Source organism: Helobdella robusta, assembly GCF_000326865.2.
Source record: "Helobdella robusta unplaced genomic scaffold HELROscaffold_52, whole genome shotgun sequence".
NCBI lineage: Eukaryota > Metazoa > Annelida > Clitellata > Rhynchobdellida > Glossiphoniidae > Helobdella > Helobdella robusta.
The window spans coordinates 848,185-920,273 of record NW_008705269.1 but is presented as its reverse complement, the minus strand read 5'-3'; the positions used below and the strand labels follow the sequence as shown (position 1 = coordinate 920,273).

Below are 72,089 nucleotides of genomic sequence, written 5' to 3'. Positions count from 1 at the left end.
ATGCGGTTTGGCCGCGGCTAGGGCAGCGGACGAGAAAATGAAAAAATATGGGAACGCCATCCCCTCGATGGAATTCTTGCCAATATGCATCGAGGTTCTTGGCCCGATGGACCCCAACACCCTTAAATTTCTTAAGGAAATATGCAAAATGATCAGCGTCAGATCAGGCAACAGCAGGGAACTGTTTTTCGCAACTAACCACATTTCGTGCTTGTTGCAGCGGTTCCTGCGTGTCTGTGTGCTTGAAAATATCCAACTGAATGCCGACATGTGCAATTAACGACAAATCAAAGTGTTAATCCATTTGTTACTTGATGTTTGACGGTTCAGTGTCACTCTTCATGTTTTGGTTTTAACATACATACATACATACATACATACATACATACATACATACATACATACATATATACATACATACATACATATATACATACATACAATACGATACGATACGATACGATGCATTTTATTTGTTTCCAATACAAAGGAAAAAAGAAGACAGGATGACCATAAAAAGTTAACAAGTAACCTATCAAGTATAGCCACCTTACACATAGTTAAAAAGAAAATAAAATCAATTTCTATAAAAAAAAACAAACAAATCATAGATACACATATACATATGCATAAACATATATATATATATATATATATATATATATATATATATATACATATATATATAGATATATACACATACATATATATTTATACATACATAAGTTTACCACTACTACTGTTATCATTATAAACATTTACAAACAGTGCCAATCTACTTATATCTTAAAACCAATCAATAAATCATAGCGATATTGAATACAACAATAAAATAAGTCTGCCTATAAGATATAGAATACCTTAATTTGTCCAATAACCAAAGAATTTACGCATATCAATAAACATACAAATATATACACCCGTATATACATACATACATATATACATACATACATACAATTTACCTGACTGCGAGACCAGGGACATAGATAAAAGTTGAACTCGGAAACGATTGCATGCCTAACCATGGCTTGTTCATCAAAACGGGTTCATTCATACATACATACATACATACATACATACATACATACATACATACATACATACATAAATACATACATAAATACATACATACACCATGAACCATTGGCTGCTCAAAACGCTGAAAAGAATGCAGAGGAATTGACATAAAGATTAGTAGAAGCTTGTGATGCGAGTATGCCCCGTAAGCTTTATGTGGACAAGGGATCATCAGTTCACTGGTGGAATGCAAACATAGATGTTCTTCGGAAAGAGTGTCTCAAAGCGAGAAGAGCATCCCAACATGCATGGAAAAAGTCAAATTTCTTGGAATTGAAAGGAGTGTACAAGAAGACTCGCCTAGAACTCAATAAGGCCATTAAAGGTAGTAAAAGAAAATGCTGGTTGGAGCTCATCAACGAAGTAGAAAAGGATCCATGGGGCCGGCCATACAAATCGGTTTTGCTACATTTAAAAGGACAACCAATGCCTTTGCCTACATGCCCACAACTATTAAAAAAGATTGTTCATAGCCTGTTTCCTAAACAAAATGGGAACTATGACTGCATAAAACAATAGGAGGCTATTGATGTTCCACCAGTCACGAAAATTTAATTGATGAAAGCCTGTAACAGAATTAAAAATAATAAAGCCCCGGGCTTAAATGGAATTCTTAACAATGCCTTGAAAACAGCTATAAAAGAGGCACCGGAATTATTCCTGGATGTCTATAATGCTTGTATTATTTCCAGATAGATGGAAGCAGCAGAGGTTGGTTCTCATCCCGAAAGGAAGAAGCCACCGGGAGAAACATCATCTTATTGCCTATTATGTATGCTGGACACAACTGGAAAAATACTGAAAAGAATTATCCACCAAATGATTGAACAAAAAGTGGATCCTCAATTGACTGACAACCAGTTCGGTTTCCGGAAAGGCCGTTCAACGTTAGATGCTATTGGTGCTGTAGTTCAAAAAGCTAGGGAAGCCATTGCGAGAACAAGGAAGAGAGGAGAGACAAAATACTGTCTGGTGGCCACGTTGGACATTAAAATGCCTTTAACTCTGCTAACTGGGACTGCATTTTGCATGTTCTTGAAGAGTTGGATGTACCATTATTCCTACAAAGAATGGTAGCAAGCTATTTCACTGAAATAGTACTGAAGTACAACACAAAAACAGGACCACAACAATACAATGTTGCGGGGGTGTACCCCAGGGATTAGTACTAGGACCTCTCCTTTGGAATGCTATGTATAACGGCTTGTTGAAGTTGAAACTGCCAAGGCTAGCTTGGTGGCATATGCGAATGATGTGGCCGTGTTTGTCGCTGCGAAACATCTTGAGGAAATAGAGTATATTTTTAAAACCTCTTTTGCAAAATTTAGTGAATGGATGGATTCAGTCTACCTGGAACGAGCAAAACACAAGACGGAGGCAGTACTTATCACAGGAAAAAGGCAAGCAGAAACCGTTACGCTGTCACATGGAGAACAGGAAATAACGACACAGCCTTACAAACGGTACTTGGGGGTGATGGTTGATAGTCGACTTAATTTTAAACAGCAAGTTGAACATGTTTGCACTAAAGCAACTAAAGTGAGGGTAGCCTTGTCATGCTTAATGCCTAATGTGGGAGGTCCAAAACAGAACAGGAGGGTGTTACTGTCTTCTGTTGTCACATAGATTCTAACATATGGGATTCCAGTCTGGGCCGATGCACTCAAAACCCATGACATGCAAAAAAAACTCTCGTCAGTTTATCGAAGAAGTGCTTTGAAAATTGCCTGCGCTTTTCGCACGGTTTCTGGAGAAGCAATTTGTGTTATTGCTGGTGTGTTATCATTCTTGGAACTGGCCAGAGAAAAAAAGTTTTCATATCAACGGGGTAAAACAACTATTCTGAACAAAGATGAAATCAGAAAAAAGGAGCGACAGTATAGCATACATCGGTGGCAAATGCAATGGGACTCGGCAACAACTGGCAGGTGGACATACCATCTTATACCTCAAATAAATGTCTGGCTAAACCAAACCCATGTTGATGTTAACTACTATACTACTTGACGAAGATGCTTTCGGGGCATGGTTGCTTTCGGGCATACCTTTATCGTTTTGGGCATGATTTTCCTCCAGAATGTCCATCCTGTCCAGGAGAAAATGAAGATGCGGAACACGTGTTCTTCAAGTGTTTTCGCTTCCACAGGCCTGGAAAAACTTTGGAAACTGTTCTCCAACAGAGAATCCAGCCAGAGAGTATTACGAAAGCTATGTTTTCATCAAAAACTGCATGGGATGCAACTGATGCGTTTGCATCCGATATCCTCCACAAGTTGGGCACAGAAAGGCTAAGGAAAAGTAATAATTAAAAATAGAAAGTTGATGGTAGTTATTCAAATGTTGCAGCTTTCTCTAAAACAGATGAACTAGCGAACTGCTATGATCCTCCCCTCGCGTAGTAATGCCTAACGGCGGGCCAGCGAATGAAATAGGGGCCAGATGATGAGGAGGTTTTTAGTCGGTATGGGTTCTACTCGAGTCCGACATATCCAAAGAATTACATTTTGGAATACATAAAGTATTTTCCTCCTCTAAAAAAAAACAAAAAAACATACATACATAAATACATACATACATACATACATACATACATACATACATACATACATACATACATACATACATACATACATACATACATACATACATACATACATACATACATACATACATACATACATACATACATACATACATACATAAAGTTGTTTTGGTTTTAACATACATACATACATACATACACACATACATACATACATACATGCATACATACATACATACATACATACATATGTAGATTTTCGCCGGGCGACATTCGAATTCCGCACCACGCGGTCCCGAACCGCGTCCGCATACGAATATCCACCCGAGCCTTCGCTTCGGCGGAGTCTTTCCTGGCCGGGATCCGCCACTCTACAATAGACCCTCTCAGGGTCTGAAAACACGGGCCGGGCGGAAGTTTGTTCGCGCCCTGCTTGTTGACTAGAGACGCCGACCTCGTCAACTATCAGCAAGTCTTCTTCAACATCCATTATTTTAGGTAGAATAATTAAACCGAGCCAAACTTCGAGTGTACACTTCTTTTATTCAATAAAAGAAATAAAATAACAAACAAAATAATACAAATCAAACCTCTGTCTTTATTAAAACAAAACGATAAATCCAAAATTAATCTATTAATAATACAACTACCAAGCAAGAGACAAAACCTAAAATAAAATAACAAACGACCCGCCCCCTCTATATCTCAACTCGCGGCCTTTTATATGTTTTTACCGCCCTATCTACATAACGCTTTCTATATCATAGAAAATTCTATACTCCTATCTATACTCTTTTCCTATACTCAGAAAAGCGATACAGCACAGCAGCGTCGCATATATAGCGTATCAAATAACAAAATATACATGCATAGAATGTCTAGTAAAATATATAGATATATATAGGCGGCACGCCTCAAAGACGCAATCATTATCATCACAATCGTCACAATTTCACAAAATATACAGGCGGCATATTTCAATCGCGCAATCATTATCATCACAATCGTCACAACTTCACACATACATACATACATAAATTTGAGAAAATATAAATAGGCGCTTTATAAGTGTTTGATAATAATAATAATGGTATAGTATGGTAAGGTATGGAGAATTTATATATCTTTCATCCATACTATCAACGACATTATCGGGCAGTTTATTCCAAACCTCCGTCCATAATTTTCTGTCCTGAACCTAGGAACAACGAGTTTCTTTTTGGCAGCGGATCTGAGTTTTCGCCCCCCGGCTGCCGAAAACATAATACATACATACATACATACATACAGACGAGAAAATGAAAAAATATGGGAACGCCCTCCCCTAGATGGAATTCTTGCCAATATGCATCGAGGTTCTTGGCCCGATGGACCCCAACACCCTTAAATTTCTTATGGAAATATGCAAAATGATCAGCGTCAGATCAGGCGACAGCAGGGAACAGTTTTTCGCAACTAACCACATTTCGTGCTTGTTGCAGCGGTTCCTGCGTGTCTGTGTGCTTGAAAATAACCAACTGAATGCCGACATGTGCAATTAACGACAAATCAAAGTATCCATTTGTTACTTGATGTTTGACGGTTCAGTGTCACTCATCATGTTTTGGTTTTAACATACATACATACATACATACATACATACATACATACATACATACATACATACATACATACATACATACATACATACATACATACATACATACATACATACATACATACATACATACATACATACATACATACATACATACATACATACATACATACATACATACATACATACATACATACATACATACATACATACATACATACATACATACATACATACATACATACATACATACATACATACATACATACATACATACATACATACATACATACATACATACATACATACATACATACATACATACATACATACATACATACATACATACATACATACATACATACATACATACATACATACATACATACATACATACATACATACATACATACATACATACATACATACATACATACATACATACATACATACATACATACATACATACATACATACATGCATACATACATACATACATACTTACAGACATACATACATACATGTTATATCAACATTTCAAAAATTCAGCACAACATTGTTCAACTTTTTAATATTTCTTTTTGATTTATTAATGTCAGAAAAATTTACATTTTATTGTTTTAAAAATTTTATTCAATAAATTAGCAGATAGCTATTTCGAGTTATAAATAACTCATCTTCAGTGCATTATATATAATGTATGTAAGATATTTGTCAAATATCTTAACAACAACAGTCTGTTACCAAAACATATGTTATGTATAAACGTTCAGGTTGTGTATTCCCAATGTATGCGTATTTTTTTACTTCAAACAGGCAAGTACCGCGGAAATTGATGAAAAGGAGACGAGAGTGATGATGATGATAATGATGATGATGACGATGATGATGACGACGACGATGATGATGATTATGAAAGTGATGGTGATGATGATAATAGTGATGGTAATAAAGGCAATGATTGTGACGATGACAATGATGACAATGATGATGATTGTGTGGATTGTGATGATCATGATGACCAAGTTGATAGTAATGTTGATTATGATGATAATGAGAAAGATGTTTGTTCTGATGATGCTTATAATGACGGCAAGGATGTCAAAATTTGAGAAAATATAAATTTGAAACCCATTGATAGCTGTACCTTCAATCCAAGAGCAACTTCATCATCATCTTCGTCTTCGAAATCTTCTTCATCATCATCCTGTTCTGAAAGTGATTTTAAAATGGTTTTCACGGAGAGGGGCATATGCTATCATATGGAGACCAGAGGTTTGTGTTGTTGTTATGCTTATGTTGTTGTTGTTGAAATTTTTTGGTTGTGGTTAAATTTGTTGTTGTTGTTAATGTCGTTGTTGTGTTGTAAAAGTTTATGTTTTTGTTGTAGTTGTTTTTGTCGTTGAAATTGATGATGTTGTTGTTGTTTTTATTGATGTTGTTGTTTTTGAATCGATACTAAATAGTCTAAATCCACTTGATAAAATTTTCATTGTCGGAGATTTTAACATTAATCTAATAGATAAAACCTCCAAAGATTTTCAAAATTTACTTTTGTCGCATTACTTCTTACCTTTGATTGATTTACCAACTAGGATAACTAATAACTCAATTTCACTAATAGATAATATATTTTTTAACTTAAATCAACAATGTTATAATGGAATAATAATATCAGACTTTTCAGATCATTATCCAATTTATACCGTTGTAGAAAATACAGGATTTGTCACTACAGATACTCTGACTTTGAAAAGGAACATAAATAATAGAAAAATTTCCCTAATTAAGGAAGCTCTATCTTCTGAAAAATGGGATTCAATAACGGATGAGAGTAACATTGACACCTGTTGCATGAATTTTTATAATCAATTAAATAGAATTCTTGATATTTACGCCCCATTGCAACCGCTGAAACGGAAATATCCTAACCATAGGTGTTTTCATAGACCTGTCCAAGGCATTTGATGTTATTAATCATGAGATATTAATAAAGAAATTATTCTCCTATGGAATAAGAGGAATAGCACATACATGGTTCATAAGCTATCTGCAAAACAGAAATCAGTACGTGTCGATAAAAAATAAATCTTCAAATAAATTAAATATAACTTCAGGAGTCCTGCAAGGATCAATCTTAGGCCCACTTCTATTTATAATTTTCATGAATGATTTTCATCTGGCTACTGACGCTCATCATCTTCTGTATGCAGATGATACTAACATTTTCTTTCCAGCTAGCAATCCATCAAACGATGTAGAGATAATTAACAAAAGTTTAGATGATGTTTCAAATTGGTTCATCAATAATAAACTAATTGTAAATTTTTCTAAATGCAACTACATTCTATTCGGTCCAAAAATATTGACTAACACAATACCTAATTTAGATATAAAAATGAATAACCATAGCATCCCGCGTACATCCAGCACAAAATTTCTCGGAGTGATAATCAAGGACAACCTCTCGTGGGATATGCACATAGACTCGTTATCGAAAAAAATTAATAAAACCATAGGCGTAATTAATAAAATTAAAGTAAGATTGAATAAACCAATAATTATAGATTTGTATTATTCATTAATCTATCCACATCTAATATACTGCAACATCATCTGGGGAAACAGCCCTGAAGTTCACTTGAAGCAAATTACCAGATGTCAAAATCGTTTGGTCTCCTAATCATTACCTAATTATTATTAATTTGGATTGATTGAATAAAATTTGATTTGATTTATTGTTGTTGTTAATGATGACGATGTTGTTGATGATAAAAGATGGATTTGTTGATGTTGTTGCCGTTGTTGTGTTGCTGAAGATGATAACGTGGTGGTCCTGTTGTTTGTCTCAGCATGTGTTCGCAGATATTAAAAATTAAAATTTTTATTCAATTAAATTTTACAATGCTGCCAATATAAGAAGACGGCCTAAACGTCCACACAACTAACAACAATGCCACCAGCAATATTATTATTGATGCTATCATTAATGTCATTGTTATTATTATTATTATTATTAGTTTTGCAAGGGACGTAAAGGTTTAAAAATGCACCAACACTCATGTGCCATTCATAAGAGACTCAAACTGTCAGTGGAAATAGAAAACGGAAATGAAACGGCAAATTTAGCACCACAATTAGACTCGACGCCGCCAGAAGACGAAACGGCAAATTCAGCTCCAAAACTGGACTCGACGCCGCCAGAGGACAAGCAACAGTCGCATTCAAAGAACGCCACGCAACAGTTTCCCTCAACAAACGCCACACATCAACCTTCTTCAAATAGCACCTTCCAACAACTTCTTCTAAATAGCGTCATGAAACAATTTGCTTCAACAAACGCCACGCAACATCATTCTGCAAATAACGCCACACAACAAGTTCCTCTAACAAACGACATGCAAGAATTTTCTCCAGCAAACGCCTTACTGCAGTCTCAATCAACAAAAGTCATTCAACAACTTCCCTCAACAAACGCCATACAACGATTCTCTCCAACAAATGCCATGCAGCAACCTTCTCTGGCAAACACCATGCAAAAATTCTCCTCAACAAACGCCTCGCAGGAGTCTCCGCCAACAAAGCCACTTAAAACGGACAATTGGGCACCAAGTTCAGACAAAACCGCAATGCCGCTCCCAGGAGTCAAACTCCCGAAAAGCCACGCTCAATGGTTAGAAGCCAACACCTACTTCCAACTACAACGACACACTCTACCAAACTTCGACAATCTAAACAACTTCACTGTTGCATTTCAAACCATGATATACAACTACTTTGCAAAAAGTTATGGTTCAATCAAGCATAAAGTGGAATCTGACGTCAATAATAATCATCAAATTAGGTTATTAAAAAAAGAATTGAAGCACCTCAAGCAGCCGGGCCACGAAAATCATCATTTCGATGCCAAATAGGACTGGTTAGTAAACTGCTGCGATCGAAATTGGCATTGAAACAATCGGCTAACGCAAAAAAACAAGATACAACATCCCAGCTGAGACATCAATTCTGGTGGTATTGCAAAAATTATTCACACCAGCTGAATGCCAGAGTCCTCAGTTCAATTCCACAACTTGCCATAACTACTTTAGCGCTGTCCTAAATGAATACAGCCACAACAAACACCAGCTTCCAGGCTGGTTAGAAAAGCTTCCACTACCGTCTAAGCCATGTAACACATACCTTCCCGGGTACAACGAGATTTCGTCAATAATCAGAAAATATAGAACGAGATCATTGCCCTGCCCTCTGGACCAGATCTCGATTATCCCGTTCAAAAAATGTCCCATACTCAGAACTATTCTACAACAATTGTTAAGTCAGTGCTGGTCAACCTCCACGATTCCTACGTGCTGGAAAAATGGATTCACCATATTAATCCATAAAAAAGGTGACGCTGACAAATCGTCAAATTTTCGACCTATAACTCTGCAACCAACACTCTACAAAATCTTCTCATCATTAATAAATAATAGAATATATCAATATCTTGAAACTAACAAAATGATTAATAAAAACATCCAAAAAGGGTTTTACTCGAAGGTTGATGGTCTAACCGAACACACCCAAATGTTAACCCATATGATTAAAGATGCGAAAAGACACCAACGAACCATCATCATTGCTTTGTTGGATCTCCGCAACGCATTTGGGGAAGTTAGCCACAGCCTTATTTCGTCTACTCTCAGCCACCACCACATCCCGCCTCAGATAATTAACCTAATTAATTATATCTACAGCGATTATTCAATCACCGTTTCTGGCTGCGAAAGTTTAACCTCTCCAATCCCAGTAAGACGAGGAGTTCTCCAAGGCGATCCCGTCTCCCCATTACTTTTCAACTTATGTTTTAACCCACTGATGAGACTGGTTGAAAAGGACGAGTTTCAACAGTGCGGTTATATGTGGGGACCTTCAGCCAATCTACACTACAGACCCTGGCTTCAGTTTGCTGATGATACCGCTATCATAGCAAATAGCACCGACAGCGCCCAAAAATTAATAGGTTTAAACCAGGCGTGGTGTAGCGCAACCGGGATGTGCATGAGGATCGACAAATGCAATTCATTCGGCATGAGGAAAAGAAATGGCAAATATGAGCAATTCTCTCCTCGACTAACCATCGATGATAAACCAATTCCGCCGACTGAGGCAGATGGCCACTTCGTTTACTTGGGAAAAATATACGATTACGAAGGTTGCAATGCTGAAGCCAAAAAACGTTTGATTGACAAACTTAAACACATGCTGTCTATTATAAATAAATTAAATACTACACCACAATGGAAACTGCAGATAGTCCGCAGATATATCCCATCGCAGTTGGCTTTCGAACTCCGCACCTATGATTTTCCGTTTACATGGATTGAGAACAGTTTGGACCCGTTGATCGCCGAATCAATAAGAGACTGTTTATCCTTGCCAGTCAGTAGCTGTGTGTCGGAGTACACTTCGCTCCCTTACAAATTAGGGGGATTAAATGTGAGATCGCTCAAACATTACGCTGAAGCGTTGAGGGTTAAACTCCGCAACTACATGAAATCGCACATCAACAACGAAATAAATTGTTTGTGGATGGAATCTCACAACAGCTACATCAAAGTCGATAACATTCTTCCAAATTCAACTGACATAAAGCCGACACTTTCAAAGCTACCGACAGTCCAGCAAGACGTTGGTCTCGCACATCTGTCCTCACCGAAATGCTAAGGAACGATTCTCAAGTCAATCAAAGATCATATTTCGGCAACAAATATTTCTCGATAGTCGAAGTTCACTGCCAATCTGCCGGAGATTCTGTTCAAATTCGTCAGGAAAGCACAAATTCAACAGCTTCCGACAAATGCAAATCTTTCCAGATGGGGTAAGTCCTCGAATGATCTGTGTCCCCTCTGCAACACATTGCAGACCAACAAGCACGTGCTGTCTAATTGCGGTTCCATTGCGGCTTTAAAAAGATACACAACACGTCACAACAAAATACTGTCCTTGATTTTGGAAACGATTAGATCGGTAGCAGATGTTACAATTTATGCCGACAAGACCAGCGATGAATTCACTCCAGTATCGTCCCTTTTCAAATCATCTTGGCCGGACATAGCACTCCATCGTGGTGACACCATCGAAATACTGGAGCTGACAGTCTGCCACGAATCCAACTTCAACACAACAAGGAACTACAAGATATCTAAATACCAAAACATCCACAACAATCTGGTTGACGAGAAGAAAGCAAAAACAATTATTATTTATACATTTGAAATCTCTCCACTAGGCTTTTTTAATCATTTTAAATTATCTCTTGTAAATTTTACTTGGACTGAACATTTATGCTACGATTTAACTAATTCAGTAATATCATCATCATACGCCATCTATTGCGATAGACATTCAAATGTACAATAACTATATTAAGGCGACGTCGTCGTCTTCGTCATCGTCATCCTCATTTTAATCATCGTCGTCGTTATCGTCATCTTTTCTTTATCATCATCACCATTTGCGTCATCATCATCATCAAACAACCATTAAACTGTTATATATAACTTCTTTCCAATATCATCATCATCATTATTATTAGTATCATTATTATTGTTATTATCATTATGACTGATTTAACTAATTCAGTAATATCATCATCATACGCCATCTATAGCGACAGACATTCAAATGTATAATAACTATATTATGACTGATTACATTTCTCGTTGTACGCATTTTATATCTATAATGGCGAGCATCGTAGACTACTTTCTCTTTTTAATTCATTTTATTTTATTTTATTTTATTTCATTGAATATTTATTTCGCCCCTTTTTTGGAAAAAATAAAAGAGTTCCCATTAGTAGTAGTAGTAGTAGTAGTAGTAGTAGTAGTAGTAGTAGTAGTAGTAGTAGTAGTAGTAGTAGTAGTAGTAGTAGTAGTAGTAGTAGTAGTAGTAGTAGTAGTGGTTGTTGTAGTAGTGTAGTAGGAATAGTAGTAATAGTATTTGTATTATTGATATTATTTTTATTGTTTTCATTGTTGATATTTTTGTTAATACTTTTTATTATTTTTTTTACACTAATTCTTAGAATCATCAACAGTAGGCCCCGTATGTATAATGCAAATGAGCGCGAGAATCAATGTTTCACGCACACGCACACACACGACACACAATGCATTCGAACGCGGTCATCGTTGCACGGGAGCTGGCACCGCTAACCATCATCTATTACGTCACCAATACCAATGATCAACAACACAAACAACATCAACATCTGCAGCGCAACATCGTCAGCAACAACATCATCGATAATCACAGTTTCAATAAAAATATCAACAACTACCAAAACGTCAACATCAACCGCTTTCAAAATATTACTGAAGAAACATTGTATGTGTTGACTGGTGTTGACGAGGAAAAAGTTGTTCTGCTGGCCTTGCTTGGTGTCAGCTCGGCAATCGACGCTGTTGATTATGTCATTCTGCTCTTGGGCCTTTTTTGTTGTCCTGTGGCTACAGGTGCAGCTTTGCAGTGGTTGCGAGTGTTTCTGAATGAGCGGTGTCAGCAGATTTTTTTGGGTGGTCTGTCAAGAATCAGATTTTTTTGTTGGAGTCCCGCGGGCTTCAGTACATGGTTTTTGTTAGGTTTTCGTTAGTTTTACGTCAGTGTTCTTGATAGCGAATGAACTAGTGCCGACTCAGTAAGAAGTTTGGAGGTCATTTTCAATTAGGAGCTGACGTTTATGCCTCATGGGATACTGGAGACTCTGGCACGTTACTGTTGGTGTTAGTGCGAGGATGTTGTAAAGATTGCAGTTGGCCCAGAATGCTGTTGCAAGATTCAAGAGGATGGACAGTGGCGAGAGGAAGAAACGTGGCAGTGTCGACTTCAACAGTTTGAAGCTCGTTGCCCGCTGAGCAACGTGAGGTTGTTTTAATGGATGGGTTCAGAAATAGGCTGGCGACATAAGAATCTTTACAAGGCGGCTTCAGTGAAAAACAATAACAATAATAAAACGCAATATCAGAGTCTATCGCAAAACATTATGAGCATGAATATAAAAATTGATATTAGCGCCTGATAACGCAGCCACATTACAAACAACGACATCAACAATAACAAAAACAACGATGGTAACAGCGTCGTCAATTAAATTTTTTTTAAAGATCACGTGACGCGTTGAATAGCGTGACGTCACTTCCGCCGTCGTCTGAAAACTCGTGGAAACCAATTTTGTCGGCATATGTCACGGATTCTCTTTTCCATTTCTCCCTTTCTCGCTCTACTTTCTTTCTCTTTCTATCCTTCTCTTTATTTCTATCTTTCTCTCTTTTTCTTTCTCTCTCTCTCTCTCTCTCTCTCTCTCTCTCTCTCTCTCTTTCACTCTTTTTTCACTCTAAATCTTTTTTACTCCCTATTTCTTTCACTTGTTTTTATCTCGGCCACTCTCTTTCTAACGCTTTTACATTCTCTCTTTCACTCTCAATTTTTCTAACTCTCTTTTTTCTAAATTTTGTTCCATTTGTCTCACTCTCTGTTCCATCAATCTTACCCTTTTTATATTTCTTTCACTCTCCATCATTCTTCCTATCTTTCCATCTTTCTCACTATCTTTATATTTTTTCAATTTCATTCTATATCTATCACTCTCTTTCTATATCTCTCACTATTTTTTTTCCTCAGTCTATCTCTGTTTCTCCTCCTCTTTTTTCTATCTTTAAACTGTTTATCTCTCTCATTTTTTCTACTTAATATTATTCCTACTTTTCTCACCTTTCATCTCTCTTTTCATCTTTCTCTTCATTTCTCTCTCTCTCTCTCTCTCTCTCTCTTCCTCACTCCTTCTCGGCTTCGTCTTTTTTTCTAACTAATTTTTTCCACTACGCTTTTATTCGTCCTCTCTCGTCCTCTCCCACTATCTTTTTTATTCTATTATTTTTTCACCCTCTTTCTAACGCTTTTACATTCTCTCTTTCACTCTCAATTTTTCTAACTCTCTTTTTTCTAAATTTTGTTCCATTTGTCTCACTCTCTGTTCCATCAATCTTACCCTTTTTATATTTCTTTCACTCTCCATCATTCTTCCTATCTTTCCATCTTTCTCACTATCTTTATATTTTTTCAATTTCATTCTATATCTATCACTCTCTTTCTATATCTCTCACTATTTTTTTTCCTCAGTCTATCTCTGTTTCTCCTCCTCTTTTTTCTATCTTTAAACTGTTTATCTCTCTCATTTTTTCTACTTAATATTATTCCTACTTTTCTCACCTTTCATCTCTCTTTTCATCTTTCTCTTCATTTCTCTCTCTCTCTCTCTCTCTCTCTCTCTTCCTCACTCCTTCTCGGCTTCGTCTTTTTTTCTAACTAATTTTTTCCACTACGCTTTTATTCGTCCTCTCTCGTCCTCTCCCACTATCTTTTTTATTCTATTATTTTTTCACCCTTTTTACCGTTTTTTTTCTTTCCATCTCATTCTTCTTTTCTTCATTATGTTCTTACTTTTTTTCATTTCTCTTTTTTTTTCTTTCTATTCGCCATTCTCTCTCTCTCTCTCTCTCTCTCTCTCTATTTTTTTAATTGTTAAATTTTTTTCTCTATCAATCTTTCTTCGTAAAAAGTTTTTCATCCCCACTCAAATCACGGTCACCATCATATTTGTTGGGTTTCACTTTTAAGTGAAATGAAAAGGAAAAGTAACGACACAAGTACAATTTATATAACAGTTCATGGAAAAAATAATTTTGGTTTTTAGATGCATTAGCATCATTTAAAATGTATGGTAGTAGTTATAGTGGTAGTAGTTGTAGTAGTAGTATTGGTAGTAGTAGTGGTAGTAGTATTAGTAGTAGTAGTAGTATTGGTAGTAGTAGTAGTAGTAGTAGTAGTAGTAGTAGTAGTAGTAGTAGTAGTAGTAGTAGTAGTAGTAGTAGTATTAAAAAATTTCAACAACACGTTCACGGCAGAATGCATTTAAATGAAAGCAAATGACTTTTCAGACACAATTCCATCCTTGATATGTTTAAGAAAAAAATGTGTTTGTTCGTCAACATTGTCGTTGTTGCCATTACCTTCATCATCATCATCATCATTTATATGTCGTCATTATCGCAGTCATCATCGATGTAACGCTAGGTAGATATTCTTATAAACATTTTAAACATATAATTGATTATCGTGTTTTCATAATAATGCTAGCATTTAATTATAGTTAATTTATTATCACCACCACCTTCTCGGGATCATCTTTTTTTTAAATAATAATAAATTAATTAATTTATTAATTAATTAATAACTAAATAACATGATGATAATTATCACCATCGAATATTGCGTCTACATAACCATATTATAATTATTACAGATTTCATCATCGCTATACACCGTTTCAACGACATTTCAATAATTTATTTCTTTGTCATCATCATCTTCTTCTTCTTCATCATCATCATCCTCATCATACTCAGAGTAGTCATCGTTTATTATTCATAGGTTTTAAAGCAGTAATTTATTTTTAATATTTTTTAAATTTCAGGAACACGAAAAAAAAACTTCAGTCATTCAATGGGAAACATCGGCCGCGTATTCATGCATGTATTCATATTCGTATTCATCGCATGTTCATCATCACATGTTCATCATCACATGTTCATCATCACATGTTCATCATCATGTGTTCATCATCATGTGTTCATCATCACATGTTCATCATCACATGTTCATCATCATGTGTTCATCATCATGTGTTCATCATCATGTGTTCATCATCATGTGTTCATCATCGCAAGGTTCATCATCACGTGCTCATTCTCACATGTTCATCATCGCATGTTCACCCTCACATCTTTATCATCACATTGTGCTTTCAAAAAATTGTTTCAGCTCTTCTTTGTGATTTACTTTTTTCAATATATGATGTATTCTTATAACTGTGTTTACTAGTAATAAGAGTAATAGTTGTAGTAGAATAGTAGTAGGGGTAGTTGTGGTAAAAGAAGTAGCAGCAACAACAATAATAGTAATATATTATTATTATATATTAATAATAATAATAATAATAATAATATATTATTGTTATATATTAATAATAATAATAATTTATTATTATAAATTATTAATATAATAATATATTTATATTTATTAGTGATGTTAGAGTTGGTCGTGTTAGTAATAATGATAATGATAATAACATTAATAACAATTCTATAATTATTAATATTATTCTGCTATATAATAGTAATATATTAATATACTTCTACAAATACTAGCACATGTTTTACAACTGCCGCTACTCTGGACGGTAATATATTTGCTGCTACCACAACTCCATCAACTTTCTTTGAAAAAATCGCTACTACTCTTTTTCTACCATTATTATTATTAACACGACCAACTCTAAAACTACTAATATAAAGTAGGTACGTCTGCAGGAGTTATTTTTTTAAAACGAAACATAAAAATCGACACTAGCGAAGACATGATCAATTGAATTGTACCAATTGTGTGTTTGTGTGTATGTATGTGTGTATGTATGAATGCATGTATGCATTATGTATGTATGTATGTTAAAACCAAAACATGATGAGTGACACTGAACCGTCAAACATCAAGTAACAAATGGATTAACATTTTGATTTGTCGTTAATTGCACATGTCGGCATTCAGTTGGATATTTTCAAGCACACAGACACGCAGGAACCGCTGCAACAAGCACGAAATATGGTTAGTTGCGAAAAACAGTACCCTGCTGTCGCCTGATCTGACGCTGATCATTTTACATATTTCCTTAAGAAATTTAAGGGTGTTGGGGTCCATCGGGCCGAGAACCTCGATACATATTCCATCGAGAGGAGGGCGTTCCCATATTTTTTCATTTTCTCGTCCGCTGCCCTGGCCGCGGCCAAACCGCGTTCTTTACTTGTCAGGTTTACATATCGTTCGGCGAGGGTGCCAGAGACCGTAACATCCCACGCCAAACATCTGCCGGCTCTCCAAGGTCTCCAACAACCGACAAGTTTATCAATCTCGGACTGAAATGTCTCTGGATGACCTGTAGCAACTATCTGTATGTCATTTGCAGACGCATGACCAACAAGTCCATACGACATTATTATTTTAATTATATCCAATGTAAAGAGTAGAAACAAAACTGGTCCTAGCACTGATCCCTGAGGAACACCCGTTGTTACCCCCTTGACAGATGATAAGACTTTTCTAAACAAAACCTGCTGAGTTCTACCCGTTAGATATGATTCAAACCAGGCGAGTACCGTTCCTGAAACTCCAAAATTATTCTGCAATTTTACCAGAAGCTTGTTATGATTAACACAGTCAAAAGCGGACGACAAGTCGAGAAAGGAGAGTAATGATATCTTCCGATCATCCATGCCTGCAAACATGTTTGACAAGACATGAAGCAATGCAGTTTTTGTTGAGTGGTAGCACCTGTAGGCCGATTGGTTGAGTGGCATTAAATTGTTTGTCGTTAGATAATTCATCAGGAAATCAAGAACAACACGCTCCAAAACCTTTGAAACAAAGGAAAAGTTTGATATTGGTCTGTAATTACTCACCTCATTTGCATCTGAGTTAGCTTTTTTCAAAATCGGTTGAATTATCGCGTGCTTACAGCTAGAAGGAAATTTACCAACGCGTAAACAGAGGTTTAAAAAACTCGTCAGAAAGCAGACAAATGAGTCCAAGTATTTTTTAAAGATATGCGTAGAGATTATATCCAAACTGCACGATTTCGTTGGTGATTTAAGTACCGTTTCCCTCAACTGAGTTTCAGTAACCAACGGAAAGCATGAAAACGTGCATTTATTCAACATCGAGACTACTTGAAGTGGAAATTCAGAATGTGCATTTGTTGTTTCTTTTATCCTAGCAATTTTATCTTCAAAAAATTGTAAAATCTATCAGCGTTTAGAGCGTTGTCATCATTAAATGAATCATTTGCCAAACTTTTACCTAACATTTTATTGGCAACATCCCAAAGATTTCTTTGATTTCCTTACTACTTACGACATCGTTCCAATAATGCGTACGCTTGTCAGAAAAGAGTCTGTTTTTAGCCATCAATGGGAGTGCCCATCTTTTTTTCCGCCCACTTTCCGGACGGTTCCTATAAATTCTTTCCATCTTCCTACAGAATCGCTTTGCACGTCTACACTCACCATCAAACCAAGGTGCAGCATTTGTCTGTCTACGATAAATCATCCGCATAGGCACTAAATTGTCCGAAATTCGTTGAATTTCACCACTAAACAGAGCAAATTCATAATTCACATCATCAGATTGACATTTGTTTGCCACAGGAAAGTTCGCTAGTGCTTCAACAAAACATTTTTCGTTCAGATCTTTCCACGGTCTGACACATGCTTTCACCAATTTTGGTCTGACTTGATTCAACGCCACTCTCACACCTACGTAACTGTGGTCAGAGTATACCGAACACGGGTCAATCTTAGTATCAAAAATTGGAAAATTCTGTGAACAAATTACTAGGTCTAACGTACCTCCCGACACATGATTGACCAACTGGAACATATCAAGTATCTCATGTAGTCGTAGAGTGAAAAGACTATCCCTTTTTTCAACGTGAATGTTAAAATCACCCGTAAGTACGACATGAGCCTCCGACATTGTAATAAACTCTAACATAGAAATCAACTCTTCAAAGAATAATGAAGTCGTCTGTTCCGAGCCAGGTCTGTAGAGGGCAATTAAACAGAACTGATCAATTCCAATCTTCAATCTGATGGCCAGAGCTTCAAACTTGAAAATAAAGGGAGATTTATTTTTTTATACTTAAAATCACTTCTAAAATAAATTACCAAACCCCCTTGACCAGGATCATGCGGCCTGACAAAATCCACAAATGTGAAACCAGGTGGCATAGCTAATCTAACGGAAATATTACCTTCGGTCCCGTGCCATGTTTCACACAGAACCAGTATGTTGAGGCCATCATAAATCATTCCATAGACATCATCAACCTTATTGTTGATAGATCTGACATTCAACAGACCAATCCTAACCATCTTCTTATTAGTATTATATTTCTTGTTTCCAAGTCCGAATCTGCAAAATTTAACATATTGTACCTTTACCAACTGTTCCAAGCAATACCAAGTGCCAACACGTCCATTAATCAAACTTATTGTTTTCTTGCAGGTAAACGTACCACTTTCCATTTCCATTGTATGTATGTATATTGTATGTATGTATGTATGTATGTATGTATGTATGTATGTATGTATGTATGTATGTATGTATGCATGTATGTATGTATGTATGTATGTATGTATGTATGTATGTATGTATGTATGTATGTATGTATGTATGTATGTATGTATGCATGCATGCATTTATGTATGTATGTATGTGTATGTGTGTATATATGTTTTAACAGTGTGTGTTTGTGTGTGTGCGTGTATGTGTGTTTATTTTGTATTTTGTTAGAGTGTTTATATTTTATTTTTTGTGCATTATTTATAACTTGTCATCCATTCAATGAAGCAAATAATAAATTGTTATAATTAACCATTTAATAAGTAAAATCATTTAACAATCTATTTGCAAACTAATACTTCAATCAACTAATAATTTTTGATCAAAAAACAATTCAACCTATCAAACAATTCAAAAATAAAAATTTTCAAACTCCGCCATCAAACCCCACCAACAGCCAATCACGTTCGTCTAATGCTGAACGCACAGGTCTATGACTACACTTCAACATCTGGAAATGGGTTCGTAATTATACCAGGTCATCATCATCATCCTCATGAGAATGATCTTTTATTGACCTTAAAAAGACCACAAATACACGTACCACTCTCCAAAGTCACACACGTTCGTCTCCGGAGATATGACAGGGTTGGTTGATTTGATTGACAGCTTGTTTTGTTCGACTGGGAATACGTATTTTTGTTTGCAATTTTTAATCGTGTGTATATTTTTGTATATATAGATCTGAGTGTGTTTATTTATATATACATGCATACATACACATTTACATACATAATACATTCATACATGCATACATATATATATGCACATTGCATATGATAGGCGGGGATCTTTTTGTATTCGAACCCAGTCATTGCAATAGCAAGACCAGGCGCCTTTAACCATTGAGCCATCACGCCGTGTATGTGTGGTTTGTGGTGTGTGTATGCAATTTTATGTATGTATGTATGTATGTATGTATGTATGTATGCATGTATGTATGTATGTATGTATGCATGTATGTATGTATGTATGTATGTATGTATGTATGTATGTATGTATGTATGTATGTATGTATGTATGTATGTATGTATGTATGTATGTATGTATGTATGTATGTATGTATGTATGTATGTATGTATGTATGTATGTATGTATGTATGTATGTATGTATGTATGTATGTATGTATGTATGTATGTATGTATGTATGTATGTATGTATGTATGTATGTATGTATGTATGTATGTATGTATGTATGTACGTATGTATGTATGTATGTATGTTAAAACCAAATCATTGACGAATGACACCAAAAGCCAAGCGTCTGACTAAATTTGATTTTATTTGCTATAACGTCACTCAACCCCGTCGGCATTCAACTCCACATTTTCCAACACACAGACGCGCAAAAACCGCTGCAGAATGCACGAGATATTATTCATAGCAAAAAAATATTCCCTACTATCGCCTGACCTAATACTGATATTTTTACAAATCCGTTTGAAAAACCCGGAGGTGTTACGGTCCATGGGGCCGAGGACCTCGATACAAATCGGTAAAAACTCCATCGAGGGGAGAGCTCCGTCGTACTTTTTGATCTTCTCGTCAGATGCCCTGGTTGCAGCCAAACCGCTTTCTTTGCTAGTAAGCTGCACGTAGCGCTCAGCAAAGGTGCCCGGAACGGTAACGTCCCACGCCAAGCACCTGCCGGCTCTCCAAGGGATCAAGGTACACCCGTCAGGGCGCTTACCGTCGTGCGCCGCAATGCCCGACGGTTCCTTTAAAACCGGAATTGAGGCCTTGGAGAAAAGTCGGCACACAAAATCGTTTATGGCTGAATGTCGCTGCTGGCGACCTCCGCCCAAACGACAAACAAGACCATGATAGCCAAGATGTATGTATGTATGTATGTATGTATGTATGTATGTATGTATGTATGTATGTATGTATGTATGTATGTATGTATGTATGTATGTATGTATGTATGTATGTATGTATGTATGTATGTATGTATGCATGTATGTATGCACGTATGTATATAAGCCTATTGTATTTTATATAGCGTAGAATTATTTGACAATGATGGATTACCTAGCAAATCTTTTGTTGTGTATTGGTATTGTTTTGTATCTGGTTAGTTTGAAAAATGTTTGCATGTATGTGTGTATATACGTTTGTTTGTGTGTGTGCATGTATGTTTTTGCGTATATGTGGGAGGTTATCTTGCATTATATATTGTTTTGGAGTTTTGTATATGCTTCCCGTATCGAAGACCAGATGATTGCTAAATGTATATTATGTGTATTTATGTGAATATGTTTGTGTTTGTATAGGGGTGAGTGTACGTGTGTATGTGCCAACCGACCCGAATTGGGCCTGACAGTTCCGAATGTGCCCTCCATATTCTGGGTTCCGATTTGGTGTTCGCGGGACGCATATTTCTTCCGCTTTTTGCAAAACCAATACAAATAGCTAAATACTGAAATAGCAATTTAATAAAAAATATAAAAAAGCCGTGAACGCTAATTTTGTTTTGTTTCTGGCCAAAATTCATCAATAATAAAACAATTTTTTAACTTCAATACAATGTCAGCGATGGTTATGGTACTATGAAAAATGTTTCAAATAATATTCAAGAATAATTATGTTTAAAAAAAAATTCTGATTATGATTGTACAAAAAACATCAACAACTGTTTTTATGTATTTGTATGTTTGAAAGATACCATTTTTATACACTCTTGTTATGAATTCTATGAATTGTTGGCATTATGTCAAACATTCGATAGAATTTATAAATTGTATTATATATACATATAATATATATACATATAATGTATAAATATATATATATATATATATATATTTATTTATTTATTTATTTATTTAATATTATTTTTATTTTCGAGCAATTACATTAATGTCACAGTATTTTAAATTTGTCTAAATGTATGAGTGATTTTGAGTGTCCATGATATAAGAGTGTGCGCGTACGTGTGTGGCGTTTGTGAGTGTGTGAATGTGCATGACGAGGCGTGCATGTGTGTGAGTGAGTATGAATGAGTGTGTTTGTGCATGGTTAGATATGAATCTGTTGGTTTGAATGTGTGTGAATGGGTTTGATTAGTTAAATAATATATTTAGTTATTCTTACTGCACTTCTTCCTCTACTTAGCGTTTTGTTAGGTAGGCTAATGTGATTTATATTTACCTACTGGATGGATATCTGCTTATTTATATTGAATTATTTATGTTGCTATTTAATCTGCATGGTTCATGAGTTATTTTTGAGAACGTTTAATTTTGAAAGTGTAGGTAGACATTATTTTTATGATTTTTTTTATGATTTTTTCATCCTGTTTGAAAGCAGTTATATATAAACAAAAATTTGGTTTTGAACTAAAAAAACTTGAAAATGATTTACGATCAACCGTTAAAAAAATTAAAAAGTTAAATTGGAAGTAACTAACTAATTGTAACTAAAATCGAAATAGGTCCTATACACTTGAGAATAAATTGGAAAACTGTATATTAAAATAAATAATGACGACAAGTTTTTGGTTAGAAATATGAAATAAAGAAATTGTTCAATTTATTGGAAATGGAGTTATTATCCAAGTTCATCATGAGAATTTAATAAAAATGTTGTTACCCAAATTCGTCAAGCAGATGGGTTTTATTTTGATTCGAATGAATTCGTATATTAGTGTTACGACCACTTCATTATCAAGACGTCTCACAATGCATACACAAAGAGGAGCCATCAAACCTCACTCCCAATCAACACATGCGACTCTAATAACCCGTCAAATTTTTGACAACACAAAAAATAATTTATCAAAACACAAAAACAATACATCTAAAAATTACAGAATTTTCAGGATAAATTTGGATGGTAATTCTTTTTTTAATAAATTAAACAATTTTCAGAAAACTCTAACAATGTGTGTGGTGTGTATTCGTTTTTTCGTTTGTTCGTTCGTTCATTCGTTTGTTTGTTATATATGGCGGTAATTAATTGCCCAACATCTTTAATAATGACCACATGCATTATAGCAATTATCATCATCGTAATCATCGACACCATCTTTATCATTGCCGTCATTATTATCGTAATTATCAGAACATTAGCTTCATCATCATCAACAACAACAACACACAACATTGTTAGCTTTCCATTATTATTCTCTCTGAAATTTTCATCTTCATCGTCACCTTTGTCTTCAACATCATCAGCATCATTATTAAAATCATCAAAACAATGTTAATAACAATAGCCATCATCATCGACATCCTTTGATAATATCGTCACATGACTATTATTATGATCATTATTATTTACTATTATTTATATTTTCATTATTATTACCATCATTAAAATTATCATCACAACTATCGTCATCCACTCCATTACTTCATCACCGATATAGATGACATCATCACAACGAGTCACGTGTCAGCATGGCGAGGAGGAGTGTGTGGGCGGATGTTTGAGTGCGGAAGTACTTCATAGGTGCTCCTGCGCTCCCATCTGGGCTGAGGGTGCGTTCTCTTAGTTGTTTTATCAAAAATTATTATATTTAAATATTAATTTTAATAATAATAATCATGATCATCATGGTGATCATCATCATCATCATTATCAACATTATAATAATAATAATAATAATTATTATTATTATTATTATTATTATTTTTTATTATTATTATTATTAGACCATTCATATAGTGCTTTTTGTAGCAAGTTTCTAGAACGCGCCAAAATGAAAATCAACCTTAGAAATTAATTGATTAACTAGTTAATCAATTAATTAAATGTTTAATCAATAAATTGCTTCAATCAAATCGATTAATTACTCAAATGATAAACTTTTGGCGTTCTTCATGACAAAGTCAAGATAGGCAGTGAAGAATAAATGGAAGAGAAATAAATGATGGTAGATAGTTACAACTAGGATGATGGTCATAATGATACGATGACCCCGATGACTACGATGATGGTGATGACAATTATGTTTTTGTTGATGATGATGTTTATGACGCAGATGAGGATGGTTGTGATGATGATGATGATGATAATAATTTGGACGACGAACATGAGGGTATTGATAATGATTATGCATGGTAATAGTAATAATAAAAATAATGATAATAATATTAATGATAATAATAATATTATTATTATTTATTATTCTATAATTTGTTATTTATTTTTACAATATTAATTTTTTTTCATTGTATGATGATGACGACGACGACGGTGATGATGGTGATGACAAATTATAAATTAGGGCCATTCATTTCCTTTTAAGAAACAAATCTCTAGATGCGCTCAGAAAATTAAGTTCATGATCCTTTTAAATGAAATTAATATTAAAAATTACAAATAAAAAAAAATAATAATAATATAATTGATAATAGTAACAATAAAAATAAATGCTGCTGACACACGTCAACGCTGGGAAGTAATAAAGTCTACATAAAATGAAAACAAGATTGTGACGAGGATGATAATGATGACGATGATAGTGGTGGTGGTGATGATGATGATTGATGATGATGATAATGATAATGATACCTACATATACACAAAACATTCAAACAAATGTAGAGGCATGAAAACAAAAAGAGGAAAAAAATACAAAAACAAATTTTCACTTGCAGCTAAAATTTCGACGTACATACATACAAATACATATGATGATGATGATGATGATACTAATGGGAACACTGCTTTTATTGAATCAAATAACATCTATACTGGCAATAATCAATATAATGAAATTAATTTAAATTAATGATAATGATATATTGAAATCAAAATTATTATAATAATAATGAAATTAATATAATCAGTAGTCTACTTCGCTCATCATTTTATACAAATGAGTACTAATAGAGAATGTTAGTTTAGAAAAGAAAGGTTAATACAATATTCCTACCGCAATATATTGAATATGATGATGATAAAATCAAGTTTAATAAATTGTTTTTAAAATGTTACGACCAAATTAAATCTACTAATGATAAATTAAAAGTATTGTAAAAACCCAGTGTTGAAATTTTAAAAGTTTTTATTAAAAGATTAAAATTAATGTAGTTGCTGTTTGTGAATATTTATTGATTTAATATTCTCTCGACTTTGACAAATAAATTTGTTTTGTGGCATACTGTTAATTCCAGGATTTCAATTGTGTTATTGCAAACCAGAACTATATCTGGACGAAGAGATTTAAAAAGTACAGACTCTAGGCGAAAATCTTCACCATCCACATCAGCAAATATCGAAACATCTGAATTTGCGCAGTTTTAAAATCGTCAAAAGTAATAATAATAAATAATGATGTAATAATGTTCAATAAAAACCATAATGCTCATTGTCTAAAACAAGTGCAAAACGGTAATGTATTCAAATTGGTTATGAAGTATTCCTAGCGCTAATTACAAACAAAATGTTTTTCAAAAGCACTGTCTAAAAAAACAGCTGAATTGCTACGATAAACCAAATCTTATAATGAAAACAAAAATGATTTCAATAATTTCTTGAATGATTTTTCTGTCAGTTCGGGCTGTCTTAGATGACTTGGTAGACTATTCCAAACAACTTGTCCACTTACTGAAAAACTTCTCTCCGCCATTAACAAGTTGCTATCATCAGACCTTAAGCAGACAGTTTTAAAAGACATAACAAGTTGCTATCATCAGACCTTAAGCAGACAGTTTTAAAAGACAGTTGATTCGGTGCATGCATTTCTTTCGAATAAACTGGAGCCATTCCCTTTATACATTTGAACAGGATTGTTGATATTTTAAACAAAATTCTTTTTTTGACCATCAACCAGTGCAGTTCTCTGAATATCGGGGTAACATGGTCAAACTTTTTTGTACCAACCACGATCTTAGCTGCCCGATTCTGAATTCTGAATGGTATAGGTCGATTTAATTAGAGTCTATTAATTTGTTAATAAATGAAATCCGCCATAAATTTTTAATTAACGTCAAATTCAAAATATTGAAAAAGCCAATTAGAGTTATTTCAAATGTTTTGTGAAAAATTAAACAGTTCTTAAAGTCAGCGTTCAAACATGAATTCAAAATATTTTTGTATTTCCATAGTTTGTAGTTTCTTGATTCTAGCAAATTTGTTTCCTGGCACACCGTTAACTCGATAATTTCAATTTTGCGGTTGCGCATAATGGCGACGTCTGGACGGATGAAGTTGAACAGTTGCGATATTGGTTGAACTCTGACTCGATATCTGCAAATATCAGGCAATCCTCCTGGCAACATGTCTTCAACCAATTAACAAACTCAGATAGAATTTTATTATGACGTTTTGTATATCTTGCCAGCGCCGCAATCGATCCTTAGTTAGACACAACGTGTTTGTTAGCGCCGCATAAAGAACCTAGAGAATCTTGTGTCTTTCCCTATCTGACCAGATTGGCGTTGGTTGGCAATTGTTGAATAATATATTTTCTAGCAAATTTGTAAAAAGTTTCTGAGATTGTATCTAATTGTTTAGACCAATGAGATATTTGAGATGATGATATTACTTCGGTCACCGATTTCACCAGACAACCCTGACTCTGAAGCGACACCACATGATTCCAACAAGCAGTTACCCGTTATCCTCTAAGCGCTTTTCAAAGTTTAATTGCGACGTGATAAATCTTTTTAAGACTTGCAGTTTCATCTGAGTGGAAATATTTAGATCAGTTGTGATATTTAACAGTGTTGTTAATTTGGAAACCACTTTTTTCTTGGCCTTTGAGTCTTTTAGTTCCGAGTCGTATATTTTACCTAGGTATTTGAATCCGGAGCCCAATTCAATGGTTGGAATTGGTAAGTCGTCTATTGTCAACCTAGGTAAAAATTGCTCATATGAACCATCTTTTTTCATCATACAGAACACACAGCTTTTGTTTACTCGCATTTGCATATCTGACCATCTACACCAGGCTAAATTAAAATCAATCAGTTTGTGAGCACTTTGCAAATGACGTGCCACTATTGCTGTATTATCTGCAAACTATAACCAAGATCAGGCCTTAACATTTGACATGGTCCCCACAAGAAGCCGCATAGTTCAAATTTCTGGCCTTCAAAGATTTTTTGGCTGTAGAGTTATGGGGCGAAAGTTTCCCGGATCATCGTATCACCTTTTTTATAAATAAGGATTGTTAAAGCTTTTTTCCAGCATATCGGGATAGTTGCAGAATTCCAATATTTAACTATCAATTTGTGAAAATATGTGCGGAGAATTGGATATCTCTTTACTGCAATCACCGAAATTTGATCTAGCGGGCAAGGTGTGGCCTTGGCCTTGCACTTTCGAATGATCGCAGCGATTTCATTGTAGGTCGGTTTTTCAATGTCTCCTATAAATGATGGTTCCGGTAGGGAAGGAATCTAGTCTGAAAAATAAAATGAGGATCTTGCGTCAGCCATCAACCCATTGCGGAAAAAATTTCCCCCGTAGGCCACATTGAACTGAGGAGATACATTTGTAGATGATGAAAACGACGATCTGCATGCCTTCCAAAAGTTGTTCTTGAATTGATTTGTAGCTTGTGCGGGGTACGTTTTTTTTGATGATTTTAATTTCAGTTTATTTTGTATTAATTTACTCAGCTTTGAGATATTGTTGTCGAAAACATTGTTGCAGTTTTGAGCTTTCAATTGTTTTAGTTCCTTTTTTTACTGTTTGATTGAGCGGTCGATTTTTAAATTTGCTTTAGTTTTTACAATGCCATAAGTGTTTTTGAAGTAGGTGTGTTGCAAAATTATTGATATTCATGTTGTTTAAACATTCCAATTCGACCTGAAAGGCTGAGTTTGCTTCTGACCACTCTGTCGGTGATTTTGGCAGTTTGACGCCTGAGAGCGGTTGCGGGACAGTCATTTGTACTGGCTTGTGTTTGAAACCAGGATAAATGGATGTTTCACCATCGTCGACTTTGACTTTGAGAGATTTGAGCATTTTACAAGTTCTTTGGTGCATTGTTAAACCCTTTCTGCCCCTACAGGGTCGGCCGCAGCAACAGGTCAACGTATTATTTAAATTACTCAAAAAAATATTGAATAATTATTAACATTATTTAATAAACTAGACAAAATATTAATATTTGGCGAGTTGTTTATATTCACAGGAAAAGGAATTTATATATAATTATCGTTAATAATCAAATGTTCAATGAAATCCTGCTGCTCAGGGCAGGAAGGTGGTACCTTAAAACGGTCATGAAATATTTATATCGCAGTAAATGGCGTATGTTGTTTTAATAACAGAATAAACTGATTTGTCAATAAATAAAATATGTTTCACGGCATAATAATAATAATAATTAAAACCGTTAGAAAAATCAGAATCAATAATTGCATATATATACATACATATATGTGCAGGAAGAGGACTATATTTCAATATTTTATACAGTGTTGTATGAATTCTACTGAATTGTTGGCATATGATTATGTCAATGCACTTAAAATAGACGAAGTCGTCCTTAAACCGTTCAATGATACTAATAAAACAAAACTCAGGATATGATATAATATATTACAATAATTGTAAGACATCACAAATGGTTTTAAAGAACAACTGCACTCCTAAAGACCTAATCATGTAGGTAACATATGAATTTAAATGCCTTATTGACGACTTTCCGCGTCAACAACATACGTATATTGGTGTTACGACTACTTCACTATCAACACGTCTCACAAAGAGGAGCCATAAAATCTCACTTTCAATCAACACTTGCAACTCCAATAACACGCCAAATTCTTAACAACACAAAATAATTTATCAAAACACAATACATCTATAAATTGCAGATGCTTTCCTAATATATATCAATAAACTCCAAATAAACATCCAACAAAGAATGATAATTTCATTATCAACTCGACGCCTTAATACTAACAATTAAGAGCAAAGGAATGACAACAACAAAAATGAAGAGTTCGGCACCAACTAATAAACTTTGCTAAAGAACTTTGTTTTGTTTAAAGAAACTAAACAAACCAAACATGCACTGAAGATGATTTATGAAAAATCAAAATAAATAAGGTATTATCTGCATGATGAATTTATTTAATTAAAATCTTCTTTTTGTCTTCTAATTCACTATTACAGTCATCTGTAATATTTCTAGTCCGTGAACATATGAAATTTGGGTTTTATTAAATACATACATACAATTGAATTGAATAATATTGATAAAATAATTGTTCAAAAAATTGAAAAACATAGTTACAAACTCAACAATGTGGAAAATGTGGTCTGAACCTCTCTCTCTCTCTCTCTCTCTCTATATATATATATATATATATATGTATATATATATATATATACTATACATACCTACATACATACCTACCTACATACCTACCTACATACAATACTTAAATACATACGTACGTACATTACATTCATACATACAAAAGCCATCGGATGCATTTGAGGTCTTTTTAACGCACGCGAGTGGAAAACTGTTTTTCCATCGTGAATACAAAACAACCTTAACAATCTTTTTTAAAAAAAAGTGAAAAAAAATGAAGGAGAGAGACAGAAACAAAGAATAAAAAAGACAAAAAACAGAAAGAAAAAGTGAAAGAGAAAGAAAATAAAAAAAGTGAAATGGAAAGAGAGAAAAAAAATAAACTAAAAAACAAATGGCAAAAATAAAAAAAGTGTAAAAAAAAATTTGGAAAAGCTTAGACACCGAAAAAAACAAAGAGGAGAAAATAGTAAAAGTCAAGATGGGGATGAGAAGAAAAGAGAAAAACATAAATTTGAGAAAACGGAGGAGTGAGGGGAAAAAAGAAAAAAATGAGAGCAAGAAAGAGAAAGATGAAAGAAGAGGGATATAGAAATAAATAAGTCCAAAAAATAAAATAAAAACATAACAATTAATTTAATAACATAGAAAAGTAATGTAAAAACTAAAAAATAAACCGAAACCGAAAATAGCAACGAGAGCGATAGCAACAAAACACGAAAAACTACGGAAGCAACAACAAAAGCAGCAACATGTTTTATGTTTTTTAATCTTTTTATATATTTTATTTCCTCGAATTCATCGGCGTATTTTTTCATTTTATACAAAGATTTTTCCGTGCACTAGTCGAATAAAATATTCAAGAACATACGTCCTTACGTAAACACATACGTACGTACATACATACAAATCATCCATCTAAAAACAACCATATTTTATATATATATTTATGTGTGTGTGTATGTGTGTGTATGTATGTGTGTGTGTGTGTGTGTGTGTGTGTGTGTGTGTGTGTGTGTGTGTGTGTGTGTGTTGTGTGTGTGTGTGTGTGTGTTGGAAAAAAAGACCATATTTTGTATTTATACAGTTATACAGTATTGTATGAATTCTGCCGAATTGTTGGCATTAATCAATTTAAAGTTGTCTGTTTAATTTTCTTTACTAGAATTTTTTGGAAATTTTTCAATTTACTGAAAACAGAATCATCCAAGCTCATCATTAAAATTCAATAAAATTGTTATTATTCAAATTCATCAAGCAGACATTTTTCTGTTCTTTATTGTTATTGAAGTTAGTATTATGGCGTATATGTTTATTTTGGGTTTATTAATATCTATTAGAACAGCTTCTGCAATTTCAAACTCTGTACATCGAACTACTAAAAATGCTGTACAAAACATTACTGGTTCTACATTTTTTAAACCAAATGTTACAAGGTGGTGTTCAGAATTTTTTGCAGTAGAAAGAGTTGTTGACATAGAATTCGACAAAATTTGTAGTTGTCAGAAAGAATTAGGACAAACTTTATTTACAGAAAATGAATTGAGTTTTTTGAAATCTTTATCTAAGCCATGAAACCGATAGTAACTGCAATGGATATCATTCAGAGTGAAAATTGAAGCTAGCTTCAAAATTGTTAATATGGCAGGTTATTGTCACGTAAGTAAGGAGGCAAACCATTTCAAACAACCGGGCCAAAAAACGCAAAGTTGCGAGAACCAGTCGCTAACTTTGTAGTCGGGATAAAAATAAATTGCGCTCGGTTGATCGGAAGGAATATTTTGAAAAATGAGATTTGTATGATTCCAATCTATCATTATTGACACATTTAAACATCAAAACTGCTAACTTGAAAAAAACACGTTTCTCAACACTCAACCAGTGCAACTTATTCAAAATAGGCGTAACATGATCAAACCTCGAACTAACCAAAACCAACTTGGCCGCACGATTCTATATTGACTGAAGCTTTGAAAAAAACCTTTTGGTGACACCATAAAAAAGACTATTGCAATAGTCCAGTCTGGAAAAAACGAAAGAGAAAATCGAACTTTGAAGAACAGACGTGTTTAGTGATTTTCTGACATTGCGTAATAAACGCAGACCCTCACTAAGTTATTATTATGTAAATCCATCTTTAGGTTTGAGTCAGTTTCATCAATCTGCTTTTAAGTGGGCTGTGTGAGGAGACGCTGGGCAGCAAAATGCGCCTTGTTAACTATAAAAGAGAAGGTAGCTCCAATTCTTCAACCCCAGCAGGTTGGTGTTGGGGTTAGCAGAGAAGCAGAGGAAGCAATACATGCAGTCCGACGTTTTGTGGGCAACATGGGAGAGAATGAGGGTTTTCTAAAACTTTATTTTTCCAACGCCTTCAATTTCCTCCGTCGCGATCACATGCTCAATTGTGTAAAGTCGCGACTCCCCGAAGTTTACAACTTTTGTTGGTTGGCCTACAATGCCAATTAATTTTTTTCTTTTGACAATAACAAGATTTTGTCGGCTGAGGGTGTGCAGCAGGAAAACCCTTTGGGCCTATTGCTGTTTACTCTGTCTATCGACCCCTTAATAAAATCTCTCCGTTAAAAATTTGTTGTCGCATATCTAGATGATATCGCTCTTGGAAGTTGTGTGGAGGTTTTGAACGACGACATTGACTTAATAAATAATAGTTGCCATTAATATGGGCTTAAGCTCAACATCAACAAATGCGAAATTACCCCTATTTTCACTTTACTTACAAATTTTTCACAAAACATTAATAAAACTGAATTAATTGACCTCCAATTTTTAGTAGCCGTCATTTTTAGGGGTAAACGTCATGACGACTTTTGGGTCAAAAAATAAAATGAATTCAAATATGTTTTATCGATGATGGTGCACATCAGTAAGCATGATGTTTTCATCCTTTTGACCCAAGCTGCATTTATCCCGAAACTCTCATATTTTTTAAGAACCTCCTCTAATCCGTCAAAACAAATTTTGGATATGTTCGAATGCGAACTTCGTATGGAGTTTCAATCCATTTGGTGATAAAGGCTTGTGTCAGGCTGTTTTGCCCATTTGCATGGGCGGTTTGGGTTTGGGCGTCGTGGCTGATTTGGCACCGTCTGCTTTTTTGTCTTTTGCCACGGCCACGGCGACCCTTCAAAATATGATGTTGCCAGTAGCAAAGTTATATGAAGACCACCTAAGGAAAGAAACGTTTGCTGAGTGGTGCTCCATTTTTGGCGATGTACTCAATATTGATAATTGTTCTCAAAGAAAGTGGAATGAACCCTTTTTGAATAAATCCAAAATATTTTTAGAAAAAATGAATGATTCACTTCTAAATAAAGCCAGATTGATGGCGGTTAAAAGCGACTTGGGTTCTGTGTGGCTTAGGGCAGTACCCAGCACTGCTTGCGGCACTAGACTTGACAACGCCTCTATTAGAGTCGATCTATGTCTAAGATTGGGATTACCAGTGGTTTCGGAGTACAGATGTCTGTGCGGAGCCTATGTTTTTTCTTTGGGTTACCATGGTCTTTCATGTAAGTTTGGATCCGGCGGGCAGGCTAGGCATTCAGCAATGAATGATTATCTGATTAGACTTTTCCAAAAAGCTTATATACCAGCCATAAAACAGCCAGCCAGTCTGATCTTGGATAGGAATATTAGACCAGAAGGATACACACTAACTCCATGGTCTGATGGTCGTTGTCTGACGTGGGACGTGACGTTCCCACATACTTTGGCAGATAGGTATATCAGCAATACTTTATTGAAACCTGATTTTAAAAATTCCAAATATGTTGATCTGAATGACGGCACAAGATTGTTTGTCCCGGTTTGCGTTGAAACATTTGGTCCAATTGATAAGGTCACACAACATTTTTTTGACAATATCAGTACTAAAATAATCAAAGTGTCAGGCGATCCAAACGATAAGATGTATATGAAACAAAATGTTTCTTTATTATTATAAAAATTTAATTCTTTTTGCATGTTAGAAAATATCGCCAAATGCCCGGCTGCGCGAGATCCTAGGACCAACATAATAAACTAGTGAGTCGGGACTAAATGATAGTCTTTATGGCTATTGTTTTTAACCAAAGACTCGCACATACATACATACATTATTATTATTATTATTATTATTATTATTATTTAATGCATTTGTATAGCGCCTATTAAATGAAATCTCACAGGCACTCTCAAAATCCAGTAACAATAAATTAAAGAAATGATTGTCAAAAGTCAACAGTTTATCCACAATGTACATTAAACGAATATACAATGTATACTTGCATAATATAAAAAAAGCGGGTAAATGAAAAAAAATTAAGTCAAATTAACAAATCATAAATTTAAAGTTTGCAAATAAAACATGACACTAGTTCCATATCATCGTTTCACATCAGAACATGTCCTGACATTGACATCGGCATTTCTGGTGCTGCCACTTTTGCTGTTGTTATTGAAAACCCAATTCCTAACCTGAACATAATCAGGCCAAGAACTTGATCTTTCAACTATTTCCGCATACTTCTCATCTACACACAACCGGAATGACGTAGAAGGGTGGGTTTTATCAAGTTTTATTTTGTCATCTCTCCTCTTGAATACAGTGTAGCAAGACAAAACTTTAACATCAATTGACTCAAGGTGGTCAACAACATTGGATGCACAAGTCTTTGAAATATTACCAATGTGATAAAATTTTTCCGATATACAACTTTACTAGCTGATATTTTATATTGCGTAGGCCTATGAGGTTCAACAGTGGTCTATGATATTGCATGACAACATGGACTTGTATTAGTTGATAGTAAAATGTTTCTTCTTTTCTTGCGTCTGACTGTTATAAAATTTTCACCATCGTTGTTACCTTCTTCAGCAATGTCAGACAAATTTTTAGTGACTGATGTTTCAGCATCTGAATCTCCATCAGCGCATGCATCACTGCACACGATACTGTACACCTTTTTTTGGACATCACTCAGTATATTGCCATGCTCTTCAAGAAATTCCAGAACGACCGGACTATTTTGAATAACACTTTTTTGCAACCTCACCTGTTCAGCTGACAATTTCTCGAATCTATTGTCACAATTACTTACTTTCCACAAGTCATCAGCGAGAAAACAGGGAAATTTGTCTTCGACTTTAGTTTCAAAAATTAACCGACATATACTAAGAAATTCGTCCCACATTTTATTTTTGTCAACGTCTTCGGAAAACTCCGGCAGGCTGAGCGATAATGTGCTGGCTTCATGCTGCAAAAACTTTGCACTTTTTTTTACATCGTCAACTTCAAAAAATTCGCAAAGAGATGTTTTCATTTCCTTTTCATTTATCTGGTTTCAAACATACCAAAGATAACACAATAACGTATCAATTACGTATTTTTTATCGCTTTTAACCTCGACAATTATTCCTTCCGCCATTTTCCAAAGATTCAAAATATATCAAATTCAAAATAATACATACATACACACATACATACATACTTACATACATACATACACATACATACATATATACATGAATACAAACAAACATGCATGCGTACAGCAATGCATACATACAGCAATACATACACACATACAAACGCCATTTATCACTTAAATTAATTCAAAGATACAATGAAAGTCTGTTCGATTGAATGATGGAGGCAATGGTGATATTAATTTCTTTAACAAATGACTTTCAGTAAACTTGGTTATGATTTTAATTAAATTTCAAAACATATTAAAACAAATAAACAGAACACAGAACTAATAAACAAAACAAGACAAAATTCAACTTCAACTATTAATAGTACCCATAACTCATTTCATTTCTTAGATTCTATTTTCTTTGATTTGGTTTGTAGAAATAAAATGTTTAAATAACAAGGGTAATGTTTTAAACAACAGCCGCTTATTTATAAGAACGTTCGCTCTATTTTTTTATTTATTTGTTTTATTTACTCATTCATAATTAATTAATGCATTCATTCATTTATCTTTTCATATAACCATTTGTTTGTTTATTTTTCATTTATTTGTTTGTTTGTTCGTTTTGTTAAAAAATTAAAAGACGTTTTTAAAATTTTTAAAATTGAATTGATATGATTGCAATAATTTTGAAATTAAATAGATTAAAAGTGATTTGATTAATTAACAAAAAGTTAGTAAAAATATAGATGGTAGTTTGTAAAAAAATTTTGGAATTGAAAGAACGTAAAAACTTTCACATTGCTATCTCGCCCTGCAACTAAATAAATAAAGGCGCCCACGAATACACATACAATACAATACAATACACTACACATCTTAGTACAAACGTACAATACAATTGTTCAACTTAATACGAATACACAATACAAATATACATAGGTCACGAGATGAAATAAAGTGTGATCCTATCCTGGTGTTGCAGTGACCTGGTTCTAGTACGAGGAAATCCTCGGGTGTGTGTGTTTGTGTGGTGTGTGTGTGTGTGTTTGGTTTGTGTGTGTTGGTGGTACCTCTAAAATTAACTGTGAAGGAGGATTTTTCATAGAAGATCCGAGATAGACATGCTATCGATTTTCTGGGAATTGATGGTAGTCCCTAGAACTAAGACAAAGCTGGGTAATAAATGTATGAAAGTGGTCTTGCCAAAAATTTGGAACGATCTACTTCTTCGTCTAAAACAAATTGTTCTATTAAAAAAAAACTGAAAATGCTCTGGTTCACTCAAGTTTTTAATTCATAACCTCTGAGGAATATCTAAGAAATAATAATAATAATTTATACATGCATACACACAGACATATACACACACATATACACACACAGATACATACATACATCTGTACAAACAAACAAACAGTGACATTGAAACAAACATTTCAACATAAACAAACTGCTAAACTTGAGCCTTTTAAACAGTGGACCAGGATTATATATAGGATGACCGAGGGATTACAAAAGAACTAAAACAACTATTTAAATACACACAAATACTCAAACATAAAAATATAGGAACATGCCTACCTACATGCACATACAAACACGCATATACATACATTCATACATACATTCATACATACATTCACACGTACATACCTACGTACATACATACGAAACGAAACGAAATTTTATTTGCTTCTCAAAATTTAAAATTAAAAGAAAGCAGGATGACCATATTAGAATTTATATAAAATTCATCTAGTATGGCCACCTAACCAAAAATGTTCTAAGTTCAAACAAAATGAATAAATGACAAAATGTAAGTATGTTATAGTACGATGGTTCATGGTTAATTTAGAATAATGTTTGGTATCTATTCGGAAAAACACTTAATAGACATTGCATAGTTATCTATTTATTTAAGCAATATATAGAACGACATTGTTCTAAAAGCTAAACAGAAATGTTAACTAAACAATGGCAATCAAGGCGCAAATAAAAATTGAAAAATAGTTCTCCATATCTTGCGAAGTTCAGAGCGGATCTCAAGACCCATCTGTTTTCAAAATTCCTTGAGGAGCGCTGTTGAACATTGCGGAAATATCGCTTTATAAGCTAATTGATTGATTGATTGATTGATTGATTGATTGATTGATTGATTGATTGATTGATTGATTGATTGATTGATTGATTGATTGATTGATTGATTGATTGATTGATTGATTGATTGATTGATTGATTGATTGATTGATTGATTGATTGATTGATTGATTGATTGATTGATTGATTGATTGATTGATTGATTGATTGATTGATTGATTGATTGATTGATTGATTGATTGATTGATTGATTGATTGATTGATTGATTGATTGATTGATTGATTGATTGATTGATTGATTGATTGATTGATTGATTGATTGATTGATTGATTGATTGATTGATTGATTGATTGATTGATTGATTGATTGATTGATTGATTGATTGATTGATTGATTGATTGATTGATTGATTGATTGATGGATCGATTGATGGATCGATCGATCGATCGACCGACCGACCGACCGACCGACCGACCGACTGACTGACTGACTGATTGAGATTGATTCATTGATTCATTGATCTATATTGATTTACGGTTGGTCATTCAACAACAGAAACAATTTTAATTTCTTTTTAAAGATTGCAGACAAATTTTCATAACAAAAACCAACTTTCAAAATTTGATTCCACACTCTAGGACCCTTACATACAACATGCGAATACAGAATATTTTGATTTATTTGATAATAAATACTTAACTTGTCTAGAACTTTTATTGAAGATGAAATAATTATTAAAAATTGATGGGAGCCTATTTGTAAGTTGCTTGAAAATAAAATTTGCCACAAAATAAAGATTTAATTTGTCAAAATTTAAATTGTTGGTGGCAACGAATAGTTGATTGGTGTGCGCTTGCTTCCTGGACAGCTTGATGACCCTCATTGCCCTCTTCATCAGCATCTTGACGGAGTTTGTGGTCGTTTGATACGCACTGGCCCAAACAACATTGCAGTACGTCACGTGAGGTAGATAGATGGCGTTATAGATCATGTTTAAGCATTTTTGCGGAAGGTAAAATTTTATTCTGTTCATTATTGCGATAGATTTCGCTAACTTGTTTGAAACGTAATTGACATGGGGTTTGAAGTTAGTTACTGATCTAATAAAACGCCTAAAAATTTTATTGTTTTACTCTCGATTATTTTTTGGTTGTTGATTGTAATTTTATACGTTTTTTATAATTTAAATATTGCACTGGTCCGAAGACAATCAGTTGCGTTTTTGAAATGTTTAGTCAGTTTATTGGAGTTGAACCATTTGACGACGTGTTTTATTTCAGCGTTGGTTTGATCGATAACATCATCAATATTATCCCCGCTTCCAAAAATGTTTGTGTCGTCAGCAAAGCAAACGTAATCGAAGTAGTCGGTTGCATCTGGTAGATCGTTGATGAAGATGATGAATAGCAGTGGTCCTAAGATGCTTCCTTGATGAACCCCGACACCATTGTGTCGTAATGTTGAATTTTCATTTCCCCAACAAACAAACTGATTTTTTCCAGACAGATAACTCCTGAACCATTTCAATGTCGTACCTCTTATACCGTAGTGCTCAAGCTTGCTTAGCAGGATGTCGTGATCGATACAGTTAAATGCCTTCGACAGATAGAGGCATGTTCCTACAATGAAATGTTTTTTCTCTGCTAAATTACCTATTTTTCTTATCAGTTCGATGATGGCCAGTTTTGTTGAATGTTTCTCTCGAAACCCGAAATGGCATGAAATGATGTTATTTTTTTGTTAAAACGAAATTATTCTCCAGTGCATAATTTTTTCAATTACTTTTGAGAATGCTGGTACAAGTGAAATTGGTCGGAAGTTAGAAACGTCATTATTACCAGTAACTTTCTGTATTTGTATGATTTTGAATATTTTGAGGCACTTTGGAAAAACACCGGTTGTGAAGGAAAGGTTGATGATGTGTTCAAGGACCTGGGTGGTGGAGTGAATTGTCGATGTTACAATTTTGGTTAGAATATCATCCCAACCGCTAGACGACTTTGGTATCAGCAATTTGGTTGCGGAAATTATCTCATCTGCAGATGCATGGAGACAAAAAAATGAATTTGATGTTTTGTTGCGAAGAAAAGTTTTCCATTGTTTGTCTGTTTGAAATGAATTGAGCAAATTTGGAGCTATGTTGACAAAATATTCATTCAAAAAATTTGCAGGATTTTCAATAATCTGTTCGTTTGAAGTTAACTGAGATTTAGTTTTATGACTGATATTTTTGAAATTTCCTTCATTATTGACCACGTTTTTTTACTATTATTATTATTTTGCTCGATCTGTTCCATGTAATATTTGGGCTTCAATTTTTTTTTTATTTCGTACAAAACTGTCTTAACGTTTTACCTTGGATAATTTTTCTGGAGATGGATTTTTCAAATAAATTTTGAATAGCAATTTTTTTTTATTAATTTTTTAATTTCTCCAGTGAACCAAGGTTTTGTTTTCGCCAGTTTCTTTTTCTTATTTTGTGAATTTATAACGCAGATATTGTAAAAACAAGTTCGGATTCTGTTGATGAATAGCTCGAAGCCCATGTCTGTATCGAAACATTCAAATACTTGACACCAGTCTAAAGATTGCAAGCACTCATTCAATCTATGCAGGCGATTTGCTGAAAATGAAAACTTCATTTTTGTTGAACCATTTACACTTGCTTTGCTTTTGTCTGCCTCTTCAAATAATGCGAAGATTGGAAAATGGTCAGATAAGTTGCACAACAATACGCCACTTAGTTTTAATAGTTTTAGATGATTCACAAAAATGTTGTCTATTACTGATTGCTTGTTGATGCTGGTTCTTGTTGGAATTGTGATGAGTGGGAATAAATTGTAATTTGATGCGAGATTTAACAAATTTGTTTTATTACTGTCATCGTTTGCGGAAGTTAAGTTGATGTTAAAGTCTCCCAATAAACAGATAAATTTATTTTCTTTACTTGCTGTATGTAACACCTGTTCTAATTGGTCGAGATAATAATTTGGATTTTGAGGAGGGCGATTGGAAACTATCAAAATCGAATTTTTGTTTTTATTAATTATTTCAACTGGAAACTTTTCATAATTCTTTGCAACCAATAGCATTTAGATCTTTTCTAATCTTGAACAAACATCCAGTCTCCACATAAAAACCAACATCTCCTCGACGCTTACCGCAGCGATTTCTTCCAACAAATTGGTACTCATCAATTTCAATACTACTCTCGTCATTTAACCACGTCTCCGCCATTGCAACGACATCAAATTTAAAAGGAAAGTTTAATAGAAAGTCATGTAGTTCATCGATTTTGTTTATTAGACTTCTTATGTTTAAATGCATGACTTTTAACATTGGGCAGACATTTATCTTATCAGAAATAATAGAATGATATGTAGCGTTCACAGATTTCGCATCATCAAACATAGTGGAATTTTGTGACAGATGTTCTTCAATGTTATCAAGTTGATAATCAAAAATTGTGCTAACCATTTTTAGCATTGACATCATCAGGTTTTTTCTGATTGAAGCGCCATTCACGAACAAAAATATTTTTTGGCATTATTTCAGGATCCTTCATCACCGCTGAATTTGAACTGTCGATGCAGACTCTAAACATCGTTGATCTTGCTCATCTTTGTCCAAATTTTTTTCTAAAGACATTTCAGATTTTTTTATAACTGGATAACACGTTATGACGTTAATTCCAACAGATGTCAAGAATTCAACCACATCTCTCCGATGGCATTTACTAAGGTTGCTCATTGAGAACACAGATTTCTTAATTAAATTTTTGTCTGCTCTCAATTTACAATCTTCAATAACTTTTTTGCCAATAACTTTTGTTGTTTTTTTAGCTGTCTTGATGTTTGCCGTGTTTTCGTTGTTGTTGTTTGAAGTGGTTCCCACGTTGTTGTTGTTTGAAGTGGTTTCGCCGTTGTTGTTGGCCTCCAATGAGACGTTCAAACGTGGACGTTTGTTGTGCCGCTTCACCAACGTGAACGCTTCGTCCAGAGTGGGTGATGATACGACGTCCGCCCACAAAATTCTTGGCGCATTTTGATTAATTGGTGGCAACGGGTTATTTACATTGTTTGAGCTTACTGACTTAATGTTTACTTTTTTACTAACATTGTTTGCAACAAGAGAGTTAAGTTTATTTTTCACATTATCCAACTCGGTAGTATAAGACAAAAACATTTTGTTAATTTCAGCTTGTTGACTGAACAACATTTCTTTTATTTGTTTGTTAACAAAGTCGAAATTTATTTTCAGCCAGTTTTCCGTGTTTGATATTTTATTTATATCAGAACTGCAAAATAACGATATTTTATCCAACAAATTGTTATTTTTTATATACCTGAATAAAGTCAAGCACTCCAGAAGTTTCTCACGTTTTGAATTCTCGCGCGAGGGAAATTTTTCCATTTTTTCTAACTTTAGTGAGTCTGTTTACATTTTAATGTTTTTATTGCTAAAACGTTATCGTCATTAGTAAAAAATTCACTAGTATTATTGATAAATGATTCTTCCTCCAATAAACTTGAATTATTATTAACAAAATTAAGGAGCTCATTTATTTTGACCGGTCTCGACGCCATTTTTTTCAACATACATACAAACATACATACATACATACATACATACATACATACATACATACATACATACATACATACATACATACATACATACATACATACATACATACATACATACATACATACATACATACATACATACATACATACATACATACATACATACATACATACATACATACATACATACATACATACATACATACATACATACATACATACATACATACATACATACATACATACATACATACATACATACATACATACATACATACATACATACATACATACATACATACATACATACATACATACATACATACATACATTGTTCAAGCCCACCAGGGGCGGTCGCAGGATTAATCAAGCCAATTACGTTATCAAACAGTTGGCCGAATTCAGTTCGACCGAGGTCGAGATTATTGTGGCAAGCTTCAACACTGACCACAACACCAAACCGCGTAAGCACAATCCAAACAGTTGGATTAGTGCAGTTACTACTCGGATCGAACAGGGCAGTCTCTCGGCGGCCGTCAGACTTGCTTGTTTGCCCGTGGGCCAGGCGGAGAGCTCGCCTGAGACACTTGCTAAACTCAAAGCTATTCATCCCAGTACTCCATTGAACAGGCGAGCTTTCCCCGCGCAGGAGCCGTCTAATGGTCGCGTTTCACCAGCCCAGGTGTTGACGGCTTTGAAGTCGTTTAATAATGGTTCATCGGGAGGCCTTGATGGCTTGAGGCCTCAGCACATAAAGGATTTACTTTCCGGTCCGATGCCCACCGATGAATTGTTAAATAACCTCACCCGGTTTGTAAATTTGTTGTTATCTGGGGTCTGCCTTCCTGCGGTTAGCCGTTTCTTTTTGGAGGCCGTCTGGTGGCTTCAAACAAAAAAGTTGGAGGGATCAGACCCATCGCGGTGGGGAATTTCTGGAAGAGGCTGGCCAGTAAGTGCGCTCTGACGCTAGTGTTGGAACAGGTCAAAGCCAAACTCTATCCTATCCAATTGGGCGTCGGCATGAAGGGTGGTGCTGAGGTGCTTCAAGAACGCTTTCAACACCCTGAGAAGAGATTCAATGTTAGAGGCAGTTAAGCGGCACTGTCCTCAAATTTATAATTTTTGTCATTCCGCATATGGCCGAGTCTCTTCTCTTGGTTACGACGCCTGGGTGGTGGAATCGTGCGAGGGTATACAGCAAGGTGATCCTTTGGGACCGATGCTTTTTGTTCTAACCCTTCACCCACTGTTGACGAAGTCATCTTCGGCGTTTGTTTGTGGCTACCTGGACGATATCAGTTTGGCCGCAGAGGGTTACATCTTAGCGTACGACTTCCTGTCGCTGAGGGTCGGCGCTTATATCATTGGTCTTGAATTAAACACAAACAAGTGTGAACTACTTGTAAATGACACGTTTCAAATGCCACATGTGCTGGCTAATGTCCCCACAGTGCCCCATTCATCATTAAATTTTTTAGGCACTCCAATGATGGCCGGCGATCATCAGGACAAGTTTTTTAAAAAAAACTTTTTGAGCTAAGGTTTGCCTTCGAACGCGTCTCTCTTCTCCCGGTCCACGACGCGCTGAAAATTATCCGCGGCGCCCTCAGTTTGCCGAAATTGATGTATTTTTTGCGCACATCCAACTCTGTTAATGCGGCCATTTTGGGCGAATTCGAGGGTGCTCTGCGGGTGGCCCTCTCAGCCATTTGTAACGTCGATATTACTGACAAGGGTTGGTCTCAGGCTCAGCTGCCGGTACGATTTGGGGGACTGGGATTACTAAGCGTGGTTCAGCTTGCACCAATTGTTTACAAATCTTCTGCATCTGCCACGCTTGACCTACAGTCTGCCCTTCTTCGGCAATTTTGTAGCCTACACTGTACTCCACCGACTCCATTCCAACCAACAGACCTTTCCCAGGGCAACATTTTGGAGAAAGCATATAAACGCACATTCAAAGAGTTGCTTGCCTCAAGCCCTGACTCGGCAACCTCGGCTCGCTTGCTGGCAGTATCCAGCGAGGCGAGTTGTAGCTAGCTGAGATCTTTGCCCAATACGTCGGTGGGTATCAGATTGGATGACAAAACGGTCAGGACAGCCATTGGCTTCCGTCTGGCGTTGGCCGTTCAGAGTCAATACACATGCAGGTGCGGCACGGAGACGGATGAACTCGGCCATCATGGTCTTGTTTGTCGTTTGGGCGGAGGTCGCCAGCTGCGACATTCAGCTATAAACGATTTTGTGTGCCGGCTTTTCTTTAACGCTTCAATTCCGGTTTTAAAGGAACCGTCGGGCATTGCGGCGCATGATGGTAAGCGCCCTGACGGGTGTACCTTGATTCTTTGGAGAGCCGGCAGGTGCTTGGCGTGGGACGTTACCGTTCCGGGCACCTTTGCTGAGCGCTACGTGCAGCTTACTAGCAAAAAAAGCGGTTTGGCTGCAACCAGGGAATTTAGGGAAAATTTTTACATCCGGACATCCATCCTGACGACAATCATCAGTTATAAGCGGTGGGCCTAGTCTTTTGCTCAAAAGCACGCAAGGCAGCGTGGATGCAGTTTTATGTCATGCCCAGCATGAACGTGACACTTGGTGCTGGAATGCAGTGTACAAAATGCAATAGCTGAAAAGAAAGTTGCATACAAGCAATGGCAAAAATACTTTGGATCACTGACTGGCCGCAGCATGAAAATCGCAGAAATGCTCGAGCGTAGAAGGATTGACATCTGCTGCCTTCAGGAAACCCGATGGAAATCGAATGGTGTCTGTCGTGTCAACTCAGACAAAGAAAAATACAAACTATTCTGGAATGGTCAAAAGACGGCCAAAAATGGTGTTGGAATTTTTGTCAGAAAACCGCTAGCCCAAGAAGTACTGGATATTAAAAGGATTAATTCACGTCTCATGTGGATCAAGCTTTGCATAGAAAAGCAAACAATGATTATTTTTTCTGCATACGCACCACAGACAGGCGAATCAGAAGAGATGAAAAATGACTTCTGGACTGCATTCTCTGACACCATCTCAACAATATTAAAATCTTAAACAATCCTGATTGGAGGCGATCTCAATGGCCACGTTGGAGAGAAAACAGATGGTTTTGACAACGTACATGGCGGTTTTGGCTATGGAAAACGGAAATTCACGGGTTTTGTTTACTAAACACAAATTTTAGAAAGAGGTTGGAACATCTCATAACATACAAAAGTGGACGCAAATTGATTTCTTCGCTGTCAAGCAACCACACCGAAGGCTGTTCAAAAACGTCAAAATTATACCTGGCGAATCATGTGTCGCCCAACATAGACTCCTTGTGGCAGACCTGGTTGTCGAACTGTCAAAACATAAGTCTAAACAAATGCCTTGGAGAATCAAAACGTGGAAGCTGAAAAGCAATATTCAACGAGAAAAATTTCAACAGATTGTCGCCACACAGTTAGACCAACAATCGCAAGCCTGTACAGATTGGAGTACATACAAAACAGTTTTGATAAACGCTGCAACTACAGTTTGTGGGAAAACTGGTACAAAACGTCAGCATGAACGTGACACTTGGTGGTGGAATGACAGTGTACAAAATGCAATAGCTGAAAAGAAAGTTGCATACAAGCAATGGCAAAAATCAAAGTCTGTTGATGACCATAAAATTTTCCGTGAGAAGAACAACTATGCAAGACGTCAAGTTGCACTGGCTCGGACAGATCAGTGCAGGGAGTGGCTCACTAAAAGCAAAGATGAACAAATTAAATCTCTGTATCGTATAGCAAAACAATCAAAGCATACGAAAAAAGGCATAATTGGTGCCTCATGTATCAAAAATGACAAAAATGAGATGGTTCTTGAACAAGATGAGATCAAGCTACAGTGGAGAGAATACTTCAACCGTCTGTTAAACGAAACAAATCCCATCAATGTTAACTTTGACGCTCCACCCATCGAAGATCCGATTTCAGATATCACTGTAGAGGAGATTACAGAAGCTCTGAAAGCTATGAAGGATGGAAAAGCAGCAGGGCCCTCTGGACTCACAAATGACATTATCAAAGCATCTGGTACTGAAAGTATCCAAACGTTACTAATCTGGAGAAATTGCTCAATGCCGACTGAATGGAACTATAGCATGACAGTCCCGCCATACAAAAGCAAAGGTGATCCATTGAACTGTTCATCATATCGGGGTATACGTCTGTTAGAACACTCCCTGAAAATTGTCGAGATAATCATTGAGAGAAGATTAACGTCGTGCATCACAATCGGAAATTATCAATTTGGTTTCCTAGCGGGAAAATCAACAATTGATGCAATTCACATCTTTCGGCAACTGCAAAAGAAGTACCTCGCAAAGCATTAACAACTATCACACATTTTGTAGACCTTGAAAAAGCATTTGATCGAGGAGTTTCCCGTGAAGCAATCAGGTGGAGTCTACGTCGACAACTCATTCCAGAATATCTTGTTCGACTTGTGATGGAAATGTATACGAATACAAAGACTCTTGTCAGCACAACGGTTGGGAACAGAGATGCATTTGACATCGGCGTTGGAGTTCACCAAGACTCGATTCTCAGTCCACTATTATTTATAGCTGTGATGGAAGAAATCACAAAACCGATATGCACTGGTGACATTTGGAATCTAATATATGCTGATGATATCATTTTAACGGCCACGTCTGAGCAGAATGCAAATGCAGCACAGATGTATGAAGATTGGAACACCAGACTCGCCGATCATGGATTCAAAGTCAACATCAGCAAAACCAAAGCAATGAACATTGGTGAACCCATCCAATCCACAGCTACTGGACGATGGCCATGTTCAGTTTTTAAAGCTGGTGTTGGTAACAATTCAATCAAGTGTCAGCAGTGTAACCAGTGGTGTCACAAACGTTGTTCAAAAATAATTGGTACTTCCAATTTTGTTTGTCCTGCTTGCACCAATCCTTAACAACAAATTCGAAATAGCACTGTTTTTGGATTGTACTGGAACAGCTAATGCTGCCGTTCGAGCACGCATACGTGCAGCATGGAATAAATGGCATCTCCTTGCCTCTATAATGATGCGGCGTGACATCCCACTACCATTACGATCAAGACTTTATAAATGTGTGATACGTCCGGTGTTGTTATATGGTGCAGAAACATGGCCAATGACAACCAAACTGGAACAACAACTTCAACGAACCGACATGAAAATGCTCCGATGGATGCAACGAATTAGTCTGAAGGACCACATCAAATCTACCGAAATCCTGCGTCGTGCTGGTTTAGATGATATAAAGGACGAATGCCGGCAACACCGTCTGCGGTGCTTTGGTCATGTCAAACGAAGTGGAAACAGTGCCATGCCATGCAAAAAATTAAAAAAACAGATGAAAAAAATATCAAGAAAACGATTGAAGCCAACAAAGAGACATGGACCACATTTGTCAGAAAGAGTGTTGAAGTGTGACAAAGAGTGTGAAAGTGGTGCAAGAAAAAGTCAAAAGTGTCGAAGAGAAAGTGGAACTAAATGCAGAAGAAGGAAAACGAAAAGAACGCAAAAAAAATAATCATCGTCATCTATAAATTGGCAGAAAACAAAGCGTGAGAAGTAAAAGAGAAAAATACGGTCGACAGAAAATCTGTTATGTTTCTTTTAAATGAAGTGTTAAAGGTTCCATGCAAGAATACGGATGTAAAAAGTGTGTTCAGACTTGGAAAAATGAAAGAAGGAAAAAATGGAAAACCTCATTTACGGATACGGATGTAAAAAGTGTGTTCAGACTTGGAAAAATCAAAGAAGGAAAAAATGGAAAACCTCTTTTGATAGAATTTTTCGATAGAACACTGAATTATAGAGTTTTAGAAAATTTGTCAAAACTCCGAAATGCGGACGAAAATTTTAGAAGAATATCGGTGACGCACGATATGACAAAAACAGAAAGAGACCAATGTCGAAAGCTAGTGAAGGAGTCAAAAATTAAACAAAGCAAAGAAACATCGGGGGAATTATTTTCAAGGTGAAAGGTCTACCAGGAGGTATGAGAATTGTAAAGCTGAAAAAATATTAAATACAACTGGTAACAACGCAGAGAAAGCAACGATAAAAAAGAAAAAAACAAACCTGAAATATTGAAATTTTTCTGTGTAAATACAAGAAGTATTGTAAATATTGATAAAAGAACAGAACTGGAGTTATATATAGAGAATGAACAAACCGATATCATAGGTAGAACTGAATCATGGGCAAAAGAATCAATTCAAGATAGTGAGATAGAACTGAACGGATACGTAATGTTTAGAAAAAACAGGGAACACAGTAAAGATAAAGGACAGGGCGGGGGAGTGTTATTGTACATAAACGAAAAACTGACTGCTCTAGAAAGAAAAGACCTGAAAAACGACAAATTTAAAGATACCGTTTGGTGTGATATAAAGAACGAAACTGAAACACTGTGTGTAGGAGTATGCTACAGAGTACCAGATTCAACAAAAGAGAATGACAGCGGATTACGTGAACTGATCAGAAATCCCACAAAAGTGCCTTACGTAATAATGGAGATTTTAACCACCATATTGACTGGAATCGTAGAGAAGGCAAAAAGCTGGCAGACAAACTGTTTCTGGATTGCATAGACAAAAACTTCCTTATTCAGCATGTGATGGTGCCAACAAGAGGAGAAAATATATTAGATTTAATAATATCAACAGACGAGAACATAACAGAAGAAGTTAGGGTAGGAGAAGAATTTGGAACGAGCGATCATAGGATACTTAGATTCAACATAGTTTTAGAGCAGAAAAAGAAGTCGAGGCATATTCAAAGCGCTACAATTATTTCAAAGCAAACTACGACAAGGTCAGAAATAAAATCATAGAGATGAACTTGGCAGAGCGATTTAAAGATTTGGGAGTGCAAAATAAATGAAAAACCTTAGTGTCCTGTATGAATAAAGTTAGTGAAGAGACTATACCGACTATCCGGAGAAGCAAAAAAAGCTACCGGGGATAAATAAAAATGTACACAAAACTAGAAAATCAAAATTTAAAGCATGGAAAAAGATGCAGGAGTTAAGACAGAGATATCTCAGAAATGCTAACGATATCTCAAAGAGTGAGTTAGAAGCACCAAGGAAAAGATATATCAGAAAGAAAAATTTAGCAAAGGCAACAACCAGGAATACAATAAAGGAATATGAAGAAAAACTAAGTGAGAACATAAAAAAGACAGTAAAAGCTTTTTCAGTTACATGAGAAGCAAACAAAAAAGGAAAGATAAAGTGGGACCTCTGAAGACTGAACAAGGCAAGATTGTAACGGAAGAAGAAGAAATTGCTGAAATGCTCAATAACTACTTTAGATCGGTGTTGACAAAAGAAAATACAAATAACATAACGGAGCCAAAAAATTGTTTGGGGGAAGCCAAGAAAGGATGCGTACAAGTGTTTACATAACAGAAGAGATGGTTGTCGAAATACTAGGCAGTCTCAAAGAGAATAAAACTTCAGGAATAGATGAGTTGCACGCAAAATATTTAAAGAAAATAAGACATGTAGGAGCCACACTTTGCGAAATATCATATTTAATAACTCTTTAATATCAGGAAATATACCAAGGGATTGGAGAGAAGCTATCGTCACGCCATTGTTCAAAAAAGGACGTAGAAGCGAAACTAGTAACTACAGACTAGTTAGTTTAACTTGCATTATATGTAAAGTATTAAAAAAATTGTCAACAGGAGTATAGTCGAGCACTTAAATTCTAATTGCATAATCAATGATAGCCAACATGATTTTATGAAGGGACGATCCTGTCTATCTAACCGATTGGATTTTTTTGAAGATGTTTATGTTAACCTAGATCAGGATAACTCAATAGACGTAATAAATTTAGATTTGCAAAAGCATTTGATAAGGTGCCTCATAAAAGGTTATCCAAGGCATTTGGGGTAGAAAGAAATCTGCTCCAATGGATAAAAAATTGGCTGAAAGATAGGAGACAACAAGTACGGATAAAAGGAATAAACTTGAAGTGGATAGACGTAACAAGTGCCGCTATTATTTGTGATATACATTAACGACATCGACGAAGGAATAGTCTCTAAGATTTCAAAGTTTGCAGATGATACCAAATTATGTGCGAAAGTCAACAACGATGAAGATGCGGAAATATTGCAAAAAGACCTAGCAAGACTGTACTAATGGTCTAAGGACTGGCAAATGCTTTTCAACGTTGACATATAGGCACTCATGCACTTAGGAAGGAAGAACGCTGGTATGAATTTAAAATTGGTGAAAGAGAACTACGATCGACAGAGGAAGAAAGGGATCACGAACAAAGAAACAACACCATACTCGAGATTTTTCAGGCCAATAAACAGTGATAAACTACGAGGACACAGATTTAAGATTTTCAAAAATTCGGATGGAAAAATAAAGAGCAGATTTTTCAACAGTAGAGTGGTTAACGCCTGGAACGAGCTAAGCGATGGTGCAGTCTCTGTGAATTCACTCAACAGCTTCAAAGCCAAACTCGGACAGATAGTATATTCAGAGATCTAATTATTAGTGGTTCTTACACAGACTATAATCTTCTGAACCACTTTAAACCCCGTTAATAATAATAAATAAATTTATAGTACAAATCAAATTTTTAAAAGCATCATCAACATTTGACTAATCATAAACTGATTTCCTGGTTAATGACTCGTATTTCTCGTATTTACTCGTATTAGATTCGTATTTACAGCTAACCAATCTTTCCTTGTTAAAAACGGTTGAATTTTTAAACCATTTTTCGATTGCTTTGTATTAATGTCCTCACACACAAATTATTATTGGCAAGTGATCTGATATATCTGAATATATAATTTCTGAAAATGGATTAAATTGTTCTGTGAAAATATCTATAAGCGTGGAAGAATGATCAGATATCCTTATAGCATTAGTTATTTATGGCATAAAGTCAAAGAATACATACTATTTGAAAAAAACTGAGCGAAATTTGTATTGTCATGGGCTAGAGATTTATATTGAAGTCTCCAGTTATATAAATTGATTTGTTGTTTAAATCTTTATTTGTATTAATTAAATTAACCAACTGGTCGGCAAAAGAGAATGCATCATAAACAGGATGTTTGTAAATGACAATGATAATAACATTAAAATTTCAACGGCCATACTTTCAGCATTTATACTTTTAACATTAAGATCATTTCTTATAAAAAAAAATTTGACTTGTTTTTGATGAGCATTCCGACTCCACCTCAAATTTAATCACTTCTGTTTTAAAAATAAATTTTTAATTTGAATTACTGTTGGGGAATCATCTTTGAGCCATGTTTCAGTTAAAACTATAATTTCAAAATTAATATTGCATTCATTAATATGAAGTTTTAAGTCATCTGTTTTATTGAATGTGCTCCGGACATTTTAATGCATTAGTGAACATTTTTTTGATTTCAAAAAGTTTAACTCATTGGAATAATAATATCTACTGGCAAATGGAAGTCGATTAAAATAATTAAAATTTTGTATATTGTCATCAGTATAAATTTGAAATGCGGTAGAAGTTGCGCTTTCAACTTTTGTTTTATTACCATCATTTGATGACCTGAAAACAGGAGTGCATGAAACTGGGATAATCCCATTTAATATCAACACCTCGTTTACATCGTTTTTGGAGCATTCAGCAAAATTTCCGATGTTTAATTGAAACCTAAGTGTTTTATTCACTATAAGCTTAACTGTTTCAGTTTTTGCCTAAAATTTTATGATGTTTAACTTTTTAAGTCCATCAACGTTTTTTTCGACTGTTTCCGTGCTACTTTCGTTGTTTTTGAGGTTTTTGCTTTTTTCTATTTAAAACTGTCGCAAACGACTCGGAAAACGTAGGAAAATATTTATACCACAAGTTGAGTCTATCCTTGTTGTCTTCAAATTTATTTCTTGCAAGCAATTAGTGATTGTGTATTTTCAAAAAAAGATTTTGTGAGAAATGTAATGCATTGCACGCCACTGATTTTTGAGCATTGATAACACGTTCTTTAGTTAAAAATATTATAAATACCAGATGTCTTTGTTGTAATAATGATAATGCGCCTATAATCACATATAACATTATCACAAAATTTATTACACTGATAATGGTAAAGGTTACCGAAAAAAGCTTTTAGGTAAAGGTATATATGAAAAATGCAGTTTAAAATAATTAGAAATTTTTTTATTAATTTGAATCAATTAAATAATATCGATAAAATAATGGTTCGAAAAATTGAAAAACTTAGTTACAAACTCAACAATGCGGAAAATGCGGTGATATTTCTTAAATAATAATAATAATGTCATTTTATATAGCGCCATGGCAAGCAACTGAGGCGCATTATCATTATTACAACAAAGACACAGTGCATAAATGCGCGTGAATCAACCTTGTGAATCAACAATGGCACCTTAGCCATTACACCATCGCGCCGCCCATCAAATAAATATAAATATATATATATATACACACACACATATATATATATATATATATATATTATTTATTATTAATGAAACATTTATAAGCGCTAATTAAAATCAAAAAGTTCTCAAAAGCGCTATCTATAATCAAACAAAGTCAAAAAGAAAAAAAATACAGTCAATGGCGGTAGTAACAAACAAATAAATATTCACTTAACAACAAAATCAAAGCGAAAATAAGTAAGTTTTAAGTTTTTTTTTAAAATCATCAAGTTTCAAATCTTTAGTTCTAAAAGATCTCGGTAAGCTGTTCCAAACCATTGGTCCAGACACTGCAAAATCTCTTGATGCTATCTGCAGATTGACATCAGGTACAACCAGCAAAATGCCATCATCTGATCTAAGGTTCATACCACTCATCATGATAGACTTTTCCTTTATTTTATCTATCAAATAACTTGGTAACAAGCCATGCACTGTTTTATACATTAAAATACATATTTTACATTTAATTCTTTTCTTTATAGTAAGCCAATGAAGGCTTTTAAGAATTGGAGTAACATGGTATATATATATATATATATATATATATATATATATATATATATATATATATATAAACTCACACAAACACACACACAGATTAATATATTATTTGCATGCAGACCAACATGCAAACAAACGAACACACATGTAGATCAGGTTCATAGACCAGATTCACTAACAAACATTGTGCTTACGCACACGCACTAACCCTTAAAGGATAACAAAAATAAGAACAAATTACGAAAAACACGGTAAAATTTACAAAATCTATAGACAACGTAGGACAAAGACAAAGAAAAAAAAAGAGAAAGAGAGAGAGAAAAATAGCAAGAGACCAGTGTAACTGTTTAACTAATTAACGTCGTCGATCTGGAACCCCTGTCTACTTACAAAGTGGACTCAGTCTATATATCTATCAACTCTTTTGTCTACTATTGCTTTCTTTTTTCATTTACTTTTTCATTTTTTATTTAAATTTTGTAATTAGCCTTAACTATTTTATTGTCTTTTTCCTCACCGTCTTTAAGGACATAATTTTTGCACTGTGTCAATCTAGTTTAATGTGAAAGAAAAAGGGGGAGATTTAAAAAAAAGTAAAAATAATCAAAATAATAAAAAAATTTAAATATTAAAAAACTTCAAAAAATCCGGAGACCACTAAAAAGTTGGTTAAGAAAACCAACATGTTGAAAAATGCTGTCCATAAGAAAAAGTTTTATAAGAAGGAGTTGCATCAAGTGAATGTAAATGTTACTCAAGAAAAAGTGGATTCCACTGAATGAAAATGTTACTTAAGAAGAAGAAAAACTGAATAAAAATCAAAAGTGGATCATTATATAAAAAATCGTCAAATGATTTTAATGCAAAAATATTAACAGTAAAAGTACGGTGCGAAAAAATTGAAGACAATAATAAAAAAGAGATAAAAAATTATACCACCGAAAATAAAAATAAATGAACCAAAGAAGGAGATACATGCCTGTTAGGATGTAGATGTATTTAAGAATACAGAAAGATAGAAAGATATACTTAAAAGCAATGAGAGAGAACGAGAAAGAAAGACAGAGTGAATATATGGAAGAGTTGGAAAAAAGCAAAAGAAAAAAAATAGACAAAAGAAAGAAAAAATGGAAAAAAATTAGATAGAAAAATGAAAAAATAAAAATTATAAAACAGTACTATGACAAAAAATGAGAAACATGGAGGAAAGAAAAAAAGAAAGCGGGAACGATAGACATGAAAAATTTGATAAATAAAATCTAAAACGAAGGAGTGGAAGACCAAGAAAAAGAAATAGAGACAACAAAATTGTAAGAAAACAAGGAAAGTAAATAAAAAAAAGTAGAAAAAGTGAGAACAAAAGTGAGAGTAGAGTTTTGCTACTAATTACCGATCTCAATGGGTCGGACAGTCGTAAATCCGATCTTGTATCGATGGCCATTTAACCGATGCTGTAACCGCTATCCATGATGGTGACGATGATGATGATGAGGAGCATGGTGATGATAATGATGATGATGATGATGACGACCAGGATGATTAATTTGGTATTAACTTTTTTTTACTTGATTTCAATTAAATAGTGCATTTTTTATGTCATTAATATCTGAAAATCCTACAAATAACTATCATAATCACTTAAATCATTATCATCACAATCATCATCCTCACAATCATCATCATCACAGAACAGACAAACAACCATGCAGAGTGTAACATGAAACAACACCTTACGTGCGTTCAACAAGTTCTAGGTTTGTATGTTTGTTTGTGTGTATGTATGTGTGTATCGTCTCGGTTATTATGTTTGTATAGATGTATGTATGTACGTACGTATGCAGGTATGTATGTACGTATTCATGTATGTTTTTATTCTTTTCGAAGTAGGAAAATACATTTACGTATTCCCGGGTCACAGCCCTTGCATATGTCGGACTCGAATAAATCCTGGACCGACCAAAAATCTTCTCTTAACATCTGGCCCCTGTTTTCCCGTTGACCCAACGTTAGGCATTACTATACGAGAAGGGGATCATAGCTAATTGCTTTTCCTCAAGTTAATTTTTACCTTTTAAAATTTTTCTATTTTTCAGCTTTTTTTGCTTTTTATTTTTCTATCGTACGTAGATTTCGGAGAACCTCAGACGAAAATTATTCAATCGCATTTCAAGCAATTTTAGATGTGATCATTGTTTTTACTATGTTTTCTGGCCAGAGAAATCCAAGGCCAGTTAAATTCCTGCAAAAATCAATTACAGTGTCATCAATTTTAACCGAATTTAAGTCAGACTGTGACAGTCTTTGCCACGTACCAACGGGGTTGTTTTGGACTTATTCATTCAAATGCCATTTTGGTCCATCCAAACATCAATCTTAGAGAGACAGTTAACGAGTCTGTGTATGTATGTATGTATGTATGTATGTATGTATGTATGTATGTATGTATGTATGTATGTATGTATGTATGTATGTATGTACGTATATGTATGTATAGACACAGTGTATATATATATGTATATATATATATAGACACAGTGTATATATATATGTATATATATATATACATGTATATATATATATATATATTTAGGAACGAGGTTTTCATTAATACATATTTTGTTAAATTTATTTGCCCATTTTGCATTTATCAACTTTTTTATTATGGACTCAACACAGCGTAGTTTTTGACATTCATATTTATTGTGAAATTGTGACATATTAGAAGCTGACAACGTTGTTTCAGCTAGGTAGCCATCATCAGAGCCTAAAACCAATGAAATATAAGAAATTTAATTAAAATAAATGAGAATTAAACGAATTATGTAAATTATTTGGCGGACATGACAGATAAGATATTAAAAATAAAATTGGAATTGAAAGTGAAGTTAGAATAGTACCTTGCGAAGGATGTAACCTAAAAGATAAATTTAATACTAAAACATGAAATTAAAAAAAAAGTTACTTATTAATAAAAGGGTAAAATAAATGAAATAAACTGGAAAATTGGAAGAATAGGAAATAAACAATACGTGTGTGATGAATGTGGTGTAATCACTAGTATAAAATATTATGGAACGCTAAGTATATTCTACACAAATTAAATGCATAACTAAAATTATGTGGTTATAAAATGTATGTAGGAATAAAATAAACTAAAATAAATAAGTTAGTAAATAAAATGAAATACGATAAATATACTATGAATTATGTAATGGGAATTAAATTTAATTAAGACTGTAATAGAGTAGTTAAGGATGTAAGTGTATTAGATTTCCGACGTAGACTTATAAATTGTGTATTGACCGGTAGAAAGCTGTCTGCCTGCAAATGATATTCATATCGTGGTGATACAGGCAAGTACGGTTGCTCACGTACAACGTTACACAGTAGAGCCTGATCCCGGTATTGAAAAAATAGTTGTAGGATGTGGTCGAAACTGCTTGATTGCTTGTTTAAATTGGGTTTATGTTTGTTGATATACAGGGCCTCACGGATTTTAAGTCGACCAGGATGCATTTCAGTGTCAAGTATCGTAGTATTCGAAACCAAAATGGTCCTGGTGAGAGGCATATGGTGTTCACTAACCATATGGTTCTTTATTGCATCGTCCTGTATATGCATTGTAAGTCTACGAGAGAGAGTAGTACGTGTGTGACCGATATAACTCACCACAACACTGTGTGGCATAGGGCACATAAAACGGTACACAACATTTGTCCTCTCTAGCGTAGGTGTTGGTTGATTGTGACTATTCCTTATAACGAGGTTTGATGAACGACTAATATTGTAATATATGATGAGTTTTAATTGATTGTTATTGTTTCAGACGGAGATGTTGGATTTAACGATTCGTTTAAGTTGGGTCTCATCCACTTTGTAGTTGTCGTGCATTTGGTTCCTGTAATATAACGGTATCAATACCGGGATCAGGCTCTACTGTGTAACGTTGTACGTGAGCAACCGTACTTGCCTGTATCACCACGATATGAATATCATTCGCAGGCAGACAGCTTTCTACCGGTCAATACACAATTTATAAGTCTACGTCGGAAATCTAATACACTTACATCCTTAACTACTCTATTACAGTCTTAATTAAATTTAATTCCCATTACATAATTCATAGTATATTTATCGTATTTCATTTTATTTACTAACTTATTTATTTTAGTTTATTTTATTTCTACATACATTTTATAACCACATAATCTTAGTTATGCATTTAATTTGTGTAGAATATACTTAGCGTTCCATAATATTTTATACTAGTGATTACACCACATTCATCACACACGTATTGTTTATTTCCTATTCTTCCAACTTTCCAGTTTATTTCATTTATTTTACCCTTTTATTAATTAGTAACTTTTATTTAATTTCATGTTTTAGTATTAAATTTATCTTTTAGGTTACATCCTTCGCAAGGTACCATTTTAACTTCACTTTCAATTCCAATTTTATTTTTAATATCTGTCGTGTCCGCCAAATAATTTACATAATTCGTTTAATTCTCATTTCATTTATTTTAATTAAATTTCTTATATTTCATTGGTTTTAGGCTCTGATGATGGCTACCTAGCCGAAACAACGTTGTCAGCTTCTAATATATCACAATTTCACAATAAATATGAATGTCAAAAACTACGCTGTGTTGAGTCCATAATAAAAAAGTTGATAAATGCAAAATGGGCAAATAAATTTAACAAAATATATATATATATATATATATATATATATATGTATATATATTTGAGCATCTGGCCACAACGTATCTATTTGAACACCGACGATGGTATAGGAATAAAGAAAAAAACCTTTTTTTCATTTTTTAAATGAATAAAAATTTTTGCTTTGAACTCAAGAAAGTTAAGAATCATTTACGATCAGCCGTTAGAAAAATCGAAAAGTTAAACAGGAAGTTAACTAACGCCGAACATGCTGTGATTTTTATCAATGATTGCTTACACACACACACACACAAACATATATATATATATATATATTTATATATAATATTAATGACAGGACAAATGCACATGCACGCACGCGTATGCTCACACAAAAGTCCACTAAAAAAGATCCCAAATAAGCGAAGAGACATTTTGAACGGCAAACGAGTGGGTGAACATAAAATAAAATGGTCCACGTGATCCTAAATGGCGAACTTCAGACGTTTTAAAGCAGTGCGTGTGTGTGTGTATGTGTTTGTAAAGTGTGCGTAGGTGAGTGTATGATTAGTGTGTTAAAAAGTTGTCCAGTTTTAAAATTACATGGTTAAAAATCGTTTCATATGGTACATCGATGGCCTATCTCAATGTATGTAATATAATAATATTAATTTATTGTTATGAATGTTATTATTTTCTAATAGACACTAATATTGTATTTTGATGTTTGATTGTCTGGGTTTTTGAATGTTTTGTGTTTGCACATGCGTAAGTTTATTCATAGGTATATTCGTGTATGCGTATGTATGTGTGCATATTTTTGCGGTAGCTTCGTGCATATGTGTTTTTATATATATGTGTGTGCGTGTTTGTATGTGTGAGCGTGTGTGGAGGCTTGTGTGTGTGCCTATGTAGATGTTGCTTCATAATTTTACTCCTGCTAATTTCACTTTTTATTACTTCATTAGCAGTGTTATCTCCTACTGTGTTAGCTAGTAATCGTAAAAATATTTCTAGTAGCAATAACAGCAGTAAAACTTGTAGCGACAGTAGCAGTGGTAGTAATAGTAGTTTTAGTAGTAGCAATAGTAAATGTTGTAGTAGCAGCCGAAGAAACAAAAGTAATATTTGTAGTAGTAGTAGCAGTAGTAGTAGTTGCAATAGTAGAAGCAGTAGTAGTAGTAGTAATTACAGTAGTAGTTGTATCATTAAGCATTAGTATTAGAAGTAGCAGTTACAGTAATAGTAGTAGTTGGGAAAGGGATTCATTTTCTGAGATATTTTTCAAGAAATGGATGTAATATTGACATTCAGAGAGAAAAAAACTTGTATGGAAGTATAATGAAGTTGTTTTTGACGTTGTTGCCGCTGCTGCTGCGGGTTGACGTTGTTGCCGCTGCTGCTGCGGATAATGATGATGTTGTTGTTGAAGATGATGATGTTATTGTTTTTGTTGAGGATGAGGATGATGCTTTTATAGATGTTGTTGATGATGTTGATGTTATAAATGCAGTGGATTATGATGATGATGTTGTTGTTGTTGTTTTTTGTGATTATAATGATTGGGGTATTTGAGGTTGTTTTCATAGTTATTGTTGTTGCTTGTGTTGTTGATTGTGTTGTTGATTGTGTTGTTGTTTGTGTTGTTGTTTGTGTTATTAATAAAAGTTGTAGTAAATTTAATAGCTACGATAGTAGTAGTAGTAACAGTTTTAGTAGCAATTGTATTAGTAATAATGTTAGTAGTGATGGAAATAAATAAACTATTAACAGGAATGATAGTTGAAGCATTAAAATAACATTTTTAATATTTTTTGTATTAGTACGTAGTAGTAATAATATGGAAGACCCTGTTGTCAATAATGTTTCGTTTTTTTGTCAAAGTTTGGCTTGTCTGTGTTTCCGAAGATGTTTTTTATTAATGTTGATGCTTTTTATTGCTTTTTGTATTAATAATTTAGTTATATCCTTGTGAAAACTAACCAAAATTTGTCGTAACTATAACAAATTCATCAAACCAAAATAGAATTATCATTATCAAAACAGATTCAACATCAACAACAATATCAACAACAACATTAACAACAACAACATAAGCAGCAACAACATCACCAACAATGACAACATTAATCACAACATCAATAAAAACAACAACAACATAAACAACAACATTAGCCACAACATCAACCATAACAACATCAACAACAACAACAACAATTAACTATGCTTGGCTTGCGGACATAAACAACAACAGCCCTTGCTGACAACTGCACATAAACATCGGCATCAGCTGCCATATACCTATAAACATACAAACTAAACTTCAACAGAATTTCACCACACTAGCATTCCAACTTAAGAATATATATACATACATACATACATAAAACCAAACAAACAGACAAACACAAACATAATATATACAAACATACACAAACACTCGCTTACAAATATATACATATAAACCTGAGCTCTGCGCTGTTTGCAACCGTCGAGGTTTGAACCGCAATAATCACACACCACACTTGTGGCTCTTATCGGTTGCGGTTTTAGAAAAGTGTGGTTTCGTGCGGTGCAGTTTTTAATATTGAAACCGCAGTTACCAAAAAATATTAAAAATAAGTTTATAAAGTTTGAAATTTGTTTTTAAAAAAATTATTCCTCAATGATTTTTTCAATTATTTTTTTTTATCAAATTAGTGTTATTGGACGATCTTGTGACTAAGTTTTTCATTTTCTCGGCCGTAACATGATTTCGAAACATAAACCGATTGGGGAGTTTGGAGCCTGATAAAAAGATGATCTGATATTTATAAAGGGCAATTGTGACTTGAATGATTATTTAAAAATTAAATTTACTAGCTTATTTGTTACAATTTTTCCTATAAATTTTATCTTATATAGTTAGATAATTTTTGTAACTATTAACATTAACGGCGTGATGGCTCAATGGTTAACGGCGCCTGGTCCTGCTGTTGCAGTGATTGAGATCGAATGCAGAGAGATCCTTGTCTATCATATGCAATGTGTGTGATGCGTGGTTTTCACGCATGTTCATATACACTGAGTGTTTGTCGTTGAAATCTCTGAAGCAGGTACGAAAGAGAGAGTAATCTTTAAACTTTTTAATTTTTGGTGGTTGCGGTTAGCGCAGTTGCTGTTTTTTCTGTGCGTTTGCTGTTTTTGATGGGCACAGTCGCCAATTTGTGCAATTGTTGTATCAATCGCGGTGGTCGTAAGCCTTTGCGTTTTTAAAAAATTTATCTGCGTAGGGCTCTAATACAAACATATACATAAATTCAGGCATTTATATCATCGTTAAATTCATTGCATACATACTTTAACCATTAAAATTTTTAAAAATTTAAAACTTACAAATACAATTAGTCTATTATTTCTATTAGTTTCGCCCGTTTGTTCGTTCGTATGTTTATCGTTCGTTTGTTTGTATACTGAACATATGCATACATACTACCAAACAAACATTTACATACAAATACATAATCGAATAGGAACATATATTAAAGTGCATAAAGTCATCTCTTTTTGAGATTTATAATTTTTTCTGTCTAAATTTAGTATGCGTGGCTGAGGTGGCACCGTCTCTCTTTTTGGCTTTAGTCGCTGCTACGGTATTTATACAAAATATGCTGTTACCACCCGATATAGCGTATGTTGATAACGTCAGAGCGAAGGTATGTATGGAAGGCAGCGTTTGGGGAAAACGTTGACATGAATACCGTGCTGCAAAAGGAATGACACGCATCATCATTAAATTGCTTGATTGATTATCCTCGCTTACCAACTCAATACATGATAAAGCCAGGATCATGGCAGTTCGGAGTGTGTTGGGCTCCAAATGGTTGAAAGCGGTCCCGAGCTCTGCCTGTAGTACCAGATTGGATGATGCTGGCGTTCGTGTTAGTTTTGGATTGAGATTGGGGTTGCCTGTGGTTATGAAGTATGATTGCAAGTGTGGTGCAAGATTGAAACCGCTGGGTTACCATGGATCAAACCCGACACTCTGCGATCAATGATTTTTTAGCCAGAGTTTTTCAAATAGCTGTCATTCCGGTAATAAGGGAGCCAGTTGAGCTGCTTGAAAATGGTAACTACAGACCTGGTGGATACACAGTAGTTTCTTGGGCCCAAAAACGCTCCTTGGCGTGGGACGTAACTTTTCCTTGCAAAATGGCCGAAAAAAATATTGGTTTTGTCAGCGGAGAACCAAAAAACAATAAAATTTGCCACCTTAAATGATGACACCAAAATATTCACACCAGTATGCATCGAAACATTTAGCCTAACTGAATGGGCAAACACAAACATTTATTAATCAGTTAATTGCTAAAGTTATCGACAATCCGGATGACAAACGATATATAATCAATCAATTCAATCAATTTCAATCAATTAGCTTATAAAGCGCTATTTCCGCGATGTTCAACAGCGCTCCTCAATGAATTTTGAAAACAATCATATCAATACTATTACAAAAATTTAATGCTTTTTGTATTATGGAGGGAGCAACAAAATACCTTTCTGTCCAAGAACTCTAAACATAAATAAACACTGGAACCTGAAATCGATTTTGGCTCTTTTACAGCTTTTATCAACAAAGGGGCCACACATACATACATACATACATACATACATACATACATAAAGCTGAAACCCGGATATGATTATTACTTCCCTATAGTTCTAATCAATTATGGGTTCATACATACATACATCCATACATAGATAGATACATATATGCATACATACATACATGCATACATACATACATACATACATACATACATACATACATACATCATACATACATACATACATACATACATACATACATACATACATACATACATACATACATACATACATACATAAAGCTGAACCCTGATATGATTATTACTTCCCTATAGTTCTAATCAATTATGGGTTCATACATACATACATAGATACATATATACATACATACAAACATACATACATACAAATAAGATTTAGTCTTTCAACACACACTTAAATATGTCCGCTTATTTTTAACCACACAAACACCAAGAAAAATATATTGAAAAGGTTTGAAAAAAGGAGAAAAAGAGAGAGAAAGGAAGAGAGAGAAATGAGAATAGAAAAAAATAAAAAATGTAAAAAACAAATATAGGAACAATAAGAAAATGCAACAAATAAAAACAAGTTAAGAAAATTAGAAGAATTAAATTTAACACTAACAACGAAAAAACGAGAGATTAGGGAAAGAAAATAAAAAAAAATAAAAACACAGAGCGGGTAAATAAGAATGAACATTAATACATAAGGAAGAGGACTAATGGGGAGATGGAGAGAGAGAAAAAACAATACTATCGTAAATATACTTGATTCAACACGGACCTCCAAGCTATGGATGGCATTTGGGACAAAAAAACAACAAAATCGACGAAAGGATGTTGATGATGACGATGTTGAGGATGACGACGAAGATGATGATGATTTTGATGTTATAGTTGATGATGACGACGAAGATGATGTTGTTGATGATGATGATTATTATTGTGATGTTATTGGTGATGAGAATGATGATGATGATGACGACTCAGAAACGATGGCGACTATAATCGCGACGACCATCAATATTAATCACCGACACCTGTCAATCATACGCAGAAAGGGCGTGGCTAATTTTAGAAAGGTTATAATGTCACAAGGTCAAGGAAAGAATAACTGAATGAAAGAAGGAAAGAAAGAAAGAAAGAAAGAAAAAGATTGATGTGTGGATAGTTGGAATGAGAAAATAAAAAAAAAGAACGAGTGTAAAGTGAATGAAATAAATATAAGAAAAAGAGTTTACCCGGGACAAAATAAAATATGAAAATAGTAAAAAAAAACAGAGCAATGAAAATAGAAAAAAAAACAAGTTATGAGGATAAGAAAGAACAAATTCATGAAAATATAGAAACACAAAGTAACAAAAATAAAATGAAAAGTATTGAAAATATATGTTATAAAGAAAGTCAAAAGAGAAAGAGGGAGAGAGAGAAAGAGAGACAGCGAGTAAGAAATTTACATAGTTAATGCTTTTATATTTCTTGAGCATAACTTGAAACAATGCAAATAATTAATAACGTCGTAATTTTTAACTGATCAATTGTAATGGAAGAAAAAAAAGAAGTAGAAAGAGAGAGAGAAAAAAAAGAGAGAGTTAAAATGAAAGATGGATGGACGGATGAATTAATGAAAGGAGAGCAGTTTATGAGAGATCGTGAAATCTGATTAGAGGATTTTTATATAGCCGAAGCGTTAATAAAGTTTAAACGGGGCACTTTTGAAGAATTTCAACTCTTATCAGCCTGGTCTTCTTCCTTGTGTATCTCTGTCTTTGTGTTTATATTTGCGTGTATGTGTTTGTATCTCTCTACATTTCTCTCTGTTTATCTGTGTGTATGTGTGTGAAACTGTGTATATACGTTTGTATTTTTGTGTATGGGTTTGTATCTTTGTATGTCTTTGTGTGTATCAATTTGTATGTATCGATATCTATGTACCAGTGTGTATCTGTGTGTATTTTTGTCTATCTCTATATTGCTACGTAACTGTATGTATCTATGTATGAGTGTGTTTCAATGGTGTTTGTGAGACTGATTGTTTGCTTGTTTGCTTGTTTGTTTGTTTGCTTGTTTGTTTGTTTGTTTGTTTGATTGTTTGTTTGTGTGTGTGTTGGTATGTTTGTTTTGTTAGTTCGTTCGTTCGTTTTTTCGTTTGTTTGTCTGTTTGTCTGCTATCTGTCGGTTTGTCTTTCTATCTGTTTGTTTGTATTAATATGTCGGGTTTCTATGAAAGTGTTTATGTGTGCTTGTGTAAGTGCGTGTCGGATTGTTTGTCTGTGTTTGTGTCTGTGGTTCGTGTGTTTGTTGTAGTATCATTATCAGTACCGTCATTGTCAGTATCATCACTATCATCATCACTATCACCGTGATGGTGATAGTGATGATGATAGTGATGATGCTGACCATCACCATCACTATCATCACCACCATCATCACTATCGACAGTGTCATGTGCGACCATCTTTAATATATGCAGCCTGATTACGTGTGTGTTGAGGATGATTCAACGTTGTTGTCATCGGCACCATCATCACAATCACCATCATTTTCATCACCATCTCATCACCAACAGCAACATCATTGTATCAACATCAACATCTCTGTTGTTATTAATATCATTATCATCGTCATCATCATTGTCTTTGTCATCATTGTTGTTATCATCATCATCGTCATCATCATCGTTTTCATCATCCTCAACATCATCGTCGTCGTCATCATCATCCTCATCATCATCGTCTTCATCGTCATTGTTGTTATCATCATCGTCGTCGTCAGCATCGTCATCATCATAGTCTTCATCATCGTCATCAGGATCACAGCCATTTTTCACTATCATTATCTTTTTCGTCACAAAAATTATTTTAACATTCCTTCACAACAAACCTTAAGCCTAGGGACAGATGGTGTCTGCTTCAGCAATTGAAATGCCGGGTCCGATGTTTGTCGCATCACGCATGTTTACCGGCGATATATGTCTGAGAATTAAATGAAAATGATGATGATGGTAATAATAAGAATAATCATCATCACCTTCATCGTCACTTCAAAATCATTATTAATATTTTTTCCACCAATGTCGTAACCCATAAAGAGGATTTTTGCAACATTCGGTGTTGATGTTGATGATGATGTTGATGGTGATTTTTCGCCGTTAATTTAGTCATTACCATTCTTATTATTGTATTTACCACATCATCATCATCGTCATCATCGGCATCATCATAATCGTCATCGTAATCATTATCATAATCGTCGTCATCATCACAAAACAAAATAAAACATTGCATCATTTCATGATTATTTGCCACTTTTAAAACAAAGGGTCTTCTTTTAAACCTGAATTACTGGTATTACGGTACAACACGAGATACCGATATACAACTATAAGAATGTATTTTATGTATGTATATATGAATGTATGTATGTATGTATGTATGCATGCATGCATGTATGTATGTATGAATGAATGTATGTATGTGTGTGTGTATGCATGCATGTATGTATGTATGTATGTATGTATGTATGTATGTATGTATGTATGTATGTATGTATGTATGTATGTATGTATGTATGTATGTTAAAACCAAAACATGATGAGTGACACTGAACCGTCAAACATCATGTAACAAATGGATTAACACTTTGATTTGTCGTTAATTGCACATGTCGGCATTCAGTTGGATATTTTCAAGCACACAGACGAGCAGGAACCCATACAACAAGCACGAAATGTGGTTAGTTGCGAAAAACAGTTCCCTTCTGGCCCCTGATCTGACGCTGATCATTTTACATATTGCCTTAAGAAATTTAAGGGTGTTGGGGTCCATCGGGCCGAGAACCTCGATACATAATGGCAAGAATTCTATCGAGGGGAGGGCATTCCCATATTTTTTCATTTTCTCGTCCGCTACCCTGGCCGCGGCCAAACCGCATTCTTTACTTGTCAGGTTTACATATCGTTTGGCAAGGGTGCCAGGAACTGTAACATCCCACGCCAAACATCTACCGGCTCTCCAAGGTATTAGTGTGCATCCGTCCGGGCGCCTACCATCATGCGCAGAAATGCCGGATGGTTCCTTGAGAACTGGGATTGAAGCCTTGGAGAAGAGCCAACAACTGTAGTCGTTTAATGCTGAGTGACGTAGTTGACGGCCCCCACCCAGGCGACAAACCAAACCGTGGTGCCAAAACTCGTCCGCCTCAGCGCCACATCGGCACGTGTATTTATTTTGAATGACCAGGCCAAGTCTGAAGCCAATGGCAAATCTCACAGACTCGTCGTCAAGCCTGGTGCCCACAGAGGTGTTGGGCCACGATCTCAACCACCCACAGCTGGCAACGCTGAACATAGCTAACAAACAAGCGGTGGAAAAATCGTCGCAGCATGAAGACAACAAATTTTGAAAGATCTTTTTATATTCTTCGTTCAAAATTTGGACGTGCGTACGGTCCCCCGGGGCAGACACTGGGTGGAGAATATTGCGGCAACGAAAAAACCGGTGGAGCAGGGAAGACTTCAGGTCGAGATTGGCAGCGGCGGAAGAATTATAAACAACTGGAGCCAGCTGAACCACGCAAAGCAACCCCAGCCCACCAAATTGCACCGGCAGCTGAGCTTGGGATCAACCACTGTCGGTCACTTGAACTATGCAAATCGACGACTGCGCGGTGCGCAGGGCTCTGTCAAATTCGCCCAATTTAGAAGGTTCAATGAGTTTGGATGTACGCAGGAAGTACATCAATTTGGGCAAACTGAGGGCATTGCGGATAATAGTCAAGGCATCATGAGCCAAAAGACAGAAAACACGACCCAGGGCGAATTTGAGCTCAGAGAGCTTTTGGTCAAAAAACTTTATTTGGTAATCGCCCTCGACCAAGGGTGTGCCTAAAAAACTCAGTTCTGATGCACCAACTCTGGGTATTCCAGCCAGCGCATGTGGCACCTGAAATAAACTTTGGCAGTGAAGTTTGCATTTCTTAATGTTTAACTCTAAACCAATTGCAACGGAGTTATGCTTCAAATATTCGTAGCTATCGGCCATAGTTGGGCCGTCCGAAACAATGCTGATATCATCCAGATAAGCGCAAACGAAAGTGGACGAAGCTTTCTCTAAGAGTGGATGAAGAGTTAGTGCGAACAGCAAAGGACCAAGAGGATCCCCTGCTGTACCCCCTCGGACGATTCTACAATTCAAGAGTGGTAGCCAAGAAAAGAGACTCCGTCATAGGCAGAATGGCAAAAATTATAGATATTGGGGCAAAAAGTTTGACAGCCTCCAACATCGAGTCTCTTCTCAAGGCGTTGAAGACATTTTTAAAGTCCAGTTTCAGAAACCCCCATTGATCGGGGAGGTCGGTGACCAGTCTTCAAACTGCATAAACAGCGGCCTAGCGCCACCCTTAATCCCGACACCCAACTGAGTCAGGTAGAATTTGGTCTTGAGTTCGACCACGACCGGGGCCAAGGGGCATTTGCCGGCCAACCATCTCCAAACATTCCCGACCGCAATCGGTTTGACCCCTCCGTCTTTCTTATGTAAAGCTATTAGCCGGCCTCAAAAGAAGAACCGGCGGACGGAGAGTGGGCAAGCTCCAGATAAGATCAAATTAATGAATTGGGTTAAGGAGTTCAGTGTGTCGTCGATTGGCAAGGGGTCAGAAAAAACAGCCTTAAGGTGATGGGGTCATAGGCCGTCCAAGCCTCCGGAAGAACCGTTTTTGAACGGTTTAACGGCCCTCAGCACCTCGGCGGGAGAAACGCAACCAGCCGTTGGTGCCAATGCGGGGAAGACCCGCCTGTCCACCGGAATTTTTGGGTGGATGGAACAAAATTTATTGAAAGTGGCTGGCGAGCTCTCCGTCAGGCCATCCGGCGAACAGACAAGTCTGACAGCCGAGGACAGGTTTCCCTGTTCAATACAAGATGACACAGCGTTCATCCACCGATCGGGGTTGTGCTTTTGTGATTTGGCATTATTGAACCCATCAAAGCACAGTACCATGGTTTTAAGACCAATAGTTGAATATTCACTTAGACGCTTGTTGACCAGATTGCCCTGGTTGACCCGGCGACCCCCTCTGGAAGTCTTCTGTAAGACGTATGGGACAAAACAGTGGAATCTAACCCAGTGAGCAGGGTCACCAGGATCATTACAAACAGCCGTCAGCAAGGCGTTCAGATCACCGATACATACACAAACATGTATGTATGTATGTATGCATGTATGTATGTATGTATTGTATGTATGTATCAATCAACTACAATTTCTGTAAAACTCTGATAAAAAGAGCAATTAGGATCATCACACTTTCTCGAAAAGATGCTCACACACATCAACTATTCAAACTAAATAAAAATTTAGATTTTGATAAATTAAATTTTTATTATACAGCCAATTTTGTATATAAACAACTTTTAAACAAACTTCCTTCTATTTTCAATAATTATTTATTCGGATAAATAATTCTAGACGTCAATATAATATATTAGCAAATAAATCAAAAACATACATACTTTATACTCATATCATTTGTAAGGGGCTAAAAATTTGGAAGTCTATTTTAAAATATGGTTTTCCATTCAATGAAATTAATGAAACAAATTTTAAAAATAAATTAAAAATTTATTTGTTGAATAATGACATTGACTGTTGTTGATTGCTGATCGAGCGGATGTGTCATGTATCATTTTATCATTTCGGTTTATTCTGTAAAACAATGTCGTTGTATATATATATTGCTTAAATATATAGATAACTATGTGATGTCTGTTCTGTGTTTTTCTGGATAAATACCAAACATTGCTCTAAATTAACGCCTGAAACATCGTACCAACAACTAACACCTGTTTTGCTAACATAGTTGAGTTTGTTTAATTTACTAACAACTAACACCTAACATGGTTCTTATTGATTATTTAGGAAAATTTCTTTTATTATTGGCTGAAAATTTTTTATGAACTTTGAACATTTTTGTTTAGGTGGCCATACTAGATGAATTCTATATAAATTTTATTATGGTCATCCTTCCTTCTTTTAATTTTCAATTCTGAGAAGCAAATAAAAATATTATTATTATCAGGCAAATTTATAAAGCGCAAATTTAAATAGAAATATTCTCACAAGCGCTCTCAATTTTAAGCTACAAAATGGAAAACAAAACAATTATATCTGTATTGACATTTGTTCAATGAAAACAAATCAGTTTTAAGGTTTTTCTTAAACTGTTAAGACCCTGGCCCGGTTTTCACAAGGACAAAGGCAGACTATCCATACGGCAGGTCCAGCTACTGCAATATCTCGCATTCCAAATTGAAGTTTTCTCGAAGGAACAGCCAGTAAATTTTGCTCATCTGTGTGTGTGGTGTGTGTGTGATTGATAGATCAGGGTACAGGTTATAAAAGATGATATAATGATATTGGTTCCTGCTGGATTTATCACAGATACACGATTGATGAAAAAAACTGCATATATGTTCAAAGGTTCTTTAAAGGTATTTCAAAATTTTTGGAAAAACCCATAGTAAAAACATTTCTAATTATAATAAATAAATAAATAAACAAGACGGAAAGGAAATATGAATATATATATATATATATATATATATATATATATATATATGTATGTATGTATATATATATATATAACCCTAACCCACACACTGATATAGATATATATAACCCACACACTTATATAGACGTGTATTCATGTTTGTCACCCTATATAAGTGTGTGCTGTGTGTGTGCTTGTGTGTGTATATGCGTACTTTAGTGTTCTCATCATTTATTTAAGGTATTTTCATTCTGGTATATTGCACCACTGTGTTATATTTATTGTTGATGTTATTAACTTTGCCGCCTTTGTTGTTTTTTTTGTGGTTGTGGTTGTTGTTGTAGTTGTTGTTGTTTATTTGTTGTTGTTGCTGTTGTGGTTGTTGGTTTTGTAGTTGCTGTTGTTTTTTGTTGTTGTGCTTGTTGTTGTTGTTCATGTTATTGTGGTTGTTGTAGTACTTGTTGTTGTTGTGATGGTGGTGGTATCGTAGTTGTTTATGACATGATTTTATTATTTAGGACGTAATTTTTTTACATTTTTATAGCGTAATATCATCCACAATTTTTTTTACTCAGCTGCTCCTTTTTTTTTCTCAACACCTGACGACTGATTTAAAATTCGGACCATGAATGAATGAATAAATAAATAAATAAATGAATAAACGAAAAAAAAGGAAAGGACGAATGAATGTAAAAATTATAAAAAAAATCAATCAAAAAATGAACGATTGAAGGAATGAAACAAAGAAACAAAAGAAAACATGAATAAACGATTGAATGAACTAATGAACGAAAACAGGAATGAACAAAAGAACATAAGTATTATTATTATTTTTATGTTTGACATGCACAGCCTTTAAAAGCTGGTTGATGGTGAATCCAGGGTTCATCCAGATCCCAAAGAGATTCATCCAAGTAGTTTTCTTATAATTCCTGCTGTTCCTAGTAATGCTATTTTCTGAACTTCAGCCTGTGCTGGTAATCGTTAGCATTTCTTCAAAATTTTTACTAACTGTCCCAAGAGCTCCCACCACTACTGGAATTACTTTTGCTTTTGTATGCCACATTCTTTGTATTTCAATTTGAAGATCTTTATATTTGCAAATTTTTTCAATCTCTTTTTGTATAACATTATTATCATCGAGCACCGCTACATCAATCAGTAAGCATATGTTTTCATTTTTATCATAGATAATTATATCTGGTCTGTTTGCCTGAACAGTTCAGTCAGTTATAATTGGGGTGTCTCATAGGATCTTTCCATTGTCATAGTTTGTAACCTTCTGTGGTTCGTGCTTGTAGTTGTTTCCAGTCCAAAATTTCTGCACATCATCCAGTGAAGATAACCTTGTTGTGTCTTTTAGTATATTCTGTTTGTGCCATTACTGTGCATCCTGATATCACATGGCTGATGCTTTCAACTTGTCTGTGACACATGCCATAAATCATCCACTTTTTGCTTCAAAATTTTTTTCTGAAAATACTTTGTGCTTAAAGCCTGCTCTTGTGCTGCAATCAGAAGACTCTCCATTTCTATTTTCAGACCTGAACTTTGTAACCATTTTTATGTGTATGTTAAATCAATTTCTTTTTTATCTATAGGTACTGTTGATAAATTGACCGTGGAGTGATTTACATTTGTATCTATTTTTGTGGTTGCTTTCTTGTAGTTTTTTAAAATCTTTCTTGTTAATTTCTTCATGGATGGAGTGCAAACGTTTTATTTTTTCCACTTCCTTTGAAATTGAATATTTCTTTTTTTTTCATCAGCTTTTGCAATTATTTTAACATGTTTATCTTGTTTTGCTTGAATATAAGAGTTGAGATCTATCAGAGATTTTTCAAACGAATCTTCAATTCCAATGAGGCCTCTTTCACCATCTTTCCTGCTAATATGTAGTCAGTCAACATCTGCATTTGGGTAGTGTGCTCCTCCCATTGTGAGTAATTTTTTTGTTTTTCTATCTATCGCCTGCAGTTCGGATCTCCGCCATTCAAGAATACCATAACTGTAAATCATAACCGGGATTGCTAGGCTGTTAATGGCTATCACTTTATTTTTGGCATTCAACTGGGTCTTTAATATGGATCTTATTCTATTGTTATACTCTTTTTTTATTTGCTCCTTCATCATTTGCTGTTGAATTCCTTCCACCTCTTTCATTCCCAGGTATATGTACGTCTCCTCTGCATTAACACCTCTGATATGAGTTTCAGGACCAACATCAACACCATCACTGTCCCTTTCTTTATTTCTATTGTGGCACATTTATCTATTCCAAACATCATTTGTATATCTGTACTAAAGTTCTTCACAATCAGTAGTGCTCTTCTTAGTTGATCTTCGTTTGGCATGAATAGTTTCAGATCATCTATGTACAGTAAATGGCCAACACATTGATCATATATTTTATAACCTAACATCTGCTTGTTAAGGATA

General features: G+C 34.8%; 13 protein-coding genes across 13 annotated transcripts; 5 read left to right on the top strand and 8 right to left on the bottom strand.

The window, feature by feature from the left end:
• Nucleotides 1-3,485: 3,485 nt before the first annotated feature.
• Nucleotides 3,486-4,112, bottom strand: HELRODRAFT_179151 (hypothetical protein; the record flags this gene model as incomplete). Its single annotated transcript, XM_009027994.1, has 2 exons — nucleotides 3,486-3,611; nucleotides 3,870-4,112. The coding sequence occupies 2 exons, from the start codon at nucleotides 4,110-4,112 to the stop codon at nucleotides 3,486-3,488; spliced, it is 369 nt and encodes a 122-aa protein (XP_009026242.1).
• An 838-nt stretch (nucleotides 4,113-4,950) lies between these two features.
• HELRODRAFT_179150 (hypothetical protein) lies at nucleotides 4,951-7,902 on the top strand (the record flags this gene model as incomplete). Its single annotated transcript, XM_009027993.1, has 3 exons — nucleotides 4,951-5,105; nucleotides 6,361-6,494; nucleotides 7,787-7,902. The coding sequence occupies 3 exons, from the start codon at nucleotides 4,951-4,953 to the stop codon at nucleotides 7,900-7,902; spliced, it is 405 nt and encodes a 134-aa protein (XP_009026241.1).
• Nucleotides 7,903-8,266: 364 nt separating this feature from the next.
• HELRODRAFT_179149 (hypothetical protein) lies at nucleotides 8,267-9,133 on the top strand (the record flags this gene model as incomplete). The annotated part of the gene is made up of 1 exon (XM_009027992.1): nucleotides 8,267-9,133. One exon carries the CDS (start codon nucleotides 8,267-8,269, stop codon nucleotides 9,131-9,133), a length of 867 nt encoding a protein of 288 aa, XP_009026240.1.
• Nucleotides 9,134-12,417: 3,284 nt separating this feature from the next.
• On the bottom strand, nucleotides 12,418-14,007 carry HELRODRAFT_179148 (hypothetical protein; the record flags this gene model as incomplete). The annotated part of the gene is made up of 3 exons (XM_009027991.1): nucleotides 12,418-12,750; nucleotides 12,962-13,116; nucleotides 13,968-14,007. 3 exons carry the CDS (start codon nucleotides 14,005-14,007, stop codon nucleotides 12,418-12,420), a joined length of 528 nt encoding a protein of 175 aa, XP_009026239.1.
• A 1,418-nt stretch (nucleotides 14,008-15,425) lies between these two features.
• On the bottom strand, nucleotides 15,426-19,405 carry HELRODRAFT_179147 (hypothetical protein; the record flags this gene model as incomplete). Its single annotated transcript, XM_009027990.1, has 4 exons — nucleotides 15,426-15,449; nucleotides 16,947-17,093; nucleotides 18,492-18,980; nucleotides 19,040-19,405. 4 exons carry the CDS (start codon nucleotides 19,403-19,405, stop codon nucleotides 15,426-15,428), a joined length of 1,026 nt encoding a protein of 341 aa, XP_009026238.1.
• Nucleotides 19,406-20,792: 1,387 nt separating this feature from the next.
• On the bottom strand, nucleotides 20,793-21,874 carry HELRODRAFT_179146 (hypothetical protein; the record flags this gene model as incomplete). Its single annotated transcript, XM_009027989.1, has 2 exons — nucleotides 20,793-21,215; nucleotides 21,803-21,874. 2 exons carry the CDS (start codon nucleotides 21,872-21,874, stop codon nucleotides 20,793-20,795), a joined length of 495 nt encoding a protein of 164 aa, XP_009026237.1.
• A 9,489-nt stretch (nucleotides 21,875-31,363) lies between these two features.
• Nucleotides 31,364-33,686, top strand: HELRODRAFT_179145 (hypothetical protein; the record flags this gene model as incomplete). Its single annotated transcript, XM_009027988.1, has 2 exons — nucleotides 31,364-31,370; nucleotides 32,674-33,686. 2 exons carry the CDS (start codon nucleotides 31,364-31,366, stop codon nucleotides 33,684-33,686), a joined length of 1,020 nt encoding a protein of 339 aa, XP_009026236.1.
• A 419-nt stretch (nucleotides 33,687-34,105) lies between these two features.
• Nucleotides 34,106-35,043, bottom strand: HELRODRAFT_179144 (hypothetical protein; the record flags this gene model as incomplete). Its single annotated transcript, XM_009027987.1, has 2 exons — nucleotides 34,106-34,393; nucleotides 34,561-35,043. The coding sequence occupies 2 exons, from the start codon at nucleotides 35,041-35,043 to the stop codon at nucleotides 34,106-34,108; spliced, it is 771 nt and encodes a 256-aa protein (XP_009026235.1).
• A 5,263-nt stretch (nucleotides 35,044-40,306) lies between these two features.
• HELRODRAFT_179143 (hypothetical protein) lies at nucleotides 40,307-40,717 on the bottom strand (the record flags this gene model as incomplete). Its single annotated transcript, XM_009027986.1, has 1 exon — nucleotides 40,307-40,717. The coding sequence occupies one exon, from the start codon at nucleotides 40,715-40,717 to the stop codon at nucleotides 40,307-40,309; it is 411 nt and encodes a 136-aa protein (XP_009026234.1).
• An 87-nt stretch (nucleotides 40,718-40,804) lies between these two features.
• HELRODRAFT_179142 (hypothetical protein) lies at nucleotides 40,805-43,535 on the bottom strand (the record flags this gene model as incomplete). The annotated part of the gene is made up of 3 exons (XM_009027985.1): nucleotides 40,805-41,673; nucleotides 42,157-42,482; nucleotides 43,474-43,535. The coding sequence occupies 3 exons, from the start codon at nucleotides 43,533-43,535 to the stop codon at nucleotides 40,805-40,807; spliced, it is 1,257 nt and encodes a 418-aa protein (XP_009026233.1).
• A 3,954-nt stretch (nucleotides 43,536-47,489) lies between these two features.
• HELRODRAFT_179141 (hypothetical protein) lies at nucleotides 47,490-48,446 on the top strand (the record flags this gene model as incomplete). The annotated part of the gene is made up of 2 exons (XM_009027984.1): nucleotides 47,490-47,830; nucleotides 47,903-48,446. 2 exons carry the CDS (start codon nucleotides 47,490-47,492, stop codon nucleotides 48,444-48,446), a joined length of 885 nt encoding a protein of 294 aa, XP_009026232.1.
• Nucleotides 48,447-65,762: 17,316 nt separating this feature from the next.
• On the top strand, nucleotides 65,763-66,887 carry HELRODRAFT_179140 (hypothetical protein; the record flags this gene model as incomplete). Its single annotated transcript, XM_009027983.1, has 2 exons — nucleotides 65,763-66,217; nucleotides 66,776-66,887. 2 exons carry the CDS (start codon nucleotides 65,763-65,765, stop codon nucleotides 66,885-66,887), a joined length of 567 nt encoding a protein of 188 aa, XP_009026231.1.
• Nucleotides 66,888-67,783: 896 nt separating this feature from the next.
• HELRODRAFT_179139 (hypothetical protein) lies at nucleotides 67,784-71,918 on the bottom strand (the record flags this gene model as incomplete). The annotated part of the gene is made up of 3 exons (XM_009027982.1): nucleotides 67,784-68,188; nucleotides 69,949-70,047; nucleotides 71,673-71,918. The coding sequence occupies 3 exons, from the start codon at nucleotides 71,916-71,918 to the stop codon at nucleotides 67,784-67,786; spliced, it is 750 nt and encodes a 249-aa protein (XP_009026230.1).
• Nucleotides 71,919-72,089: the final 171 nt, after the last annotated feature.